At 40.3% G+C, this 55,717-nt stretch overlaps 2 protein-coding genes across 2 annotated transcripts; both read left to right on the top strand.

Annotated features, from left to right (window-relative positions):
• The first annotated feature begins 16,637 nt into the window (after positions 1–16,637).
• Positions 16,638–21,400, top strand: LOC117439948 (protein bangles and beads-like). The gene is given in 6 exon segments (XM_071206713.1): positions 16,638–16,849; positions 18,872–20,355; positions 20,358–20,477; positions 20,480–20,608; positions 20,610–20,754; positions 20,757–21,400. Coding segments are annotated over 5 exon segments (1,947 nt in total). The 5' UTR covers positions 16,638–16,849; positions 18,872–18,879; the 3' UTR covers positions 20,834–21,400.
• Positions 21,401–45,060: 23,660 nt separating this feature from the next.
• LOC117466646 (protein bangles and beads-like) lies at positions 45,061–49,813 on the top strand. Its single transcript, XM_034110021.2, has 2 exons — positions 45,061–45,261; positions 47,286–49,813. The coding sequence occupies exon 2, from the start codon at positions 47,294–47,296 to the stop codon at positions 49,244–49,246; it is 1,953 nt and encodes a 650-aa protein (XP_033965912.1). The 5' UTR covers positions 45,061–45,261; positions 47,286–47,293; the 3' UTR covers positions 49,247–49,813.
• Positions 49,814–55,717: the final 5,904 nt, after the last annotated feature.

Raw genomic sequence — 55,717 nt, 5'->3', positions numbered from 1 at the left:
TTAGTGCTTCACATAATAAAATACACAACGGCTGTAGCCTGATTGCTTAGGAGCTGTAAGTGTGGTGTGGTACAGTGTGTAGGTGTTGTGTGTGTGGACAGTGTGGTGTGTGTTGTACAGTGCAGATGCGGCAGACAGACGGGTCTCAGTTGGTTTGGGTCCTCTGCTTACTTTTAATACTTGCAATACAACTTTTGGCCCGTAATTTCAATTCCCCATTTCAGCGACCAGAGAGAGGGGGGGATATATCCAGTCTCTGATTGTGTTACGTTATTATGAGAGTGCTCTCACACTTTAAATTGCATATATTTATATAAATATATGTGGTGTGTGTGTCCGCATCTGTAGCCTGTTACGGCCCGTCTACACTACAGCGTCGACAGCGTCGAAAGCTCCAATCTGCCCATTCACTTTCAATGGGGTGACGTCACGTTAGGGTTGGGTACCGAGAACCGGTTCCGGTTCGGAACCGGTACCAACATTTCGATTCCAACGGCATCATTTAGAAATGTGAATTTCGGTTCCGCTTTTCGATTCCTGAGGAAATGTTTCTCGCCGCTCTCCGTAGCCTACTGCATGACTGCGGCGGGGCGGGAAGCGTCTATCGTTATTCCAACCCAGTTTAGATTTAACCACGCCCACTTCCGTATTACGCAAGAATATTGCAGGATATTGAATAGTTGTTTTTGTCTTTCCAAAGGATTTGTTGACTGAAAGTAAACGATCCTGTAATCAAAGCCATATCGAAGAGTCCTGAGATTGTATTACTGGTGTTTTATCATCTATAAATAGCCTGTGTGTATTCTCAAATGTCGTTTTCAGGACAAACAAAAGACGTTTTAAATATCTTATCAGCTGGTGTAAGTGCAGAAATATTGAATATAACCTTGACTATTACTGTGTACTTCATTTATCTGACAGCATTATTTAATGATACTATTTTATATATATATATATATACACACATTTATTCATTTATACCTGTTTGTATATGTGTATGCCTTTCTTTCTCATTTGTTTTTCACCTTATGTCTTTGTCATATCTTATCCCATTTATGGCCTGTACCTTGTCGTGGTAAGTGGGCTTTTTACCAAATCAGGCCTCAAGCTGTATCTCAGATGCTGAAATATAACCTCCCTGTAATACAAACGGATTACCCTACATCACAGTATTACATGACTAAAGGTCCACTGCCCTCTGCAGTCATGAAATCTTTCCAGAGGCTGGTGTTGATCAACCTAAAGGACATCAGATGACCCCTGCCTGACCTCCTGCAGTTGATGCAAACAGGTAAGTGGATCATGCAGTCAACTTGGGATTGTATCCTGGGACTTCAGCATTCAGCAGTCCCCTGCTCCTACCTCACCCCTCCCACTGTCCCAGCCTTCACCTGGTGAGACATATACACCAATTAAAAGGCATGATTATTACACAGTCAACTCTTATTCAGAGTGCCTAATAAATGTATATATCTTTTTACAGTGCGGATTTTGGCTTTTTTGGGACCATCGCACATGGTGTGTAAGTAACAAGTAATGCTGTATAATCTGCAACAACTGTCAGGTGGTGTTATTGATTATATTTGCAAAAGAGCCCCCACCAATATTGATTTTGAAAAATTATCTTTTAATTGAAATATAAAACAAAAGGGTAGAATTGATCATAGGCAAGGCAAGGCAAGTTTATTTATATAGCAACCTTCAACACAAGGCAATTCAAAGTGCTTTACAAAAAATGAAAGACATTAAGCATTAAAAAAGAAAAAGCTAATAAAATAAACATTAAAAGGAAAAAAAGTACATGGATAAAGTTACAGTGCAGTTTAAGATATGAATAGTTTCAATTAAAAGCAGCGACAAAAGAAAAGGTCTTCTTGCTGGATTTAAAAGTAGTCAGAGTTGCAGCGGACCTGCAGGTTCTGGGAGTTTGTTCAGATACTTGGAGCATAATAACTGAACGCTGCTTTACCATGTTTAGATCATACCATATTATGTTATTATGCAAACTGTTTTTATTCTATTGTGTTGTTTTGTTTATATATATCTATGTGTGCTGTGTACAAATGAATAATATAAAGTGTATATATGTGAGTGTGTATAATGAATGAATACATCTGTGTGTATAAATGAATAAATACATGTGTGAGTACATATAAGTGTGTGTTTATATGTTTTTAAATGAATACATGTGTGTATATATATATAAAATAGTATCATTAAATAATGCTGTCAGATAAATGAAGTACACAGTAATAGTCAAGGTTATATTCAATATTTCTGCACTTACACAGCTCACCAGCTGATAAGATATTTAAAACGTCTTTTGTTTGTCCTGAAAACGACATTTGAGAATACACACAGGCTATTTATAGATGATAAAACACCAGTAATACAATCTCAGGACTCTTCGATATGGCTTTGATTACAGGATCGTTTACTTTCAGTCAAAAATCCTTTGGAAAGAAAAAACAACTATTCAATATCCTGCTTTACCGCGACCGCTATAACTGCCGAAGAAGAAGTCTATGACGCTATCGCGTAGAGCTACGTTCTTGCGTAATGCGGAAGTGGGCGTGGTTAAATCTAAACTGGGTTGGAATAACGATAGACGCGGGCGGGAAATGTAGCGTTGTATCTACATTTCCTACAGTGTAACCTGAGACCAGGGCTGCAGTCGGTATAGTTTAAAAATCAGCTCCTAAATTCTAACCCTATCGTATATTCCTTGACCTCTGAGTGAAACGTCACGGGGTTAAGGGATAGTGGATAGGAGAATTAAAAAGGACTAGGAGAAGAGACTGCGGTACTTTAGAGAATCCGAATGCACTTTCACTATCCGACGTGTTTTATGATGCGCCAGCGGACGTCATTGTGTGCGTCTGCTGCTGTGGGGAAACTATGGAAACCACAGTTTTCTATACAGCGGACTACAACATGGATGTTTATTGTTTAATAAGAACGAGGGACTACTGTAAACTCATCTAGAGACTCTGCACCGTGCTCTGATGCTGCTGCTTTGCTTTATGAACGTGGACAACAGAGAAACATATTCTTCAGGACAAAAGTTGGAATTGAAATAAAAAAGGAAAGTGAAACTGCTCGTCACCCTCTCCCTCTGGTCCACATTAATACAAATGATCCCAATACGTATGATTGTATGAACTAAAGATCTTAAAATCAATACAGATGTATTTATTATAAACGTTAGTCCTTAACATCTATCACTGTGTATATCACCATTCAAACATCTTTTAAAAGTTGAACAAACCCCACACAGCTCAGTGAAGACTGAAATGTTGACTTTATTTGATCATTTCAGTAAAAACTAAGGTTCATATTTCTCTCTTTGATTATAATACTGATGAACGTTCAAAACAAAGCACTTTGGCAACTTACCACCTATGTTTTAAAAAGCTTAATAAGCACCGTAACTTTCATGATATAATTTCTCCGTCATAATCGTTTTTTTCCGTGAACGGCCGACTGTTGAGTGACGGCAAATGCTGCGGCTGCAAGGCATTGTGGGGCAGCATTTTCGCTTCTCCTGCCGGTTAGGGAGGTCCAGTGGTTCCTAAGCTAAAGGAAGTTTGAAACCTCCTTTCCTATCATTCTCATCATTCTAGAGTATTCGAACGGCACTTATCATGGCTGCCACTGAGGGACTTCCGGGTCATTTCACTCCTTTAGGAAGGTTCCTAAGCTAAATGGACTATTCTACTTCAGCCCAGGGCCGGCCCGTCGCACTGGCATTATAAATGTTCACCTAGGGCGCCAGATCTGTGGAGGCGCTGCGCTGACAGCTCTGGGAGAAAAAAAAAATGTTTTGACCGTTGGTGCTCATCCTAATGTTCGGCCTTGATGTAACAACATTCATAATTAAGTAAATGTAACACCCTTTTCACCCCGGTTACACTTTTCATTTGCCCTGTACGATGGGCGCTGCAAGTGATGAAAATGGGGGATGTTGGCTTATCTGGCAACCGCAGCTCACAGCCAACGTGCGAGGGAGCTAGGGAGAAAGGGAGGGCGCTGTTGTTATTAGCATCTGGTGCTAGCTGCTCTAACGGAAGAAAAATATGTTTCTACAATGATGTGGAGGAGAGTCCTCTCCAGTCAGACTGAGAGGCTGATAACTTCAGCTCAGTGAGGTAAAGGACTCTGAGTGTTTAGATAGTTCACTTTAGTCTAAGTTATCTCAGTGGGTCTCAAACGTTTTGATCACAATTTATGTAAACACATATTTCCAAGGCACTCTTTTATAATTATTGGGATAAAACAGGTTTGAAATCATTCCAATGTATACTATAGGACAGTAAACCAGACATATCGTTTTAAACTGGAGAGATACAAAAATATGCATAAATAAATAAAAATAAGATATGAATGAACAACACAAATAAAATGCGTTACATGTAGGCTATTTGTTATTTAATTATTAAAATGTAAACCGATCTTTTTCATATGGGTGTTTAGAGTTGTACCCCCTAGATCTAGTCTCTAGTAATTCTGCGTGTGCACCAGATTGAAGCATTTTACTTCAAAATGTTCTGCCTGAGAAGGCAGAAATGCTTGTTTTTCTCAACAAGAACTGTTTTTAAAAGTTGGACTGTTGCACTGTTGTAGCTTCAGTGGTTCGCAGGTTAAAGTTACATAGCAGTGAATATAAACAGACTGATTAATGTGAATATTACTTTAAAAACTAACCTGTGTAAAAGTTTCTCGAATAAATGTAATTTTTTTGGTGGAAGAAGCATGTATCATTGTGTTACCCTGCCCCTCAAGGAATCGGAATCGAGAACCGTTAAGAACCGGAATCGAAAAGTAGAATCGGAATCGGAATCGTGGAAATTCAAACGATACCCAACCCTAGTAGCCTCGCTTTTTCGCCGAACTGAATTGTGGGTAGCAGAGCGGTCCGTCTCACGGCCCGTCTACACTACAGCGTCGAAAGCTCCAATCTGCCCATTCACTTTCAATGGGGTGACGTCACGTGGCCGCGCTTTTTCGCCGAACTGAATTGTGGGTAGCAGAGCGGTCCGTCTCAGGCGACAGAAGTTGAACAATGTTCAACTTCTGTCGCCTGAGACGCCGGAGTAGCCAGCGCCAGCCAATCAAATCCCGTTTCCCAAAATCTGACAGTTGAAGCCGTAGCCAATCAAACCGCGTCTAAGCTGGGAGAGATATCCCGCCGTTCATTTCTATATTTAAAAAAAAGTCGGAGGAGAAACTAACTATCGCCGTAGCAAATCACCCGGTTTTGTATGACCAGACCCTCTTCACCTACCGGGATACAAACCGGAGGAACCAGGCATGGAGGGAGGTGGCAGAGACAGTGGGGGAAACTGGTAGGTTTGCGCCTGTTTTGGGAGTTTATATATATATTGCTCGCATAAAATCCCCGGGGTTTTTTGCTTTGTATGTCGGGGGCGGGAGATTCATGTGATTGGTTGTTGGCCGTGTTGCTTGAATAAAATCCCCAAGCTCCAGACACGCCCAGCTCCAAGCTATTTTTGAAGCTGTAGTGTGGACGCTCCGTTATTGTCTCATTATACCGCACTCTCAATGAATTCAAAGTAAATATGTGGGGGAACAATGTTCAGCTGATCTAACAGAGATTATAAAATATGACAAAACACTCGACAGCTGATGCAGCTGTTGCCACGTAATAATGAACGGACGTCGCTTTAATATGACCTCTCAGAGGAGAGGAGTTCTCATTTCTTTAAACGTCTGCTGCTTCCCCTCCTCTCTCCTCGGTTCCCCTCCTCGGTCCTCCGCTCGCATCTCTTGTGGGCGGGACTAAGTCTCGAGGAGGGGAGTCGAGGAGGGGAAATTTAAGAATTGAGAAGCCTCTTATGTCATGTAGGCTGTGTTTACTGGAGATGGAAATGCTTTAGTTCAGTGCTTCTCAAAGTGTGGTCCGTGAGCGCCCCCTAGTGGTCCGTGAGTATATTGGTAACATTTCACATTTGAAATAAATAAGTTTTCCGCACTCTCGCGGGAATATCTCTGCAATGGAGCGAGCTTAAGTTTCACTTTCAATTGCATAATATAGCCCAGCGCAACACCTTCGTCACACATGTTGCCACCTGTTTGTACAATTCCCAGGTGATTTGTAATCTGTTCTAGAAAAACGATGTTTGTGGAGTTAGGTGGTCCGCGAGTGTTTTTTTATTGGTTAAGTGGTCCTTGGTATGAAAAGGTTTGAGAAACACTACTTTAGTTGGTGTTGTAGCTGAGATTCTTCCCGTTCCGATGATGTATGGGATGTATTGATTTGATACAAGCAAGTCAGTGTTGCATTGTGTACTTCCAGTATATGGTCTGGACCCACCGGTGGGCCCAACAAGTTCAGCATTCACTGCATTCACTGTGAGGAATATAAAATAAGACACTGATACTGTTTTCCTCATTGAACATTTAGAGAACAATTAATATTCAGGGCTCCTCTCCCTCAGGGGCCTCTTCCTGGTCTGCTGACTGTTGGTCAGACTCATAGTCTGGATCGCTGTTGTCTTCCATTTCTGAGACATCGTCCTTTATGTCTGGTTCAATCTCGTCTTCATCTGGTTCAAAACATTTGTCCAGAGCCTCTCTGACAGAAAATCGCCTAATCGGTCACCTACTCATTGTGTCAATGAGTCAAATGTGAGCAAGGCACAAATATAACTGCATGAGAGACAGGAGGGGCATTTACTGCGAGAAAGTGAGAGGTTCCCGTAACTTAAAGTACATTGTTTTGTCTGGAAGGTGTGGGGAGACATAAGCACAATAAATGTGTGTGCGCGTGCGTGTGTGTGTGTAGAGATGTTTTCCATCTGCAGGATGAACATAATACACTCATTAATTTCCTATGGCGGTCAATTCTGACCGAAAACATCATGGGTGTTTCACTGTTAAATAAATCACAAAAAAATCAATGCAAGTGGTGTTCATCAATTGTATATGTTCAGAGGCCTAGTGTGGAGGATAACATAAGGTCTTGAGGCAATTGGATGAAAAACACAACACTTATGATAAAAACAAAATCACTCGGCCACTTTTGACCCGAAACGCAAGAGAAGGGTTAATCCACATTTGTAGGCCTACTTTCTCTAAGCCTAGTAGTGTTTACCACATGCAATAATAAGTAAGACATTGGGCTTTGAGGGGGTGTCATGGTTGCCCAGCAATCCAATAAACACATACCATAAGGGTATCCATAGATACAGTTAAAAACACGTGTCACTGATTCAAGAACATGGCTACTATCTTGATTTGTAAAATTTACATTTCATTGAGTGTTGAAAATGTTTACAACTTTTATCCAAAGGGGTTGCCAGGTCAATAAATGAGTGTGCCAACCAGTGTGCCAACCCTCACAACATTTGCACTAGTGACACCATCTTGTCAAATGTTAAATCACCTCAGGCCTTTAACTCTAAAACCCGTTGTCACATCCATAAATAGTTTATTCTAAAATGTCTCTTGGTTAACGTACAACACAGGGGTCTTCAATGTTTGTACGGCCAAGGTCATCCCGAAAGAGAAACAGATGATACACTGCAAAAACAGCCCTTCCAAAATATTCTTGAATCAAGTCAGATTTTCCTGTATCAAGAAAAAAAATCTGCCAATGGGGTGAGCCAAATTTGCTTGGCTAGAATTCTTAAAACTAGAATTAGGGGGCGTGTGGTACAGTGGGTTGAGCGTTGGTGTTCGGATCAGGGGGTCACAGGTTCAAACCCCACTGCAGATTGCTCCTGTGGGGATTGCCCACAGTATTGAGTATATAAGTATATAAGTCGCTTTGGATAAAAGTGTCTAACAAGTGACATGTAATGTAATGTAATTCAAATCTAGCTACTGAAAGACCGTAATGGGCCTTGATACTAGACAAAAATGTAAGCACATTTTGCTTATTACAAGCAATGATTCCTGAATTATTTAAGAAAGAATAACTTAAAACTAGAGAATGCAATTCCTGAAGAAATTGCTAGTGGGAATGCTTTTGCTGAAAAGCTAAACTGCTATGCTGAAATGTAATGTGTAAGAAGAAAGTGAATAATTTAGATTGAAATGATATGTATGAACACTGGGGGCTTGAATGTGTGATGAGATAAGCAAAGAAAGTAAAAAGGCTTGGAAAAGCAGCAGAATATTTGAACTGCAAACTTTTGAATTAATTTGATGGTGAATGATCTGTCGCCATGCCAACGACATTTGATGACATCCCATAATACGCTTAGATGCATTGATGGCTGCATCGTTACCAAACCTGTGAAGTTTTGGGCCAGTTGGAGCATTTTCACTAAAGTTATGAGAAAACCGTGTTTCATGGCGAGCATTTTGTTGCCATGGCAACGGCATTTGAAGAAATCTCAAAACTGTCCCGTAGATGTCTTCACGGCTGGACTGTTAGCACACATGTGAAGTTTGAGCACTTTTTGAACATTTTCATTGGAGTTATAGCGACATCGTCTTGTATGGCGAGGGATGAGTTTCCATGGAAACGGCATATGATGAAACCCCATCATTGACGTAGAGCTGTTGAGGGCTGTACCGTTAACCATTATCTGAAGTGTGGTGCTGTTTTGACCCTTTTCATAGGCGTTACGACAACATTGTGTTTTATGGCGAGGGATGCGTTTCCATGGAAACGGCATATGGTGAGAGGTCAGATTTGACGTAGAGCTGTTGAGGCATGGAGAGGTGAAATACAGGTGAAGATTGTGGGACGACCCGACCGTGTCCATTGGAGTTACAGCGACATCGTGTTTTATGGCGAGGGACGCGTTTCCATGGAAACGGCATATGATGACACCCCATAATTGACGTAGAGCTGTTGAGGGCAGGACCATTAACCATTATTTGAAGTCTGCTGCTCTGAGCATGTCAGTTGGAGTTATGACATCATCGTGTTCCATGACACAGGTGTTTATATTTGAGCTAATGACGTGTCCAGAGATCAAAGTTTCCATGGTGATCAAATAAATGTGGCAAAGGCTCACATTTGTTGAACAACACATTTGTAACAGGTTTGTTAATTGACCAAAACATATGAACAGTTGAAAATTGGATTATTATTAGGATTATTTGTAGGTCATTGAAAAGTAGAATAATTTAGAAAGATGTGAACATTGAAGTTTCTATTTTAGAAAAGCTGACACTGTAGTACATCGCTGGTTTTAAAAGTGATTTATAAGAGTCATCTTTAAAGATGTGCAATACTTAAAACGTTTATAAAGATCCTCTGAGTGTGTCATTAGTTAGCTGATAAAATGTTAGGAATAAATACCTTGACATATTGACTACAAGAGCTTGAATCAAACAAGCAACCTTGTATTTGAAAGACTAACTGACATAGCAACAGTCTCACATGGTATATAAGTGGTGTGGCTGAGTACTTTAAAGGGTTCATGAATAGAGGGGACTTGAATGTGAAATAAGAACAAGAAAATAAAAGTCTAAATGCATGAAAAAGCAGCAGAATATTTCAACTGAAAACTTTAGAACTAAAAGTATACGTCACCAATAATGTCTAAAATATGTGGAACATGTTGAAGTCAGTATGAAGTCTCCATTAGAGGGAAAAGAATAGGCTGAGACAGTCTGTTAAACTCCAGTGACCACGTCATTAGTCTGCTGCTCTAATTATGTCAATTGGAGTTATGACATCATCGTGTTCCATGACACTGGTGTTTATATTTGAGCTAACGACGTGTCCAGAGATCAAAGGTTTCCATGGTGATCATTAAGAGGAGAGCATTTTCATTGTTCTGAATGAGAGATAAACCTGTTACATGTGAACGTTTTGTTGAAGAACCGTAACAGATATCGGTGACATTTCAAAGCGTGAAGCATGTCAAGGAACTTGAGCATCTGAAGTGTACTTTTTGTGTACTTTCGGGTTAATAATGTGGCCTTTTTGGCAGATTAACAAAAGGTGTGTGGCTGCTGTGGTGGGGAAAGGTGAGGCTGAATTTACAATGGAGTTTAATGGAGACATGTTGAAAGTTTTTGTCACTTCATGCCCTCAAGAGGCATTTTGTTTAATTATTTTGCTTAATTTTTTTTATCTTTCAAGCTACGAGATGTTTTCCTACGTTTGCCATGAGAAATGATGTCTCAGGAATGTAGGGTTTGGGAATTATGGCAGGTTTAAAAGAAAATATGAAGTCAAAATTAAATCTGTCCACTCCACTCTGTGACATCACGCACTCTAAAATCTGAAGAAGGCCTCTTTACCAAGGGCTTATTTAAAGGTTGTGTTACACGAATAATGTCAGAAAGATGTGTAACATTTTAAAGTTGGAATAAGGTTTCTGAGTGAAAGTATGAAGGAGCAGTTAGCAGTTGAAGAAGTAGCAGTTAGCAGTTGAAGTTGCATGAAGATTGTTGAAGTCTGAAGATTTCTCCATTGACTTCCATGTTAAAAATGTGATGAATTATGGGATGTATCTCTGGAATTATGAAAGTTATGAATGATAAAAGTAATATCGATATCCCCGGCCGAGCTGAACGTTTTGATGTTTGAACGGAGTTTCTGCGATCTTCAATGCGGGAGGAGAAGTGGCGCAAAATAACCCGGCGGAATAATAAAGAATTTCGTGCGTAGCATAGCAGATAGTGGGAATGCTGTGTCAGCATTCCCACTAAATGAGTGTTTTGGTTGAGTTGACAAAGAATGTATTTCTTAAATTAAGATTTATAGTTAGCAAAAAAAGCTTACAATAAGAATCGTTGGCTTTAATTGACACAATATATTAGTGACTTTGTCTTAATCTTAGAATGTAAATCTTAAATTAAGTTTACAAATCAGCAAAAAAAGCATACAATAAGAATTAAATTCTTGAATTGGCATAATGTATTACATTACATTACATGTTACTTGTTACTTGTTAGACGCTTTTATCCAAAGCAACTTACATACTCAATACTGTGGGCGATCCCCACAGGAGCAATTTGGGGTGAAGTGTCTTGCCCAGGGACACAACGACATGCTGACTGCAGTGGGGTTTACTTTGAACCCGTGCTCCCCTGATCCGAACACCAACACACTAGTCCACCGCGCCACTCGCCTCTATATTGCGTTTGTCTTAAATTAAGACAGCAGAAACATTCTTATATTTAGACTTTTTTGTATTCAAACATGAACACATTTAACAACATTGCGTGTTCATTTTAAACTGTTTTCAATTTTGATCAATGAGTGCCATGCAATACTTCTAGTATGTTTGGCATGTTTGGTGTGTGTGTGTGTGTGTGTGTGTGTGTGTGTGTGTGTGTGTGTGTGTGTGTGTGTGTGTGTGTGTGTGTGTGTGTGTGTGTGTGTGTGTGTGTGTGTGTGTGTGTGTGTGTGTGTGTGTGTGTGTGTGTATATATACCATTTAGCTTATTACAAGCAATGATTCCTGAATTATTAAGAAAGAATAACTTTAAATTAGTGTTTTGGTTGAGTTGACTAAGAATGTATTTCTTAAATTAAGATTTATAATTAGCAAAGAAAGCTTACAATAAGAATTATTGGCTTTAATTGCACAATATATTAGTGACTTTGTCTTAATCTTATAATGTAAATCTTAAATTAAGTTTACAAATCAGCAAATAAAGCTTACAATAAGAATTAAATTCTTGAATTGGCATAATATATTACTTTACATTACATGTTACTTGTTACTTGTTAGACGATTTTATCCAAAGCAACTTACATACTCAATACTGTGGGCGATCCCTACAGGAGCAATTTGGGGTGAAGTGTCTTGCCCAGGGACACAACGACATGCTGACTGCAGTGGGGTTTACTTTGAACCCGTGCTCCCCTGATCCGAACACCAACACACTAGTCCACCGCGCCACTCGCCTCTATATTGCGTTTGTCTTAAATTAAGACAGCAGAAACATTCTTATATTTAGACTTTTTTGTATTCAAACATGAACACATTTAACAACATTGCGTGTTCATTTTAAACTGTTTTCAATTTTGATCAATGAGTGCCATGCAATACTTCTAGTATGTTTGGCATGTTTGGTGTGTGTGTGTGTGTGTGTGTGTGTGTGTGTGTGTGTGTGTGTGTGTGTGTGTGTGTGTGTGTGTGTGTGTGTGTGTGTGTGTGTGTGTGTGTGTGTGTGTGTGTGTGTGTGTGTATATATACCATTTAGCTTATTACAAGCAATGATTCCTGAATTATTAAGAAAGAATAACTTTAAATTAGTGTTTTGGTTGAGTTGACTAAGAATGTATTTCTTAAATTAAGATTTATAATTAGCAAAGAAAGCTTACAATAAGAATTATTGGCTTTAATTGCACAATATATTAGTGACTTTGTCTTAATCTTATAATGTAAATCTTAAATTAAGTTTACAAATCAGCAAATAAAGCTTACAATAAGAATTAAATTCTTGAATTGGCATAATATATTACTTTACATTACATGTTACTTGTTACTTGTTAGACGATTTTATCCAAAGCAACTTACATACTCAATACTGTGGGCGATCCCTACAGGAGCAATTTGGGGTGAAGTGTCTTGCCCAGGGACACAACGACATGCTGACTGCAGTGGGGTTTGAACTGCCACTGCGCCACACGCCTCTATATTGCATTTGTCTTAAATTGAGACAGCAGAAACATTCTTATATTTAGACTTTTCTTTTATTCAAACATGAACACATTTAACAACATTGCGTGGTCATTTTAAACTGTTTTCAATTTTGATCAATGAACGCCGTGCAATAGTTCTAGTATGTGTGTGTGTGTGTGTGTGTGTGTGTGTGTGTGTGTGTGTGTGTGTGTGTGTGTGTGTGTGTGTGTGTGTGTGTGTGTGTGTGTGTGTGTGTGTGTGTGTGTGTGTGTGTGTGTGTGTGTGTGTGTGTGTGTGTGTGTGTGTGTGTGTGTGTGTGTGTGTGTGTGTGTGTGTGTGCCACAACACAGTTGTCTCAATGGCAATGTGAAAAGTGAATAGGCAGCTCTCGACAATGAATAAATATATATGAAATGTAATATTGGTGTCATTTCATCAGATTCTTAAATTGAGAAGTTTTTTGATAAATCTGTTCCATGACGGGAATGTATGCAAACCAATGCTGTAACTGGTTAATAGAAAAAGTAAGATGTATTTTCTCAAAGTATGAATACTTTTGTTCAGCAAAATATTCTTAACAAGATAATTTGACTTAAGAATTGTTTCCCAGAAACAAGTTTTGTTTACTTTCTTAAAATTCCTTTTTTGCAGTGTACATATGTATAAAACTCGGCCTACAATAATGTATAGGACAGCCTTAAGTGCAATGTTTAAACATATGGGACCTTGTGATGGTACCTATAATACTTAACTATTCAAATAATAAAATAAAGCAGTAAATAAATAAATAGGTGCCACACAGTGATTTAGGAGGTTAACTATCTCACATGATTGCACAAGGATTCATGTTCAATATTGTAGTTATTTTTTTACGATGGGTCGATGTATCTTTGGCAATATAATGCATTAATCAGGTTAATGTTATGCATATTTGCAGGCATATTTGATTTATAATATTTCTAACAACTTTTAAAAATATTATCAGACAAACACTGCCTGCCATCACTCCAGTAACTCATGGGGATCATTGACCTTCACTTGTAGACCTTTCATAATAGATATAAATTGAATGAACAATTTGGAAACCTAAATAAATGTGGTCATAATTCAAATCCAATTTTCATCAACCTTGAACATCTCAGAAATAGTATTTGTTGATATTAATTTGTATTAAGATTGTTTAGTACTATTGTTGTAAAATAGAAAATATCCAGTAGAGGGTGCTATTCCTGTTTTCTTTTTAACTAAATATGTGGGAATCATCATATTATTTGAAATGTCATCATATTCATAAAGAAACCTTCACATTAGTTTTCTTCATATCAATTTGTATTTAACCTTGAATTCCGATTGGTCAAATTATATAAAAATCTGATAAAGATGTACACAATCCACAGCTTTTATTTAACTTTGAAGACTGAATCTTCATCACATCAAAATGACATGTAAATGGTGATTTTGCGTATAACCATGCTCTTGTCCAAACTGTTGTGGAATGAATCCCAGACAAACTGAGTCACGCAGCACAACTATCAAGTCACTTTCCCATAAAAAAAGGGTCCGGATGCTCAACAACTTTCACTATCATGTTTGTATGTGCGTGCTACACACTATGGCAGTATGGCTATTCTCCAAATCTGCTATTTCAAGCCACACTTCTCACAAGTTTGGAAAGTTGAAAAGAATGTATATTTTATTGAATGACTCTGGTGAATTGGCTGTATACTTTTAAGTGAAATATCAAGCTTTAAAATGTTTCAATCACAATCAATATTATGAACCTGTCCAGTGTGTACGTTTTTGTTCCATTCCTTCACTGAGTACTTAGCATGTCGGAGCAACAAACACCTTTTTCTTTTTACTCAACCTCCTCAGTCTTTGGGTCAGCCCAGGCCAAATGCTTCAGGACTTGCAGACAGATAAGCCCTGGACATTTTATGAAACTCTGGGGGGTTTCTAAGACTTACCCATGTCTGTGAGACCTCTGTCTATGGAGCAGCGTGGTTGGCTGGAGTGGTGGTTATACTCATGGGAATGCATTCCAGAAGTTTTGCTCAATGTGAAACCGAGCCTTTGCTGACTCCTTTGTCTCTGTTTATCTCTGCTGCCAGCAAGGGAAACAAGCAAACGTTGTGGTGCAAAACATAGAAAGCAGAGCATTTTTATAACGTTCATAACCAATATAACGTGATCAACTAGTATTCATGACAGTCATTTATATTGGTTTTTATTGTGTCAAAAAATATGTTCTCAAACTAATTTTTTGTTTTTGTTGTGACATGCCTTGATTGAATCAGCAATATGTCAATTGTAATTGACAGAGAGTGTCACACTGTTTTATTGGCTTTTCCACCGATGCTCTATCTTTACATATACAAATGTATATTGTCTACTTGCACATTTAAAACATGTTCAGCTTGTATCATAATGTATTAATGCACAAAAAGGTTCATCAGAAGATGCTGTGTTGTGCTATGTGCTCTTGTCAACAGAAGGGGGTGCTGTCAACTCAATACAACTGTCTGTTTGGCGTGAACTCTCTAAAACACGAGTGATAAATTGTATTTATTGAAAGGTCCCTGAGGAAAAACACCAGTCGGGAAGAAGGGAAAAGAAAAGAAAAAATGCTTGTAAAACTGCCAAAAGCACTTGGTTCCCACAGGGAATATGTTGTTAAAACATAAATATATATATATATATATATATATATATATATATAATGCAACATATATTGCCCATTCCTTTGTTTACATGTCCTGAGACACATCCACTCCTTTAATTACTTTAGGTTATACATAAGCTAGAGAGTATGTCAAGTAGCCACTATTTATTTAATTGATTTTAAAATATTTTTGAAAATCTCCCCATATGCCCAAACCAGGACAAACCTGTTTGGCTGCTTTAGCCCTTCTTTTGATTAAATACCAGTTTGGTGAGTTTTGAGTGATGTAATCAGATCTTCAGCCCCATTGTTGTGTAATTGGTGATGTATTTCTTCTAGTTTCACTGAGAGGTGCTGTTAAGAAAACGTGTTTGTGTGAACTATCAGGGAAAGACCCAATCTCGCCTTTCTTTTTCACATAAGGCTATGCAAATGGTAACAATGGAACTGTTGATGGAATTATTGAGATACTTTATACTAGATTATAATTTGTATTGTTGGAGAAAATAAAATTATCTTGATAGTTCTACCACAACTTTATTTGATGAATACATGGCTATCTTTATACTTGGTTTTAGATACCTCAACAGTGTGTCAGTGGCATGCTGCTCGGGTCAAATTGTTATATTAGACAACATGTTAACCTGGAAGGGTCTGTTGTTGAATTTCATTAAGTTTCACCCCGGACCAACCTTGTCCCATTAACACATGGAAGGCAAATAGCAGATCAGGGCAATGCATTTGAATACTTTTGGTCCTCCTAACAAGAACATTCCATTCATTTGAAGCCAGGCATGTATGCACATACAATAAAAACGTTCTTGTATATATTTATAATGCCACATGATTTATACGAGTTATTTAGAAGCCCATATTGATCCAAACATCAATTTCCATGTATCAGCAGATTACCCCAGCTCATGCATAAAACACATTTTGCATCATGTAGATTCAATGAAGTGCTTTAAAAAAAAGAGTTTGCCTTATAATTTACCGAAAAAGCCTTTAATTGTGTTATTCTTCTTTGAATGATTACCATTCATGATGCAAGTGGATGAGAATGCCAGAAACATCATTTTAAAACGAAAATCAAGGACTCAATGTGATTTCGTGTGAAGATCACTGTGTTTGTGCACGCACAAGTGGTTTTGCTGACATAATGTCTCTTATGAATAATTGATAATATGGTAGGGTAATACTCCTGTGGGGAGGGGGCTAACATGCATTATTTTAGTTGTAGTATTTGTTAAAGCAAGAACAGAGGATAAATTGTCATTTTAATACTTGAAATTAGTGCCAGTCCGCTCATAATCACCCTCAGTGCGCATATGCATGTACACAACAGAGAAATATGCACGAAAGTGTGTGTGTGCGGGAGAGGAGGGGTTAAAGATGGGGAGGGTATAGATTGCAGCCGGAGCAGGAGAGGGGTTGGCTGGATTGTGATAGCGACAGATGTCTAGAAAACGGTGAGGGGGCACTCCTCAGTTACAACACAGTCCCAAGCTGCACCTCGGAGAGCAGGGGAGGAATCTGCAGCTGTCACTCCTAAGGTTTACCTCCATTGTCACATCCACCCGGAGCCTGGAAAAGAAGACCAAGTGATCACTCTCTAGAAATACAGGTTGGTTTCATCCGAGCATTGATTAATTTTTCATTTTCAATTGCATCACGTATGGGGTTGGTAGGCTATGTTCTATGCGTAAAAAGAAATCAAATAGGTGTAGAGAAAAAGAAAGAAAGATGGGCTGCAGTTTACCCATTGTTGCCTCTCTTTGCTTTTCTCCTTTTATGCAAATGTCTACATTTGAAGGCTGCGGACGATTTTTTTCGTCCGCAGCGGTCGAATTTGATTTAGTGCGTCTTCTTCTAGGCCAGGATTTTAAAAAACCTGCTGGGATAGAGGAAAGCGCAAAACAAAGTTATGAAGTTGCGATGCCTGTAAGTTATTATCGCTTCATTGTGGTCAAATTGGTTTTCTTTTGCACGTCCGTGTGAGTACCACATTTGCTCGTGAACAAAATGGGCAGAGCAGCTGAGAGAAGCAGCGGTGGGCGGGTTGAAATGGGGGATGGAGACCCCAATACAGCTTTTATCCCTCAAGTGTCCGTAGCCAGTGCAGTGTTTAGTGTATTCCCCCCCCCCCCCCTAGCGTTGTATGGTTTTATATTATATTGTATAGGACAGATTAGAAGTGTTTGCTGCCAATCTAATCAAATGACTTTTGTCAGAGAGTATCTGCTGGTGAGGAATCCCCATCCTTTGTTACCGGCCAGCACATGCTGCCGTAGCCTACTAGCTGTCTTCTTTATCTTTCCAAAATGAACGCCGATATATTGCTGTGTGTGTAGTGTAGATTTGATGTTCGTACTAACCAGGTAATTGGCTTAATTTAACTTGATTTGATGTCGAAATATCACGTTTTTTCTCAAACTGTACATTGTGGCTTTGTCTGATTGGGAGGCCTACGATGATTTCTGGCGAATAAATTGGCATAATACACATCGACCACATGAAAAATAAATAATGATAAGTTAATGGTATATATCCTAACGCCAAATAAGTCAGACGTTGCTGTAAAAGCACAAAATAACGTATTTTGATCACCACTGGCCTGTTCATTTTACTGTAAATGGGTGTAATGGAGCCTATCCCGTAGTGTATGGCGCATCCTGTCTTGATTGCTCCATTGCAGCACTATGGACAGTTCCCAGATTTTACGCACATTCTCTCCTACAGTCATCTTTAACATATAATATGAAAAGCAACCTGTGTGAGATAACATGTCCAACTTGGAATAGGATTTGGCAAATAGAGATTACAATTATCAGATTTTTTACATTTTAAATAAATGTGTGGGCTAGTCTCTATTATTGAGAATCATGAGATCTTTAACAGCCTTCTCATATTTAAACCTATTCATTTGTTCAGGGTCAGCTGATACAAGATAAAGTTGAACTTCTAGTTCTCTTTTCTGTCACTGGAAGGAAGTTGCATTATGTTGCAATCACAAACTCTTCCTCTATAGCCACAACAGGGTTTCACATTAACACAAAGGACTACATGGTTGCTTTATTCCCATGACATCTACTTCTTTTTTAGATGTTTTACTTTTCAGCTTATCATCTTGAGAGAGAACAAGTTGTACATTTACATCATAGATGCCTAACTCAGAGTTGTGGGCTGATTTGGCACTGGGCCTTACCCACCATTCCTGAAAGGGTAGAGAGTCTGTGGAGTTGTCTGATCTCAGTAAGGTTCCCATGCATTTACACAGTTTTCTAGCCAAACAGTTTGGCAGAGAACGGTTTTCTAATTAAACTTCTAGTTAACCTCTAGACAATAGACTTCTTTCCATTCCCCTTTCTGACAGAACAGTGCATAGCTTTTTCATTTGGACTCACACTGCATTTTAGAATTTTTGACACAAAAACAATCCAACTAATGTTTGCATTTGGTGTATACATTTTAACAACCTAACTAACTTATTATCCTTTTTGTGCTTTGGTGTTATATTAGATGTTCAATGTTTAGCATCTGACCATGACAACTGGAAGATCCAGGTTTCAAACCAAGCCAGCTTGGGCATTTTTAAACCTTATTTTATCTCTCATATTAAAATATACCTTCATCTGCTTGTTCCTAGGAGACACCATGGGAGGCAAACTAAGCAAGAAGAGGAAGGGATATGATGTGAGCGATCCCAATAAGGCAAAGGATGAGATTGCAGCAACAGTTACTGCAGCAGTCGAGGCTGTAGCCCCAGCAATAGCTGATGTGACAGCTGAGGCAACCATTGTGGTGAAGGAAGCTGTGGTGTCAGCTGTGGCCGCAGTGACTGAAGCTTTAGAAGCTCCAGAAGAGCCCAAATCAGCTCCTCCAGAGGACCCAGCTACAGTAAAGGAACCCGTTCTAGTAGTAGAGGAACCAGCTGTGGCAGTCGAAGAACCAGCTGCAGTAGTACAAGAACCTGCTGTAGTAGTAGAGGAACCAGCGGTAGTAGTAAATGAACCAGCTGTAGTAGAACCGGCTGCAGCTGTTGAAGAACCAGCTGCAGTAGTAGAAGAACCAGCTGCAGTTGTTGAAGAACCAGCTGCAGTAGTAGAGGAACCAGCTGCAGTAGTAGAAGAACCAGCTGCAGTAGTTGAAGAACCAGCTGCAGTAGTTGAAGAACCAGCTGCAGTAGTTGAAGAACCAGCTGCAGTAGTAGAGGAGCCAGCTGCAGTAGTAGAAGAACCAGCAGCAGTAGAACCAGCTGCAGTTGTTGAAGAACCAGCTGCAGTAGTAGAACAACCAGCTGCAGTAGTAGAACAACCAGCTGCAGTAGAACCAGCTGCAGTTGTTGAAGAACCAGCTGCAGTAGTAGAGGAACCAGCTGCAGTAGTAGAACAACCAGCTGCAGTAGTAGAACAACCAGCTGCAGTAGTAGAACAACCAGCTGCAGTAGTAGAACAACCAGCTGCAGTAGTAGAAGTACCAGCTGCAGTAGTTGAAGAACCAGCTGCAGTAGTAGAAGAACCAGCTGCAGTAGTAGAAGTACCAGCTGCAGTAGTTGAAGAACCAGCTGCAGTAGTAGAAGTACCAGCTGCAGTAGTTGAAGAACCAGCTGCAGTAGTAGAGGAACCAGCTGCAGTTGTTGAAAAACCAGCAGCAGTAGAACCAGCTGCAGTAGAACCAGCTGCAGCAGCAGAACCAGCTGCAGCAGCAGAACCAGCTGCAGCAGCAGAGGAGTCAGCCCCAGTAGTAGAGGAGCAAGCTCCAGTGGAGCTCCCAGCTCCAGCACCTGTAGAAGAACCTGCTGCAGCTGTAGTATCTGTGCCAGAGCCAGAGGTTGTTCCTGTCATCACAGAGGAAGCGCCCACCCCAGAGACTGTTACTGAGCCAGAAGCTGCTGTGAAGGAAGCAGTGGTACCTGCAGCTGTCCCTGAGCCTGAGCCAGTGGCCGAGGCTGCTGCAGTGCTAGAGCAAGCCCCAGAACCTGAGCCGGATATCAAACCAGAGCCAGCACCAGAGCTGGAACAATTACCAGAGCAGGTGGTCGAAGCTGTGAAATCTGCAGCAGAGGAAAAAGTTGAAGAAGTTGAGTCAGAACCAATAGTTGCCACATCTGAGACTACTGAACTTGGACTGTAGAAGCAGAAGCACCTACAGTCTTGGAGACTGCACCAGAAGAGGAATATGTTGCAGCTGAGCCCGCAGCAGCAGAACCTGTTCCTGAGATTGTCATCTCAGAGTCCGTCTCTGCTAACCAAACTTACTATTGAGTCCGAAGAGGGTAGCTGAAGCCTCGGTGGAAGAGTTGCCTTGCCCAGAGCCTGAGGTAGAAAGCAAGATGGAAAATGGAGATATAGAGAGCCCTTCTGTTACAGATGTTGTGGCAGAAAGTAGATGCCCTTCCAACTGTGAATGGAGAGTGCACAAATTATGCGGCGACACCGACAGAGGAATGTGTTAATGGTAATGAAAAGCCAGAGGAGACACAGATCAAGGAGCAGAGTGACTTTGAACTGAAAAAGGAGGTGAAGATGAGTGGGATGTCCAGGAAGTTCTCGACGCAGTGTCCGGCATGGCAGAGGGTCTCTGCACTGAGGTCACCCAGGCAGTCTGAAAAAAGAGGCCATCTTTTAAATCAATGTGAATTCAGTTTAATCCTCCTGAGAAAGCCATTAAGGTATCAAAAACACAGCTAGGCTTTCTGGATTGCTGTAACCACCGCAATTTCAATAGTGGTAACTCAGGCAAAAAGGATGTTTTCTTTTGAGTAACCAAAATGAATGCAACAACTTGAGAACAGAAGAGACAGAGATAGAGAGAGAGCGGAAGAGAAATTGGAGGGTAGACAGGAGACTTGAGTTTGGAATAGAGATGAGTGAAGACAGTGTGAAACTGGACAGCAGAGCAAAAATACTGGACAGTAAATATGATACTAATGAATGGAATGAATAAATTGTGTTTGTGTGTGAGCTCGATTAATATTGCAAAGTGGTTTATTGGAACAGCATTCGTTATTAGCATATTATCTGATCTGATTTAGAATGTCATATATCCTTTCTATTACTATATGCAGAGACATGACATAACTGTTTTGGCCTTTTATAATAATGGTACCTGTGAGGACTGTTCACTTTAAATTGATTGTTCAGAATAGAGAATAAAAAGAGATTGTTATAGCCTACACTGATCTTCTTTTCTTTTCATGCTTCCCCTCCTCATCAAGTGTGTTATATTTGTCTAAGGCACTGGGTTACAAGTAGGATTTATTGCATTTTATTCTAAGCTACAGATAACACATTCTTACTGATAAACCAGTAGACCCTCACACATTTCCAACCATAAAAAAAAAAAAAATTAAATGCATAATTTGTGTTTGTGTCGTAACATTATGTACAGAAAATCTACACTGTTAATTACAAACCACTTGTTGACATCTACTGCCACCAAGCTGATATTAGCTCTATTGGTTCGGAGTTTGACTGGTTATTCATATCTAGGAAGAGCAATGTCCTCTGGGTCACTGGCCACATTACAAATATGTTGGTTGGTGGAACATAGCTGCCACTTGTATGCAGCCTGCATGTCAAGATTGGGCAAACAAAAGGATTTGACGGCGTCCAGAGAAATCAGTCTATTTTCTGAAGCAATCATCCTCACCTCTTTCTCTTTCACATCACCATGCCTACAGCCGAGGCTCTATGCCATAGCAGCACACCCTGCCAACATTTCACAGATCCATACCGGCAAGGGGAACTAAATGGGGGAGGGGCAGGAATGCTTGCAGGAGGCAGAGAAAAAGGAAGAGGGGGTAGGGGAGGGTGTTCTGGGATGAAAGCAATTGCTAAGATGCTGTACAGAGGAAAATAAGATAAAGTCCCTTCTGGATACACACGTATACTTTAAAAATGTATATTAAAAGCAATGCGTATATAGTCGGACGGTAGTTAGGGGTGATAAACATGTTTTAACACCTACCTGATGGCTCCTTGAAGAATGCTGCCACGCCTGCTGTTCACACTAATGTCATAGACCAGAGGGTCTTTGTCGTGCAGGTGCTAATGCACATACATTAACAAGAGGGGGGTAAAATGATAATTGTGTTCCTGTGCATCTATGTGTGTGTGAACATATATGGACAGTGGGAGAGGCGGGTGAGTGCATGTCTGGTAGAGGGTGGGCTAGAGTATAGTCATCCAACCTTGAAATAACTACTGGGCCATGGGTCAGAACATAAGAGGAGATGGGAGAGTGATAAAAGTAACCTCCCATAGAAGTAGTTCCATAATGGGCCCTTCCACATACCAGCTCTCTCCGATTTCTTTAAAAAAATACTCAAGCACTGCAAATGTATGAAAGGAATGTTGAGGGTTTTTGGGTCCGGGAGGATGAAATCGCTGGCATGTTTTCATATTTCTTGCTCAATAGCTTTGCCAAAACGTCTTACTCTGTTTGCATGCGAGTTGCTGCCTTAGGTTGCTGGTTTGGAAACTATTTATTGTATTAAAAAAGGGACAAAAGCATCAGTTCTGCAAAGAATGAAACTTGATGGGTGATCATTGTAAATAAGAATTTGTTCTTAATTGATTTTCCAGGATAAATAAAGGTTCTACTACTACTACTACTAAGTTTACAATGCTCTGAAAAACAATAATTAAACAATAATGACAATACGCACAAAATGGGCATGTGTTAAAGTTTAACAGCTTTGCCATCGTTATCCAACGATAACAGCAATTTTGGTGCAAGCATTTTAATGGTTTTACTTTCGTATCACTAATAGATTAAACTTACAGGCCTTTATTATTTACAGGTCATGTCGCTGCAATGCCAAATTGACTTATTTGGAAGGGAAGTTTGGCAGCCAAATGATATGCTAACCTTGAAAGAACAGTATATATCCGGTGTAGCACAGTAAAGAAATCTGGAAAGGCCTTCAAATGAAGTTAACTGATAGTAGTAGTAACGACAGAACCAAAGGAAATGTGTTGCTAAAGATATTTATTTGTGACAAAATTGACTTCGATATAGCCACGGCTAAAGTCCTATATTAAAAGCTCATCATTTTAACATTTCCCTTTTTTCACTTTCCATCACTTTCCTTTCCTTGTATGTGTGTGTTCATGTGGGAGAACAGTGTTCTTGTCTTTTGCATCTTGATTTAAACACTGCCTTAAAATTGCATAGTTGTGAAAGGCCAGCTGCACTGCCTGGTTACCCCAACACTATGTGCTCTATATGCAGGCCCCTGCACAAAGCTCAGGACTGTGTTCCAGCTTCTTTTTTCCCTGTGTGAAAACTAGCCTGCAGGCCTCTGAAAAGCAAAAGGAAAAGAAAAACGTGAACTAAATCCAAAGGCTACATTATGGGGAAATGCATGAGACACTGACCTACTAGGTCACGTTTTCAAATTTGTTTTCGTTCTTGTTTTTCGGGCAGCTCACAGCCCTCATCGGATTGGATATAAATAAAGCTAAATCCTGAGTGATAAATGAAATGGATGGCATAACTTTTTCTCCAACTGAGCCCTGCCTTCTTCTGGTGTGTATAGCAAAAATCCTCAACCCAAACCCTTTTAAAGTTGAAAATGTATTTTCATGGCATTTAAAGCTTTATTGTAAATGTATAAGACTGAGCTGCGTTTACCTTCTGACAAACTTTCCTAATGCAATATTTAACATAACGGTATTTATACACATTTAAATGGTTGTTAAATTAAATGTATCCTATGCCCTGTGTGCTTTGGGAAGGAACCTCTTAGTTTTCTATAACTGACATAACAAACAAGGATAATGTGAGTGAGGAGAGAAATGCTTTCTGATATCAGAGATTCTCTCCCCATCCCAGCTCCGTCCACTCAGCTGGCTGAGGAGATAATAAGAGGCAGGTGGCCAAATTACAGCAACAGCTGATCATTATTTATTATTCAAGCAAGAGGGTGTCAGAGCAGAAGTACAGACAGGAAAACACACAAGACACACATGCCAAAAACAAACAAGTCTCTCCTTCCTTTACTCTTTCTTCACACATACTGAATGCTTTTACTGTGATGGCTGTACAGGGACTTCCTCTCTTTCCCTTTATGTTCTCTAAAATGGTCAGTATGGAGAAGATGCACTAAGTCACTGACATGCTGAGAGAGCAAGAGTGTTTCTTATGGATTCATCTTGTGGTTCAGACTGTGCCTACATAATGAAACTAAGATGTTTCTGTTTTTCTTATCTGGTTTATCTCCCTCGCTTTTTCTCTCTCTCTTAGGTTCTGTCCTCTACACATTATCAGCCTTTCTGCCTTCTCGCCTTTTTCCTCTGGACCTGTACATCTTTGTAAGACTCTTTATCACCCTCACTCTCTTGTTCTGGCTATGGTTCACCCTCCCACCCCCGAATCCATCCATCTGGATATGTGCGCTAATGCTGTCATTGTATCAGGGCGGGCAGAAGCCTATTAGACAGAGCTCAGTGGTAGTACGGATCAATATTGATCCATAGGGTTAGTCTAATGGACGCTGAGAGTAGCAGTGATTCCCCTTTGTCTGCTCGAAGATCCCATCACCCCTTTACTCCTCACACACGCACACTTTATCTCGCTGAGCCACACACACACACACACACACACACACACACACACACGCACGCACGCACGCACGCACGCACGCACACACACACACACACACACACACACACACACACACACACACACACAATATGAAAGCAGCAAAGTGCTTACTCAGTACAGCAGCTGCATCTGCAGAGTAAGACGGAATAGAAAGCAGTGTCTTTGTTGGTGGTTGTGTGTGTGTGTGTGTGTGTGTGTATGTGTGTGTGTGTGTGTGTGTGTGTGTGTGTGTGTGTGTGTGTGTGTGTGTGTGTGTGTGTGTGTGTGTGTGTGTGTGTGTGTGTGTGTGTGTGTGTGTGTGTGTGTGTGTGTGTGTGTGACTGATTAGTATCCATGTCAACAGTATTTGCGTAAACATATAGGGCCTGTGGATTCTCAACCATACCTATATGTATTTCCCATGCGAGAACAACCAAATGATTCAGGGCAACACACAAAGAAAAACTCACTCACACTACTTTGCTTCTTCAGAAATCTATTGAGATTGTTGACATCACCATAGCAGGTAGCAGTGTGGATGTCATCTCAGTTTTTGTTTTGGCTCCACACTTGCTGAGATTTTCAGTGCCAAAGTCGTTGTATCAGCAAGTATTTAATATCACGTCGCACCAAAATGAAAGTTGAGACAGCATCTACAACCGCTACATCCATCGTTCTTTGAAATACAGACACAATAGTTCTCTTGATAGAACACATTTTAACATTTGTAATAGCAGGAACAGCCCACACTAATGTTACTAGTAACATTAAGGATAGACTGTGTCCCTCAATAATTCACCACATCCTTTACAATAGACACTCAGCAGATTACTCTAAAGTGAGCATTACAATTGAGATTATGAATGACCTTTTAGCGGCAACGTGGATTGGAGTAAAGTCGCCCAACTGTATATGATGGAAAGCATTGCATCATAGGATTTGGGTCATTATTTAAAAACAAAGAGCAAGGGTGAATACAATTTAAAAATAAATGTATTTTGTCAGCTTGGACCAGAATAAGGTGCACTGTGAAGTCTGTAGGAGATAAAAGTATGAATGACTTATGAGTCAAAATCAATACCTAGGTTAGGCCCTCTTTTTTAAACATTATTAGACAAGGCACCCTTCCTTGATTGTGGAATTTGTCATTTCTAATATGGAGTCATTGAACAGCATGAATGTTTCGAACATTCAGATCGTCATTTCAGAAAGGCAGAACATACGCATACAGAAGCGGATCCAGAATAGATCACCGGGGAACCCGAGAAAACGAAAGGAGTATGAAGTCTCCAATCTTTACAGCACACTGTTTTTTTTTCATGTGGGATTATGTGAGGGCAATATATGAAGCATGCAAATCAAATGGCAGCCATTACATGAATGTACAATAGGATAGGGATCAATTTCAACTTGATGTAATTCAGCCGTCATTATGTTGTTTTTTCTATTATTTGTTCATTAGTGCAGTGCCCCCGCTGATGCACAGAGTGCTGGTCCCTATGTTCGCTACCCACAAATAGATTTGTACAATCAGAAACCCCAAGATGATTTCAGGCTGTTTGTATTAACTGCCTAAAATAAAAAATTAAGGGATATCTGAACGGGTAACAACAAAATACTCTTTCTAATCTAATTTCTACTTTTAAATTGTACTAATGATGCTAAAATGCATGTATTTACAACATATATCATGACAATCACCTTATATCAGAGCTATTTTGATACCATCCTCAAAGAAAAGAAACATTACGTTATACACTGAACACACACCTGTTATCACAGAGTCAATGAAAGAAATATTGCTTACATGGAGTGCATAAACACAATGTGTGTTGTAGATTAGAGATAACTCATTCTGTGTGCGGTCACCTTGATCAAGACTCCAGGCCCTGTAAGTCGCAAGGAAACACGCAGTCAGAAGTTCATTCCACTGGCTGCCTTCCTCTCAAGCATTCACCATCGCGCCATAGTGTTTATAGTGAGGAAGATTATTACGACCAATTTTAAGCAGAACAGAGCACAATGTACTTTTTTTAAAGATTCAACTTATTCCCTGAAGATTAACCAGGACCATTGTAAGAAACCTTTGGGTTGGTGTATATAAACGAAAAACCTTACCAAAAAACGTCTGTTTTAAAGCCCAAAACACTTCATTATCATTCTGAGCAACTTAAAACAAAACAATCAGAATGATAATGAAAAGATGGTTTTAAGATTTGGGTTTCGTTTGCTTTTAGCTGGAGCTACAGGAAGAGACATCACATAATCATGGGACCGGGGCCCAGAAGGTAGATAGTATTGATTGGTGGTTGATCCCTGCCCCCTGCGTCCTAAGGCAAAATAACCCCAAATTGCGCCTGATAGCATATGCATGTGTGAGCGGGCATTTTAATGTTTAGGTGCGGTAGCCTCTGCCTACATTTTTGTTTGTGTTGTAGAACTTTGAGTGGTGAGAATAAGCATTATACAACTGCAGTCCATTTACAATTTAAACACATAAAGACAGATAGCACTTTTGGCCATTCTATTTTTATGAAACAAAATGTACTTATACAGAATTGTGCCCTTGTAATACAATTCCAGCTGTAAATTGTTTCAACCCCAGCCACAGTGGCTGCAGAGGAATGTCCATTGGGGAGAGATGACCTTCACTGTTCCTCTGGCGACAGAGCTAAATCAAAGCTGCTGCTTGTTTAAGACAGCCACTGCACACTGGCTGCACGGCCCCTGGTGAATTATTTATACATGAAATGAAATGACCTCTGACACTTTGGAGACAGCAGGGATAGGGCAAGGACAAGACATGGAGTAAAAGGTAGGGTAAGCATAGCGAAAGTTGCAGCATCAAAGAAAGGATTTACTGTATGTATGTGGATACGTGACATTTAAATTAGAAAAGGAAGAGAGAAACTGAGGGCTCAGCTCGCAGTAGGAACCTGCAGGGGTTTCTGTTTGAGGTAATTCCCGACCTGTTGGAGCAGTAACTCCTCCTCTTAGCATCTACACCTCCGTATTGTTTTTAAGTCTGCTTTTGGATGTTTACCTTTGTGGAGACCTTTATGACGTTTACACTTGTGTGAAGGTTAAGACTTCATTTTAGATAAAGGTTAAAGTAAGAGCAGCATGTATCATCCGTTAACACACAACTATGTATGAGTGATTATTGGTGAATAGAATGTTCCGTTAGTGGCCTAAAGCGAGAAATTAATACATCGTAGTAAAAAGTAAAGTCAGGGCAAGTGTTTGCCTTTGGCTCCAGATTCCTGTGTTTGTGTCCCCTGCTTCAAGTCAGACTATATTTATAACATTACAACTTGACAATGAACTTTGCCAGACCCTTACCGAGTGGTTCTAGTTGTTTGAACTCCACATTTACTTCTATTCATAACAAATGTGCAGGAAAGGCATTGATTGAGTGCTGAGTAATTTTGGCTGGCTTATCAGCTGATTTATTTATGTGCTAAATAAGACCTTCACAAGATGTTACCTACAGTAGTACATTCTTAGACAATTGACCAACTTAATACAGTGAGTCTGTCCGGTCAGTCATCATGGGAATTTGACAAGTACAGGGTTTGGCAGCAAATTGTGTTGAAGACAACAAGCACCAAACACAACAGGAAGGCAAACACTAAAAGGAGATGTGCGGGACAACATTATTATAGGCAAGTTGGCAGGGGGGCTGACTGGTATGACAGCTTGAAATACCACATTCTATTCCAATGAACTCTCTAACACACACACACACACACACACACACACACACACACACACACACACACACACACACACACACACACACACACACACACACACACACACACACACACACACACACACACACACACACACACAAGTTTGTGCGTTTTGGATGAGGGTAAATCAATTATATTTAGCTGTAGTGAAAGGGAAATGACAGACTGTTTCGTAGGTTGATGTAAATACTACGTTGATGTAAATACTACGCAAGCTCTGTCTCTCTCCATATACTTCAAGTAATACTCGAGCACTATACTATGTTAGACATTGATGATTGTTATGTGTTAGGTAGATGCGAAAAGTACTTTTCTAGCAGCCTCCTAAAAATAGCAGCTCAAAGCATCTGTCACCTATAGTCCAGCTGCAGCAGGCACATGGGCAGCAGTCACAGAACTACATGAACATACCAGAGGCCGTTACATTTGTTCCACTTTTACAAAAGGCTGAGTTATTAGACTCATTCTGTTCACATTTTTGGTCAAATCTCAAAAAGGCACACACGTTTACACAACTACTAGTAATTGAGAATTGCCAGCACTGCATATTGGAGAGAAAAGGGTTAGAAAGGCTCCATAAAATGCATTCCAGGAAAAATAGAGCTGAATTGGCCAATAAACCTGAATATTGTTTTATATCAGCTCTAGAGTGTTCTTTGTGTTCCTTTTGTCTTGGCCTGTCAACATGTATTTAACTGTGGAGGACTCTAAAGTGCTGTGGCAGATCGTCATTCCAGCTTTTCACATCCAGTTATGTTAGCAGAGAATGGAGAAAGAGAAAAGGAGAGAAAGAGAGTGGGATTGTTTTCTATTCAAATTAGTAACAAATAAGCATTTAGAATTTAACCATAAATAAGAACATTGCAGACATCGTCGTATAGAACACAATGATCATTTGTAGGAAAACACTATCCCTACTATGCCTCAAGAGCCACATGGATTACACCATGTTAAGGCAATGCAATTTCCCACAGATGATGCATTATATATATGCCATATACCATTTAATTAACTTTTTCCATTTAAAGATGAGCAGTCTGTGTACGTCATTTTGTCTAGAAGAGAACATTCCAGCTATGTTTTCAGAACGAGGTAGGCAGGACTCATAAAAAAGGAATTATTCTGCCTGGATACACAGCAGATACACACATAAACACACCACACCCACAACACTCACAACCAATAGGAGTTTATGGTATGTACAGCCTCTATAATTTACACATTGTTAATATTTCACTTATTAAAGTAGTTTGTGGTGCCTGCATTTGTGCACTAGTATTCTAAAGAGAAACTGAAGCGAAAGCAGTGGACAAAAGGACTGAGATTGAAAGTGTGGATTGGAGGAAGGTGGGGGGTCTTATTGTATTAGAGCAACAAGGACTTCAAACTGGCCCCTCCTTCAGATGCACTTATAGAGAAACACTGGGCGAGTGCAGGGACCGCCTTCTGTCACTGACCCCCTGCACGCCTCATTAAATCCCTTAACTTTGTCATAGATTCATCCCAACACGTACATAGGCGCACAAACGTTCATGCAAACATTAACACACACATATAATACACACAGTGCCCCACGCCTCCCCCTTCCCATGATGCCCCTGGCCCACGGGGGTGCCATATGTCCACCACGCAGGAACTGGCGGCTCCTCCCTGCTTTGTACTCTCTGCACACACCCTCCAACCCACTGCAACGTGTGAGGAACACCCGGCAGAATGAAGGCGACTACTTTTGTGAAAGATGGCGACTCAATTGATCTTGCCTAGACATAATCAAGCACCATCTTATATTACAGTTACCGACTGAAGGTTGTGGCAGTTTTATACCTAATGCATGACATATTCCCTTTTGCTTTGGGACATGTTTGCAAGATCTTATTTTCAGGACAGCAAATTAGACTGTTTGCCCATAGTTTGTTTTACTTTGATAAGATATTTGTTTTGTGCCATGATTACAATATGTTTAGTTCTATTGGTGTAATCTCAAAATGCGCCCTGTAAAATATGAGTTTTCCTCTCACAATGCCTCTGTTTGACATAGAGAGAAATCCATAACCTTCCATAAGTGGATTATACACGCTTGAAGCCTTGTGGGTGTTGCTGTAATGTGTAACCATGTGCCCATCACTGAGACAATTGTGCTGCCCTCTAATGTTACATAGTACAACTTATGTGCAAGTCACCACTGTCTCTGCCGGGTTACTGTGTGCAGCAGGGTAATCATTTGACAGTGTTGATTTTCTTTTGTGTAGGTCATGGCAAACATTGACAAGAGTCCAACAAATATATTTTATTTACTTAGGATCTTGCTTTAAAGTGGTATGAAGTGACTTTGTTCCCAGTAAATTCATTCACCATGTGCTGTTTTGTTTTTCATAAGGGAAATGTCAAATGTCAAAATCAGATGAAATTGTCTTCTCTTGCAATATGTTTACACTACATTAAGAAATCTGAGATTGAAAGAAAATTCCCACCAACGGATATTATTAGGGAACAACATACTGAACTAACACTGGAAGTCACAAAAATAGGGGCAAGCTTTGAGGTAGCAAGGATGTACACAAAGAGTAGAGACGGGTAGCGCAGTGGTCTGATCATCGATCAAGGGGGGTGCTGGGGAACTCCAGTTCGAAACCCGCTCCTGCCGCCACTGCGTCAGGCCGTTGTGTCCTTGGGCAAGACACTTCACCCGGATTTGCTCCTGTGGGTATTGTCCACAGTACATGTATCATATCAATGTGTACTTGTAAAAGCGCCTCGAGGCGTGAAGATGGACGGTGTGGCGCAGTGCGCTGTGCAATGATCATCAGATCAAGGGGTGAAACCCGCTGTGTCTGTAAAGCCGTTGTGTCCTTGGGCAAGACACTTCACCTGAACTTGCTCCTGTGACCATTGCATGTATAACAAAATATGTGTGTGTAATGTGTAAAGCGCTTTGAGCACTGGAAAAGCGCTATAATAAATGTAAGGAATTATTATTATTATTATGATGATAAGAAGAAAGGTCAGATTAAGTGAACAATGACGATGGGTCTCCCCCCTCCCCTTGGCAAACCGGCCTGGCAAGTGGCTGAAACAGGTAGAGTGAGCAGAGTGACTCAGCAATGGGCACTGGGACGCGACCCACATCCACCACTGCTGTGCATTTCTGACAGAGAAGTGTCAGGTAAAGCAGGTCAGGACCGCCATCACTCAAAGTATTACTGACATTCAGAGGAAGCGAAGGAACAGCATCCCTGGAACTACTTAGCAAGACAGCAAACTCAGCTGATACTCAGGGGAAGGCAGAGAGGGAGAGAAGCTGTAGTGTGTGTGTATTTGGGTGTGTGTCCATGCATGCGTGTAACTCTAAAGAGGTAACCTCCCAGAAAGGTTCCCAATAACTTTTCCCCCCTAGAAACAACAAGGAGTTATCCCTAATAATGTTTCTGTACGGCTTCAAGTACACACTGCTGACTTTCTCCTGACCCTTACTGCATCGCTTATTGAACACAGAGTCTTAAGGAGAATGACAAGATTACACAAGTGCATGTGCAAAAGAAGTGGGCTTTTAGAAATACACACAATGTGCTTTGTAAATTCACACTAACAATGAGATTACAGCTAGTTCACCTTATTAATTGTAAACAGGATTGGATTGTAAACAACACTAGAAACAAAGTTGTATTATTCAGAGCGATGAACGCAGCCTGCTGCAGAACATGGAATGTAAAACACTCCTTTGAGATGAGACGTCCTGTGTTTTTCTTCAAAGAGTGGCGGTAAGAGGGGAAGGGGTGAGGCGGGGGAGGCTAGTTGTGGAGAATGAGGGCAGGCAGAGATTGTACACAGTGGAGGTCGATAGTGATTCTGTTACTGGAGGATTTCTTGTGTTGAAAACAACTCACTAAATACAAAAAAGTCTACGTTGTAGCTTGATTGTCACCAAGAAAGGGCAATGTAGCATACTGATGATTATGACTTTAAAGGAACAATGTTTGACATTTTCAGAAATCCTACTTCTTCCACAAGATGTAGGAGAAACTGATACTACATGTCTGTGGTATGTAAAGAAGCCAAATCAATCAAGCGGATAGTTTAGCGCATTATAAAGAGGCACCTCCTAAAAAAGTGAAGCCAATGCCGAAAGGCCTTAAACTTTAATTCTTTCTCATATCCAGCAATGAGGAATCCTTTGAAACATGTTCCTTTTGAGTTAGTGGTCTCAATTGCTAGCTTTAGGTCTTTTCAATACAACATGATATTAATGTTGTAAGTTAGTGTCCTTTGCAGTATGTTTTTACTTTATGAAAGTTATGTTAGATTTTGGATGCATACATTGTCTTATTCAGCGTTCAGCCCAACTCTCTTAACTCTTCTGTTTCCAAAAAAACAAACATTGCAAAATCCAAAATGCCAATTTCAAGCTTCAAAACTGTAGTCGACAAACTAATGGGTAGGGTTGGGTACCGAGAACCGGTTCCGGTTCGGAACCGGTTCCAACATTTCGATTCCAACGGTATCATTTAGAAATGTGAATTTCGGTTCCGCTTTTCGATTCCTGAGGAACTGTTTCTCGCAGCTCTCCGTAGCCTGCTGCATGACTGCGGCGGGGCGGGAAATGTAGCGTTGTATCTACATTTCCTACAGTGTAACCTGAGACCAGGGCCGGCCCGTCGCACTGGCATTATAAATGTTCGCCTAGGGCGCCAGATCTGTGGAGGCGCTGCGCTGACAGCTCTGGGAGAAAAAATAAATGTTTTGACCGTTGGGGCTCATCCTAATTTTCGACCTTGATGTAACAACATTCATAATTAAGTAAATGTAACACCCTTTTCACCCCGGTTACACTTTTCATTTGCCCTGTACGATGGGCGCTGCAAGTGATGAAAATGGGGGATGTTGGCTTATCTGGCAACCGCAGCTCACAGCCAAAGTGCGCGTGAGCGAGGGAGAAAGGGAGGGTGCACTGGAACCGGCGCTGTTGTTATAGAGAACCGCAGTGACGCGTCCTAAAACCCGGATGTAAACTTCTTCCGGTTCCTTCGTCAAAAACGCAATGCAATTTCTCCATAGGATTTTGGAAAATAGCTCGAAATAAGGTCTGTGGTTGACACACATTTAAGAGAAGGATCACGTTTTGTTCAGCCGGATAATCTCCACATGTCTCTCCTACTTTTATAATTTTTGAATCATAAATCTAGTCGCCAAAAGCGAAATGCTAACGTTATGCTATAAACGAACTACAAGCCAGTACAGCAGCAGGGTCGCACGACTTCAACGTCACGCCAACTTAAGATCGTTTCAACTGACTTGCACTGAAACTGCACTTTGAACACTTTAAATATATTAACATTTTAAACTGTATACCCCGTTTATCTAGGCCCTTTTTGTTTTATGTATAGGCTACATGTCACACTGTGGGAAACGATATTTCTGGATTTATAACACATGTAGAATTTGTTTACAATAAAGCTGACTTTGACTTCCGCGTGCTTGCATATTTTAACAAAGCTTTTCATTTTAGCCACACTGAATTTAACTAGAAGTCATGGCTGTGTCAATTACCAGTCTGATATCGTTTTACAAAGATGACAAGAAGAATGGAGATAGAGGAGAGAACCACTACAAGTCAGGACACGTACAACAGTGCAGCCTAGATGAAGGTGTGCTTACCGGTGTTGTCAGGGCTAGCATGAGGGACACGGTTTATAGAGTGTCGGTGAGTAGTGATAGCAAGAGTACCGTTAACCTAGAGTTAATTTATTCACATTAATTCCCATCAACAAATCCATTTTATGTGTCACATGAAATCTTTATTAGGCAAGGCAAGTTTATTTATATAGCACTTTTCAACACATGGCAATTCAAAGTGCTTTACAAAAAATGAAAGACATTAAGAAATGGCATTTAAAATCAGTCATTAAAAAGCAAAGCTAATAAAATAAACATTAAAAGAAAAAATACATGGATAAAAGTTACAGTGCAGTTTAAGATGTGAATAGTTCAATTAAAAGCAGCGACAAAAAGAAAAGTCTTCTTGCTGGATTTAAAAGTAGTCAGAGTTGCAGCGGACCTGCAGGTTTCTGGGAGTTTGTTCCAGATGTTTGGAGCATAATAACTGAACGCTGCTTCTCCATGTTTAGTTCTGACTCTGGGGAGAGAAAGCTGACCAGTCCCTGAAGACCTGAGAGATCGGGATGGTTCATCATTTAGCAGTAGGTCAGAAATGTATTTTGGGCCTAAACCATTCAGTGCTTTATAAACCAGCAGCAGTATTTAGAAAGCTATTCTTTGACACACAGGAAGCCAGTGTAAAGACTTCAGAACAGGAGTGATGTGATCCACTTTCTTAGTGTCAGTGAGGACTCGAGCAGCGGCGTTCTGAATCAGCTGCAGCTTCCTAATAGATGTTTTAGTGAGACCTGTGAAGACACCATTGCAGTAGTCGAGACTACTGAAGATAACGGGACAAGTTTTTCCAAATCCTGCTGTGACATTAGTCTTTTAATCCTAGATATGTTCTTCAGGTGATAGTAGGCTGATTTAGTAACTGTTTTAATGTGACTGTTGAAACTCAGGTCAGAGTCCATGACTACACCTAGATTTCTGGCTTTATCTGTTGGTTTGAACATTGCAGGCTGAAGCTCAGCGCTAACTTTTGTTCCACCTTGGCTCCAAACCATTACCTCAGTTTTATCTTTGTTTAATTGGAGAAAGTTCTGACACATCCAGTCATTGATTTGTTCAATGCACTTACTCAGTGTTTGAATTGGAGCATAGTCTCCTGGTGAAATGGTTAGGTAAATGTGTGTGTCATCTGCATAGCTATGGTAACTTATTTTGTTGTTCTTCATTATCTGAGCCAGTGGTAGCATGTAGACGTTAAAGAGAAGAGGCCCCAAGATTACACATTTTACACACCAGAAAACACAGAAATAAACATACAGTAGGCTATAATTGGGAAGGCATTACAAATGTAAATATATTTTAAATAATAAAACATTCCCACCACCACAGGTATCTACAGGAGAAGAGAGAATTCTCTCCACAGAATGTGAATGCCCATGTGGAGAATGGAAATGCAGTCATGCGGCTGCATTAGCCATCTTTGCCATCCACACTTTCAGCTGCACTGACGTGACACCCCGTCAGTGGAAGAAGCCAAAGGCAGCTAAACGTACGCATTCAGTGGAGGAGCTATTTCCTCCAACCAATAACTCACTCAACCCGCTGAAGAGAGCCCACCTCCGAAGATCGTGACTGGCTGAGGGACAGACTCGGGGGCAGGTTCTCAGGAATGTCTTGGCTTCTCTCCCCCGAGCCAGAAGAGGAACACTACAGCTTGGAGACACTTACTGTTCCTGAAATTCTCAAACCTGTTGGGCATCAGGGACCTGAGGCAATTGTGGCAAGCATGGCATTGTCTGAGGAGCAACAGAGGGCAATTCAGGTGGCTGCCACTGGTTAGCGAACCAACCCAAACTGGCATTTGTTCAGGAAAGGAAGGTTGACTGCCAGCAGCTTTGGAGCTGTCCTGAGGTGTGACGTGTGACTGCTTCCCTTAGTGCCAGGGTGCTAGGGCAACAACAGGCCCTGGATGGTGTTTTGTCTGTACAGTGGGGGACTATGAATGAATGTGAGGGCGTCAGGGCATTCACCACTGCATCCCAGATGCAGGTCCATGAGTCAGGTTTGTGGCTCTCCCAATCAGGAGTGTTGGGGGCATCTCCAGATGGTCTGGAAGGGTCTCCCGCTGTGCTGGAGGTAAAGTGTCTCTAGGGAGCCAGGGAAATGACAATTAGTGAAGCATTGCAAATCAAGGGCTTCTGTGTCAGTAAGGAGGGAGAAACATTCAGCCTGCGTGAGGAGCATCCTTACTGGCACCAAGTGCAAGGTCAGCTTTGCCTCACTGCAAGAAAGAAGAAGAAATTAAGAAATTGTGAATCGTTTTTAATTTACATTTACTCGCCTTTGCAATGTTGTGGTTGTTAGAGTGTTACCCCCTAAACGCACCAGGAGCGTCTGCGCCGCGTTACGTTGCGGCTGCGCCACGCTGCGACCTCCTCCTGCGACCTAACACACCAGGCGCGTTTCAAAACGTTGCGGAAGCGGAGGGTCGTGTGTGCAGCCTCCCAGTTCTTAATTAACTTTAAAACATTAATATGTAGTTGTTACCTTCCACTCCACAAACTGCAGCGACTAAAAACCAGGCCTTGTCCTTTCTGATGTTGTCCTTGTAAAAAGCATTGGTTACATCGTATACAATGGTGTGTTTCTCCACTTCCATTATGAACTCCTCGTCGTCCATTGTGCGCATCGTAGTGGAGGTGTTGTGATGAAGGAGGGGGGTCTGCTAAATTAGTATATACGCGGGATGGGCCTGGCCCGGATGCTCACCTTTCCACTTCCTGCGAGGGGGGGGCTGCCTGCCCGACCTTACGGCTGCGCCGCGGCAAAAATAGGATTCATCCTAATTTTAGAGAAGCGCTGCGCCGAGCCGCTGCGCCGAGCCGCTTCTGGGACGCGTCTGAGCCGTAACGCGGCGCGTGTGGTGGAATAGCACCCATTGACTAGAGTGGCCGCGATCCTTACGACCGCCGCGGCGCAGCCGTAACGTGGCGCAGACGCTCCTGGTGCGTTTAGGGGGTTAGGCTTCCTGTCAGCTCGTCTGTTGGGAAGATATGAAATATTAGTTTCATGGAAGTCACATCGTCACAAATAAGAGCATTAAGACATACAGTACATAGGCTAAAACAAAACATCTAAAGATATAACCTTGCACTTTGTCTCGTGAACATTTTCACTATTTTGACATTTGTATAGATCAAAATTGAACTAAAGAAATAAAGGTAGATTAATCCATATTGAAAACAGGTGTCAGCTGCTACACTAATTATAATAGTTATATTTCTTAATTAATTAATATATTACTGTATTGATCCCAATTGGGGAAATGTTTGTGTTGCAGCAGCATAACAAGAAAAACAAAATATGAGTTATTATATATACAAAAGTATGTGAGGGATGGAATATTAAATTGAATATAAATGTAAAACGTACATGTGATGTTACGTCCAAGAGAAGCTATGGAGCAGAGTTCTCTGCCAGCCAGAGGTGATTTGTTATTAGTTCAATATGTCAAACTGATTTCCCTGACTACAATATTTAGTTACATGGTGAAACGTTATGCTGCTTGTACTAATTAGACTTATCATATAAGCCACACAGGTTTTAATAGGATGTATTCATTATCTTTACTTATTTTGCGGTCTTTTCAGCAGTGCCATCTCTAAAACGGCGATACACTACCCATCATTTACATTTCACCGTGACATGGACAACAATGTAACGTCAGCTTACCTCATGGCACGAATCCAGACTCTCCTTTGGAAAACATTGGTCGGGAAACGATAGAACGAGCACGTTTCATGCGAAGACCTGTGGCTGCAACCCGGAGCAAAGCAACAAACCATTGCGTAGCTAACTAGTAGCGCTAGCTTTAGCTAACGTTTGCTAACGTTAGCCAACGAAACGAACTGCCGAGTAAAATTGGAAAACACTGGTACTTAATTGTTCTATAATTTATAAAACTACGGTGTTAAAAATGACCATTTCAAAAATAGAGATTCTAATGGTAAGATATAGATATACAGATACTAAAGAGACTACAGATAGGCTACTAAAGATAGGCAGGTACTTGCTTTCAAGCAGAACACAGGGGAAAACAAACTTAGCGGGAGTGTTTACGTGTGTAGGCGTAATGACGTACAACGGACTCGACCATTTCTGTAGTCCTATTCAGCCACTCGGTAACAACCATCGTTTTTCAGACACGTAAACTCTTCACAAATCACCAGTGGGGTCACTGCTGATGTATCTACTGTCGTAGAACAAAACGTGATTTATCTCTTAAATTTGTGTCAACCACAGACCTTATTTCGAGCTATTTTCCAAAACCCTATGGAGAAAATACATTGCTTTTTTGACGAAGGAACCGGAAGTGCTAAAAATGCTAACTTACTTCCGGGTTTTAGGACGCGTCACTGCGGTTCTCTATTAGCATCTGGTGCTAGCTGCTCTTACGGAAGAAGAAGATGTTTCTTCAATTATGTGGAGGGAGAGTCCTCTCCAGTCTGACTGAGAGGCTGATAACTACAGCTCAGTGAGGTAAAGGACTCTGAGTGTTTAGATAGTTCACTTTAGTCTAAGTTATCTCAGTGGGGTCTCAAACGTTTTGATCAACAATTTATGTAAACACATATTTCCAAGGCTCTCCTTTATAATTATTGGGATAAAACAGGTTTGAAATCATTCCAATGTATACTATAGGACAGTAAACCAGACATATCGTTTTAAACTGGAGAGATAAAAAGATATGCATAAATAAAATAGTAAAATAAGATATAAATGAACAACAAAAATAAAATGCATTACATGTAGGCTATTTGTTATTTAATTATTAAAATGTAAACTGATCTTTTTCATATGGGTGTTTAGAGTTGTACCCCCTAGATCTAGTCTCTAGTAATTCTGCGTGTGCACCAGATTGAAGCATTTTACTTCAAAATGTTCAAACATTTCTTCCCGGTATGCCTGAGAGGCAAATATGCTTGTTTTTCTCAACAAGAACTGTTTTTAAAAGTTGGACTGTTGCAGCTTCAGTGGTTCTCAGGTTAACGTTACATAGCAGTGAATATAAAACAGACTGATTAATGTGAATATTACTTTAAACTAACCTGTGTAAAAGTTTTCTCAAATAAATGTAATTTTTTTGGTGGAAGAAGCATGTATCATTTTTTACCCTGCCCCTCAAAGATCGGAATCGAGAACCGTTAAGAACCGGAATCGAAAAGTAGAATCGGAATCGGAATCGAATCGTGGAAATTCAAACGATACCCAACCCTACTAATGGGTGACATCACGATCACTGTCAGCCTGCATGTAAAAACTAGTAAAAATCACTCATTACACAGGAAAGGAAAACAGCAAGTATGGCAAGCCAAAGTTGAAATTAGGAAGCTAGGCCTCTAAACTGTGGTGGGGGTTTAGAGTGTGTCTGTGTGTCAAAGTCTGTTTCCTCATCGATTAATGTTTCCCCTTATCTTAATCTGACCCCAACCAGTTATCTCCGCGAGGCCTACCTACAACATTAGCTGTGTGGGAAACTCTGATTATATGGGAAACAGTGAACACTGGAACAGAAGTTAACACAACACCATGGGACAGTTTGGGTAATGTTTTTATGGATGCTAGTTTATTTTATCTTCCAGATAAGTTTGACTTAACTGCTGTGGGTTTGTTTACAACCTGTATGATTGTCTGACTGCTTACTGAATGCCTCTTGCACCATTTCCTTTCTTTTGGCTTTGCTTATGATTCAAGATCTCAGCAATCAAACTAGTAAAATGGAGTAAAATGTGATTCACAGTAGAAAGGATGGACAGTCAATCCTTAACAAATAAACCAGAATATTTTTGACACATTGGGAAATACATTTATTATCATTCTTGTGGAGAGTTAGGAGCACTATCTTCCCAAAAGGTATTGGGAATATTTTCATTTTATACAAAATATATGAGTGATTTAAGCATGTCCTAACATCAAGTTATTTTTCAAATTTGATAGTAAAGGAGAAGGCAATATTGGAGAAATGGAGAGGCTGTAGAAACATGGTAACTGTAGCTCAAATTCACTCGTGTGAATGTGTGTGTTTGTCCAGTTTGGGACTCTGTTTCAGATTTGTTCGACATGTTTACAGAGAATCTTTTGGCTGAAAACTGTTCTGGCATGTGTGTGTGTGTGTGTGTGTGTGTGGTGTGTGTGTGTGTGTGGTGTGTGTGTGTGTGTGTGTGGTGTGTGTGTGTGTGTGTGTGTGTTGTGTGTGTGTGTGTGTGTGTGTGTGTGTGTGTGTGTGTGTGTGTGTGTGTGTGTCTCTGCATTAGATAATACTCTTACAGCAACAGACATCTTCCCCTGTGTGTGTGTATATACCATTTAGCTTATTACAAGCAATGATTCCTGAATTATTAAGAAAGAATAACTTTAAATTAGTGTTTTGGTTGAGTTGACTAAGAATGTATTTCTTAAATTAGATTTATAATTAGCAAAGAAAGCTTACAATAAGAATTATTGGCTTTAATTGCACAATATATTAGTGACTTTGTCTTAATCTTATAATGTAAATCTTAAATTAAGTTTACAAATCAGCAAATAAAGCTTACAATAAGAATTAAATTCTTGAATTGGCATAATATATTACTTTACATTACATGTTACTTGTTACTTGTTAGACGATTTTATCCAAAGCAACTTACATACTCAATACTGTGGGCGATCCCTACAGAGCAATTTGGGGTGAAGTGTCTTGCCCAGGGACACAACGACATGCTGACTGCAGTGGGGTTTGAACTGCCACTGCGCCACACGCCTCTATATTGCATTTGTCTTAAATTGAGACAGCAGAAACATTCTTATATTTAGACTTTTCTTTTATTCAAACATGAACACATTAACAACATTGCGTGGTCATTTTAAACTGTTTTTCAATTTTGATCAATGAACGCCGTGCAATAGTTTCTAGTATGTGTGTGTGTGTGTGTGTTGTGTGTGTGTGTGTGGTGTGTGTGTGTGTGTGTGTGTGTGTGTGTGTGTGTGTGTGTGGTGTGTGTGTGTGTGTGTGTGTGTGTGTGTGTGTGTGTGTGTGTTGTGTGTGTGTGTGTGTGTGTGTGTGCCACAACACAGTTGTCTCAATGGCAATGTGAAAAGTGAATAGGCAGCTCTCGACAATGAATAATATATATGAAATGTAATATTGGTGTCATTTCATCAGATTCTTAAATTGAGAAGTTTTTTGATAAATCTGTTCCATGACGGGAATGTATGCAAACCAATGCTGTAACTGGTTAATAGAAAAAGTAAGATGTATTTTCTCAAAGTATGAATACTTTTGTTCAGCAAAATATTCTTAACAAGATAATTTGACTTAAGAATTGTTTCCCAGAAACAAGTTTTGTTTACTTTCTTAAAATTCCTTTTTTTGCAGTGTACATATGTATAAAACTCGGCCTACAATAATGTATAGGACAGCCTTAAGTGCAATGTTTAAACATATGGGACCTTGTGATGGTACCTATAATACTTAACTATTCAAATAATAAAATAAAGCAGTAAATAAATAAATAGGTGCCACACAGTGATTTAGGAGGTTAACTATCTCACATGATTGCACAAGGATTCATGTTCAATATTGTAGTTATTTTTTTACGATGGGTCGATGTATCTTTGGCAATATAATGCATTAATCAGGTTAAGTTATGCATATTTGCAGGCATATTTGATTTATAATATTTCTAACAACTTTTAAAAATATTATCAGACAAACACTGCCTGCCATCACTCCAGTAACTCATGGGGATCATTGACCTTCACTTGTAGACCTTTCATAATAGATATAAATTGAATGAACAATTTGGAAACCTAAATAAATGTGGTCATAATTCAAATCCAATTTTCATCAACCTTGAACATCTCAGAAATAGTATTTGTTGATATTAATTTGTATTAAGATTGTTTAGTACTATTGTTGTAAAATAGAAAATATCCAGTAGAGGGTGCTATTCCTGTTTTCTTTTTAACTAAATATGTGGGAATCATCATATTATTTGAAATGTCATCATATTCATAAAGAAACCTTCACATTAGTTTTTCTTCATATCAATTTGTATTTAACCTTGAATTCCGATTGGTCAAATTATATAAAAATCTGATAAAGATGTACACAATCCACAGCTTTTATTTAACTTTGAAGACTGAATCTTCATCACATCAAAATGACATGTAAATGGTGATTTTGCGTATAACCATGCTCTTGTCCAAACTGTTGTGGAATGAATCCCAGACAAACTGAGTCACGCAGCACAACTATCAAGTCACTTTCCCATAAAAAAGGGTCCGGATGCTCAACAACTTTCACTATCATGTTTGTATGTGCGTGCTACACACTATGGCAGTATGGCTATTCTCCAAATCTGCTATTTCAAGCCACACTTCTCACAAGTTTGGAAAGTTGAAAAGAATGTATATTTTATTGAATGACTCTGGTGAATTGGCTGTATACTTTTAAGTGAAATATCAAGCTTTAAAATGTTTCAATCACAATCAATATTATGAACCTGTCCAGTGTGTACGTTTTTGTTCCATTCCTTCACTGAGTACTTAGCATGTCGGAGCAACAAACACCTTTTTCTTTTTACTCAACCTCCTCAGTCTTTGGGTCAGCCCAGGCCAAATGCTTCAGGACTTGCAGACAGATAAGCCCTGGACATTTTATGAAACTCTGGGGGGTTTCTAAGACTTACCCATGTCTGTGAGACCTCTGTCTATGGAGCAGCGTGGTTGGCTGGAGTGGTGGTTATACTCATGGGAATGCATTCCAGAAGTTTTGCTCAATGTGAAACCGAGCCTTTGCTGACTCCTTTGTCTCTGTTTATCTCTGCTGCCAGCAAGGGAAACAAGCAAACGTTGTGGTGCAAAACATAGAAAGCAGAGCATTTTATAACGTTCATAACCAATATAACGTGATCAACTAGTATTCATGACAGTCATTTATATTGGTTTTTTATTGTGTCAAAAAATATGTTCTCAAACTAATTTTTTGTTTTGTTGTGACATGCCTTGATTGAATCAGCAATATGTCAATTGTAATTGACAGAGAGTGTCACACTGTTTTATTGGCTTTTCCACCGATGCTCTATCTTTACATATACAAATGTATATTGTCTACTTGCACATTTAAAACATGTTCAGCTTGTATCATAATGTATTAATGCACAAAAAGGTTCATCAGAAGATGCTGTGTTGTGCTATGTGCTCTTGTCAACAGAAGGGGGTGCTGTCAACTCAATACAACTGTCTGTTTGGCGTGAACTCTCTAAAACACGAGTGATAAATTGTATTTATTGAAAGGTCCCTGAGGAAAAACACCAGTCGGGAAGAAGGGAAAAGAAAAGAAAAAATGCTTGTAAAACTGCCAAAAGCACTTGGTTCCCACAGGGAATATGTTGTTAAAACATAAATATATATATATATATATATATATATTTATATATATATATATATATATATATATATATATATATATATATATATAATGCAACATATATTGCCCATTCCTTTGTTTACATGTCCTGAGACACATCCACTCCTTTAATTACTTTAGGTTATACATAAGCTAGAGAGTATGTCAAGTAGCCACTATTTATTTAATTGATTTTAAATATTTTTGAAAATCTCCCCATATGCCCAAACCAGGACAAACCTGTTTGGCTGCTTTAGCCCTTCTTTTGATTAAATACCAGTTTGGTGAGTTTTGAGTGATGTAATCAGATCTTCAGCCCCATTGTTGTGTAATTGGTGATGTATTTCTTCTAGTTTCACTGAGAGGTGCTGTTAAGAAAACGTGTTTGTGTGAACTATCAGGGAAAGACCCAATCTCGCCTTTCTTTTTCACATAAGGCTATGCAAATGGTAACAATGGAACTGTTGATGGAATTATTGAGATACTTTATACTAGATTATAATTTGTATTGTTGGAGAAAATAAAATTATCTTGATAGTTCTACCACAACTTTATTTGATGAATACATGGCTATCTTTATACTTGGTTTTAGATACCTCAACAGTGTGTCAGTGGCATGCTGCTCGGGTCAAATTGTTATATTAGACAACATGTTAACCTGGAAGGGTCTGTTGTTGAATTTCATTAAGTTTCACCCCGGACCAACCTTGTCCCATTAACACATGGAAGGCAAATAGCAGATCAGGGCAATGCATTTGAATACTTTTGGTCCTCCTAACAAGAACATTCCATTCATTTGAAGCCAGGCATGTATGCACATACAATAAAAACGTTCTTGTATATATTTATAATGCCACATGATTTATACGAGTTATTTAGAAGCCCATATTGATCCAAACATCAATTTCCATGTATCAGCAGATTACCCCAGCTCATGCATAAAACACATTTGCATCATGTAGATTCAATGAAGTGCTTTAAAAAAAAAGAGTTTGCCTTATAATTTACCGAAAAAGCCTTTAATTGTGTTATTCTTCTTTGAATGATTACCATTCATGATGCAAGTGGATGAGAATGCCAGAAACATCATTTTAAAACGAAAATCAAGGACTCAATGTGATTTCGTGTGAAGATCACTGTGTTTGTGCACGCACAAGTGGTTTTGCTGACATAATGTCTCTTATGAATAATTGATAATATGGTAGGGTAATACTCCTGTGGGGAGGGGGCTAACATGCATTATTTTAGTTGTAGTATTTGTTAAAGCAAGAACAGAGGATAAATTGTCATTTTAATACTTGAAATTAGTGCCAGTCCGCTCATAATCACCCTCAGTGCGCATATGCATGTACACAACAGAGAAATATGCACGAAAGTGTGTGTGTGCGGGAGAGGAGGGGTTAAAGATGGGGAGGGTATAGATTGCAGCCGGAGCAGGAGAGGGGTTGGCTGGATTGTGATAGCGACAGATGTCTAGAAAACGGTGAGGGGGCACTCCTCAGTTACAACACAGTCCCAAGCTGCACCTCGGAGAGCAGGGGAGGAATCTGCAGCTGTCACTCCTAAGGTTTACCTCCATTGTCACATCCACCCGGAGCCTGGAAAAGAAGACCAAGTGATCACTCTCTAGAAATACAGGTTGGTTTCATCCGAGCATTGATTAATTTTTCATTTTCAATTGCATCACGTATGGGGTTGGTAGGCTATGTTCTATGCGTAAAAAGAAATCAAATAGGTGTAGAGAAAAAGAAAGAAAGATGGGCTGCAGTTTACCCATTGTTGCCTCTCTTTGCTTTTCTCCTTTTATGCAAATGTCTACATTTGAAGGCTGCGGACGATTTTTTTCGTCCGCAGCGGTCGAATTTGATTTAGTGCGTCTTCTTCTAGGCCAGGATTTTAAAAAACCTGCTGGGATAGAGGAAAGCGCAAAACAAAGTTATGAAGTTGCGATGCCTGTAAGTTATTATCGCTTCATTGTGGTCAAATTGGTTTTCTTTTGCACGTCCGTGTGAGTACCACATTTGCTCGTGAACAAAATGGGCAGAGCAGCTGAGAGAAGCAGCGGTGGGCGGGTTGAAATGGGGGATGGAGACCCCAATACAGCTTTTATCCCTCAAGTGTCCGTAGCCAGTGCAGTGTTTAGTGTATTCCTCCCCCCCCCCCCCTAGCGTTGTATGGTTTTATATTATATTGTATAGGACAGATTAGAAGTGTTTGCTGCCAATCTAATCAAATGACTTTTGTCAGAGAGTATCTGCTGGTGAGGAATCCCCATCCTTTGTTACCGGCCAGCACATGCTGCCGTAGCCTACTAGCTGTCTTCTTTATCTTTCCAAAATGAACGCCGATATATTGCTGTGTGTGTAGTGTAGATTTGATGTTCGTACTAACCAGGTAATTGGCTTAATTTAACTTGATTTTGATGTCGAAATATCACGTTTTTTCTCAAACTGTACATTGTGGCTTTGTCTGATTGGGAGGCCTACGATGATTTCTGGCGAATAAATTGGCATAATACACATCGACCACATGAAAAATAATAATGATAAGTTAATGGTATATATCCTAACGCCAAATAAGTCAGACGTTGCTGTAAAAGCACAAAATAACGTATTTTGATCACCACTGGCCTGTTCATTTTACTGTAAATGGGTGTAATGGAGCCTATCCCGTAGTGTATGGCGCATCCTGTCTTGATTGCTCCATTGCAGCACTATGGACAGTTCCCAGATTTTACGCACATTCTCTCCTACAGTCATCTTTAACATATAATATGAAAAGCAACCTGTGTGAGATAACATGTCCAACTTGGAATAGGATTTGGCAAATAGAGATTACAATTATCAGATTTTTTACATTTTAAATAAATGTGTGGGCTAGTCTCTATTATTGAGAATCATGAGATCTTTAACAGCCTTCTCATATTTAAACCTATTCATTTGTTCAGGGTCAGCTGATACAAGATAAAGTTGAACTTCTAGTTCTCTTTTCTGTCACTGGAAGGAAGTTGCATTATGTTGCAATCACAAACTCTTCCTCTATAGCCACAACAGGGTTTCACATTAACACAAAGGACTACATGGTTGCTTTATTCCCATGACATCTACTTCTTTTTTAGATGTTTTACTTTTCAGCTTATCATCTTGAGAGAGAACAAGTTGTACATTTACATCATAGATGCCTAACTCAGAGTTGTGGGCTGATTTGGCACTGGGCCTTACCCACCATTCCTGAAAGGGTAGAGAGTCTGTGGAGTTGTCTGATCTCAGTAAGGTTCCCATGCATTTACACAGTTTTCTAGCCAAACAGTTTGGCAGAGAACGGTTTTCTAATTAAACTTCTAGTTAACCTCTAGACAATAGACTTCTTTCCATTCCCCTTTCTGACAGAACAGTGCATAGCTTTTTCATTTGGACTCACACTGCATTTTAGAATTTTTGACACAAAAACAATCCAACTAATGTTTGCATTTGGTGTATACATTTTAACAACCTAACTAACTTATTATCCTTTTTGTGCTTTGGTGTTATATTAGATGTTCAATGTTTAGCATCTGACCATGACAACTGGAAGATCCAGGTTTCAAACCAAGCCAGCTTGGGCATTTTTAAACCTTATTTTATCTCTCATATTAAAATATACCTTCATCTGCTTGTTCCTAGGAGACACCATGGGAGGCAAACTAAGCAAGAAGAGGAAGGGATATGATGTGAGCGATCCCAATAAGGCAAAGGATGAGATTGCAGCAACAGTTACTGCAGCAGTCGAGGCTGTAGCCCCAGCAATAGCTGATGTGACAGCTGAGGCAACCATTGTGGTGAAGGAAGCTGTGGTGTCAGCTGTGGCCGCAGTGACTGAAGCTTTAGAAGCTCCAGAAGAGCCCAAATCAGCTCCTCCAGAGGACCCAGCTACAGTAAAGGAACCCGTTCTAGTAGTAGAGGAACCAGCTGTGGCAGTCGAAGAACCAGCTGCAGTAGTACAAGAACCTGCTGTAGTAGTAGAGGAACCAGCGGTAGTAGTAAATGAACCAGCTGTAGTAGAACCGGCTGCAGCTGTTGAAGAACCAGCTGCAGTAGTAGAAGAACCAGCTGCAGTTGTTGAAGAACCAGCTGCAGTAGTAGAGGAACCAGCTGCAGTAGTAGAAGAACCAGCTGCAGTAGTTGAAGAACCAGCTGCAGTAGTTGAAGAACCAGCTGCAGTAGTTGAAGAACCAGCTGCAGTAGTAGAGGAGCCAGCTGCAGTAGTAGAAGAACCAGCAGCAGTAGAACCAGCTGCAGTTGTTGAAGAACCAGCTGCAGTAGTAGAACAACCAGCTGCAGTAGTAGAACAACCAGCTGCAGTAGTAGAACAACCAGCTGCAGTAGAACCAGCTGCAGTTGTTGAAGAACCAGCTGCAGTAGTAGAGGAACCAGCTGCAGTAGTAGAACAACCAGCTGCAGTAGTAGAACAACCAGCTGCAGTAGTAGAACAACCAGCTGCAGTAGTAGAAGTACCAGCTGCAGTAGTTGAAGAACCAGCTGCAGTAGTTGAAGAACCAGCTGCAGTAGTAGAAGTACCAGCTGCAGTAGTTGAAGAACCAGCTGCAGTAGTAGAAGTACCAGCTGCAGTAGTTGAAGAACCAGCTGCAGTAGTAGAGGAACCAGCTGCAGTTGTTGAAAAACCAGCAGCAGTAGAACCAGCTGCAGTAGAACCAGCTGCAGCAGCAGAACCAGCTGCAGCAGCAGAACCAGCTGCAGCAGCAGAGGAGTCAGCCCCAGTAGTAGAGGAGCAAGCTCCAGTGGAGCTCCCAGCTCCAGCACCTGTAGAAGAACCTGCTGCAGCTGTAGTATCTGTGCCAGAGCCAGAGGTTGTTCCTGTCATCACAGAGGAAGCGCCCACCCCAGAGACTGTTACTGAGCCAGAAGCTGCTGTGAAGGAAGCAGTGGTACCTGCAGCTGTCCCTGAGCCTGAGCCAGTGGCCGAGGCTGCTGCAGTGCTAGAGCAAGCCCCAGAACCTGAGCCGGATATCAAACCAGAGCCAGCACCAGAGCTGGAACAATTACCAGAGCAGGTGGTCGAAGCTGTGAAATCTGCAGCAGAGGAAAAAGTTGAAGAAGTTGAGTCAGAACCAATGGTTGCCACATCTGAGACTACTGAACTTGGGACTGTAGAAGCAGAAGCACCTACAGTCTTGGAGACTGCACCAGAAGAGGAATATGTTGCAGCTGAGCCCGCAGCAGCAGAACCTGTTCCTGAGATTGTCATCTCAGAGTCCGTCTCTGCTAACCAACTTACTATTGAGTCCGAAGAGGTAGCTGAAGCCTCGGTGGAAGAGTTGCCTTGCCCAGAGCCTGAGGTAGAAAGCAAGATGGAAAATGGAGATATAGAGAGCCCTTCTGTTACAGATGTTGTGGCAGAAGTAGATGCCCTTCCAACTGTGAATGGAGAGTGCACAAATTATGCGGCGACACCGACAGAGGAATGTGTTAATGGTAATGAAAAGCCAGAGGAGACACAGATCAAGGAGCAGAGTGACTTTGAACTGAAAAAGGAGGTGAAGATGAGTGGGGATGTCCAGGAAGTTCTCGACGCAGTGTCCGGCATGGCAGAGGGTCTCTGCACTGAGGTCACCCAGGCAGTCTGAAAAAGAGGCCATCTTTTAAATCAATGTGAATTCAGTTTAATCCTCCTGAGAAAGCCATTAAGGTATCAAAAACACAGCTAGGCTTTCTGGATTGCTGTAACCACCGCAATTTCAATAGTGGTAACTCAGGCAAAAAGGATGTTTTCTTTTGAGTAACCAAAATGAATGCAACAACTTGAGAACAGAAAGAGACAGAGATAGAGAGAGAGCGGAAGAGAAATTGGAGGGTAGACAGGAGACTTGAGTTTGGAATAGAGATGAGTGAAGACAGTGTGAAACTGGACAGCAGAGCAAAAATACTGGACAGTAAATATGATACTAATGAATGGAATGAATAAATTGTGTTTGTGTGTGAGCTCGATTAATATTGCAAAGTGGTTTATTGGAACAGCATTCGTTATTAGCATATTATCTGATCTGATTTAGAATGTCATATATCCTTTCTATTACTATATGCAGAGACATGACATAACTGTTTTGGCCTTTTATAATAATGGTACCTGTGAGGACTGTTCACTTTAAATTGATTGTTCAGAATAGAGAATAAAAAGAGATTGTTATAGCCTACACTGATCTTCTTTTCTTTTCATGCTTCCCCTCCTCATCAAGTGTGTTATATTTGTCTAAGGCACTGGGTTACAAGTAGGATTTATTGCATTTTATTCTAAGCTACAGATAACACATTCTTACTGATAAACCAGTAGACCCTCACACATTTCCAACCATAAAAAAAAAAAAAATTAAATGCATAATTTGTGTTTGTGTCGTAACATTATGTACAGAAAATCTACACTGTTAATTACAAACCACTTGTTGACATCTACTGCCACCAAGCTGATATTAGCTCTATTGGTTCGGAGTTTGACTGGTTATTCATATCTAGGAAGAGCAATGTCCTCTGGGTCACTGGCCACATTACAAATATGTTGGTTGGTGGAACATAGCTGCCACTTGTATGCAGCCTGCATGTCAAGATTGGGCAAACAAAAGGATTTGACGGCGTCCAGAGAAATCAGTCTATTTTCTGAAGCAATCATCCTCACCTCTTTCTCTTTCACATCACCATGCCTACAGCCGAGGCTCTATGCCATAGCAGCACACCCTGCCAACATTTCACAGATCCATACCGGCAAGGGGAACTAAATGGGGGAGGGGCAGGAATGCTTGCAGGAGGCAGAGAAAAAGGAAGAGGGGGTAGGGGAGGGTGTTCTGGGATGAAAGCAATTGCTAAGATGCTGTACAGAGGAAAATAAGATAAAGTCCCTTCTGGATACACACGTATACTTTAAAAAATGTATATTAAAAGCAATGCGTATATAGTCGGACGGTAGTTAGGGGTGATAAACATGTTTTAACACCTACCTGATGGCTCCTTGAAGAATGCTGCCACGCCTGCTGTTCACACTAATGTCATAGACCAGAGGGTCTTTGTCGTGCAGGTGCTAATGCACATACATTAACAAGAGGGGGTAAAATGATAATTGTGTTCCTGTGCATCTATGTGTGTGTGAACATATATGGACAGTGGGAGAGGCGGGTGAGTGCATGTCTGGTAGAGGGTGGGCTAGAGTATAGTCATCCAACCTTGAAATAACTACTGGGCCATGGGTCAGAACATAAGAGGAGATGGGAGAGTGATAAAAGTAACCTCCCATAGAAGTAGTTCCATAATGGGCCCTTCCACATACCAGCTCTCTCCGATTTCTTTAAAAAAAATACTCAAGCACTGCAAATGTATGAAAGGAATGTTGAGGGTTTTTGGGTCCGGGAGGATGAAATCGCTGGCATGTTTTCATATTTCTTGCTCAATAGCTTTGCCAAAACGTCTTACTCTGTTTGCATGCGAGTTGCTGCCTTAGGTTGCTGGTTTGGAAACTATTTATTGTATTAAAAAAGGGACAAAAGCATCAGTTCTGCAAAGAATGAAACTTGATGGGTGATCATTGTAAATAAGAATTTGTTCTTAATTGATTTTCCAGGATAAATAAAGGTTCTACTACTACTACTACTAAGTTTACAATGCTCTGAAAAACAATAATTAAACAATAATGACAATACGCACAAAATGGGCATGTGTTAAAGTTTAACAGCTTTGCCATCGTTATCCAACGATAACAGCAATTTTGGTGCAAGCATTTTAATGGTTTTACTTTCGTATCACTAATAGATTAAACTTACAGGCCTTTATTATTTACAGGTCATGTCGCTGCAATGCCAAATTGACTTATTTGGAAGGGAAGTTTGGCAGCCAAATGATATGCTAACCTTGAAAGAACAGTATATATCCGGTGTAGCACAGTAAAGAAAATCTGGAAAGGCCTTCAAATGAAGTTAACTGATAGTAGTAGTAACGACAGAACCAAAGGAAATGTGTTGCTAAAGATATTTATTTGTGACAAAATTGACTTCGATATAGCCACGGCTAAAGTCCTATATTAAAAGCTCATCATTTTAACATTTCCCTTTTTTCACTTTCCATCACTTTCCTTTCCTTGTATGTGTGTGTTCATGTGGGAGAACAGTGTTCTTGTCTTTTGCATCTTGATTTAAACACTGCCTTAAAGTTGCATAGTTGTGAAAGGCCAGCTGCACTGCCTGGTTACCCCAACACTATGTGCTCTATATGCAGGCCCCTGCACAAAGCTCAGACTGTGTTCCAGCTTCTTTTTTCCCTGTGTGAAAACTAGCCTGCAGGCCTCTGAAAAGCAAAAGGAAAAGAAAAACGTGAACTAAATCCAAAGGCTACATTATGGGGAAATGCATGAGACACTGACCTACTAGGTCACGTTTTCAAATTTGTTTTCGTTCTTGTTTTTCGGGCAGCTCACAGCCCTCATCGGATTGGATATAAATAAAGCTAAATCCTGAGTGATAAATGAAATGGATGGCATAACTTTTTCTCCAACTGAGCCCTGCCTTCTTCTGGTGTGTATAGCAAAAATCCTCAACCCAAACCCTTTTAAAGTTGAAAATGTATTTTCATGGCATTTAAAGCTTTATTGTAAATGTATAAGACTGAGCTGCGTTTACCTTCTGACAAACTTTCCTAATGCAATATTTAACATAACGGTATTTATACACATTTAAATGGTTGTTAAATTAAATGTATCCTATGCCCTGTGTGCTTTGGGAAGGAACCTCTTAGTTTTCTATAACTGACATAACAAACAAGGATAATGTGAGTGAGGAGAGAAATGCTTTCTGATATCAGAGATTCTCTCCCCCATCCCAGCTCCGTCCACTCAGCTGGCTGAGGAGATAATAAGAGGCAGGTGGCCAAATTACAGCAACAGCTGATCATTATTTATTATTCAAGCAAGAGGGTGTCAGAGCAGAAGTACAGACAGGAAAACACACAAGACACACATGCCAAAAACAAACAAGTCTCTCCTTCCTTTACTCTTTCTTCACACATACTGAATGCTTTTACTGTGATGGCTGTACAGGGACTTCCTCTCTTTCCCTTTATGTTCTCTAAAATGGTCAGTATGGAGAAGATGCACTAAGTCACTGACATGCTGAGAGAGCAAGAGTGTTTCTTATGGATTCATCTTGTGGTTCAGACTGTGCCTACATAATGAAACTAAGATGTTTCTGTTTTTCTTATCTGGTTTATCTCCCTCGCTTTTTCTCTCTCTCTTAGGTTCTGTCCTCTACACATTATCAGCCTTTCTGCCTTCTCGCCTTTTTCCTCTGGACCTGTACATCTTTGTAAGACTCTTTATCACCCTCACTCTCTTGTTCTGGCTATGGTTCACCCTCCCACCCCCGAATCCATCCATCTGGATATGTGCGCTAATGCTGTCATTGTATCAGGGCGGGCAGAAGCCTATTAGACAGAGCTCAGTGGTAGTACGGATCAATATTGATCCATAGGGTTAGTCTAATGGACGCTGAGAGTAGCAGTGATTCCCCTTTGTCTGCTCGAAGATCCCATCACCCCTTTACTCCTCACACACGCACACTTTATCTCGCTGAGCCACACACACACACACACACACACACACGCACGCACGCACGCACGCACGCACGCACGCACGCACACACACACACACACACACACACACACACACACACACACACACACACACACACACACACACACACACAATATGAAAGCAGCAAAGTGCTTACTCAGTACAGCAGCTGCATCTGCAGAGTAAGACGGAATAGAAAGCAGTGTCTTTGTTGGTGGTTGTGTGTGTGTGTGTGTGTGTGTGTGTGTGTGTGTGTGTGTGTGTGTGTGTGTGTGTGTGTGTGTGTGTGTGTGTGTGTGTGTGTGGTGTGTGTGTGTGTGTGTGTGTGTGTGTGTGTGTGTGTGTGTGTGTGTGTGTGACTGATTAGTATCCATGTCAACAGTATTTGCGTAAACATATAGGGCCTGTGGATTCTCAACCATACCTATATGTATTTCCCATGCGAGAACAACCAAATGATTCAGGGCAACACACAAAGAAAAACTCACTCACACTACTTTGCTTCTTCAGAAATCTATTGAGATTGTTGACATCACCATAGCAGGTAGCAGTGTGGATGTCATCTCAGTTTTTGTTTTGGCTCCACACTTGCTGAGATTTTCAGTGCCAAAGTCGTTGTATCAGCAAGTATTTAATATCACGTCGCACCAAAATGAAAGTTGAGACAGCATCTACAACCGCTACATCCATCGTTCTTTGAAATACAGACACAATAGTTCTCTTGATAGAACACATTTTAACATTTGTAATAGCAGGAACAGCCCACACTAATGTTACTAGTAACATTAAGGATAGACTGTGTCCCTCAATAATTCACCACATCCTTTACAATAGACACTCAGCAGATTACTCTAAAGTGAGCATTACAATTGAGATTATGAATGACCTTTTAGCGGCAACGTGGATTGGAGTAAAGTCGCCCAACTGTATATGATGGAAAGCATTGCATCATAGGATTTGGGTCATTATTTAAAAACAAAGAGCAAGGGTGAATACAATTTAAAAATAAATGTATTTTGTCAGCTTGGACCAGAATAAGGTGCACTGTGAAGTCTGTAGGAGATAAAAGTATGAATGACTTATGAGTCAAAATCAATACCTAGGTTAGGCCCTCTTTTTTAAACATTATTAGACAAGGCACCCTTCCTTGATTGTGGAATTTGTCATTTCTAATATGGAGTCATTGAACAGCATGAATGTTTCGAACATTCAGATCGTCATTTCAGAAAGGCAGAACATACGCATACAGAAGCGGATCCAGAATAGATCACCGGGGAACCCGAGAAAACGAAAGGAGTATGAAGTCTCCAATCTTTACAGCACACTGTTTTTTTTTCATGTGGGATTATGTGAGGGCAATATATGAAGCATGCAAATCAAATGGCAGCCATTACATGAATGTACAATAGGATAGGGATCAATTTCAACTTGATGTAATTCAGCCGTCATTATGTTGTTTTTTCTATTATTTGTTCATTAGTGCAGTGCCCCCGCTGATGCACAGAGTGCTGGTCCCTATGTTCGCTACCCACAAATAGATTTGTACAATCAGAAACCCCAAGATGATTTCAGGCTGTTTGTATTAACTGCCTAAAATAAAAAATTAAGGGATATCTGAACGGGTAACAACAAAATACTCTTTCTAATCTAATTTCTACTTTTAAATTGTACTAATGATGCTAAAATGCATGTATTACAACATATATCATGACAATCACCTTATATCAGAGCTATTTTGATACCATCCTCAAAGAAAAGAAACATTACGTTATACACTGAACACACACCTGTTATCACAGAGTCAATGAAAGAAATATTGCTTACATGGAGTGCATAAACACAATGTGTGTTGTAGATTAGAGATAACTCATTCTGTGTGCGGTCACCTTGATCAAGACTCCAGGCCCTGTAAGTCGCAAGGAAACACGCAGTCAGAAGTTCATTCCACTGGCTGCCTTCCTCTCAAGCATTCACCATCGCGCCATAGTGTTTATAGTGAGGAAGATTATTACGACCAATTTTAAGCAGAACAGAGCACAATGTACTTTTTTAAAGATTCAACTTATTCCCTGAAGATTAACCAGGACCATTGTAAGAAACCTTTGGGTTGGTGTATATAAACGAAAAACCTTACCAAAAAACGTCTGTTTTAAAGCCCAAAACACTTCATTATCATTCTGAGCAACTTAAAACAAAACAATCAGAATGATAATGAAAAGATGGTTTTAAGATTTGGGTTTCGTTTGCTTTTAGCTGGAGCTACAGGAAGAGACATCACATAATCATGGGACCGGGGCCCAGAAGGTAGATAGTATTGATTGGTGGTTGATCCCTGCCCCCTGCGTCCTAAGGCAAAATAACCCCAAATTGCGCCTGATAGCATATGCATGTGTGAGCGGGCATTTTAATGTTTAGGTGCGGTAGCCTCTGCCTACATTTTTGTTTGTGTTGTAGAACTTTGAGTGGTGAGAATAAGCATTATACAACTGCAGTC

This window comes from Pseudochaenichthys georgianus, chromosome 3 (genome assembly GCF_902827115.2).
Source record: "Pseudochaenichthys georgianus chromosome 3, fPseGeo1.2, whole genome shotgun sequence".
Lineage (NCBI taxonomy): Eukaryota > Metazoa > Chordata > Actinopteri > Perciformes > Channichthyidae > Pseudochaenichthys > Pseudochaenichthys georgianus.
This window is presented reverse-complemented; position numbering and strand designations above follow the sequence as displayed.

Coding starts and splice junctions, on each gene's coding strand:
- LOC117466646 (XM_034110021.2), top strand. CDS start 47,294: ATGGGAGGCAAACTAAGCAAGAAGAGGAAGGGATATGATGTGAGCGAT.